General features: G+C 40.2%; 7 protein-coding genes across 10 annotated transcripts in view; 3 read left to right on the top strand and 4 right to left on the bottom strand.

Moving 5' to 3' along the window:
* Positions 1-1,364, top strand: part of LOC137186811 (P2Y purinoceptor 14-like) — a 1,916-nt gene extending 552 nt beyond the window's left edge. The window contains exon 2 of the mRNA XM_067595846.1: positions 304-1,364. Within this exon, the coding sequence (XP_067451947.1) occupies positions 304-964 (661 nt within the window). The 3' untranslated portion in view covers positions 965-1,364. The remainder of the gene's footprint in view (positions 1-303) is intronic.
* Positions 1,365-9,564: 8,200 nt separating this feature from the next.
* Positions 9,565-15,370, top strand: LOC137186810 (P2Y purinoceptor 14-like). The gene is made up of 3 exons (XM_067595845.1): positions 9,565-9,705; positions 9,819-10,078; positions 14,309-15,370. The coding sequence occupies exons 1-3, from the start codon at positions 9,574-9,576 to the stop codon at positions 14,967-14,969; spliced, it is 1,053 nt and encodes a 350-aa protein (XP_067451946.1). The 5' UTR covers positions 9,565-9,573; the 3' UTR covers positions 14,970-15,370.
* A 5,362-nt stretch (positions 15,371-20,732) lies between these two features.
* Positions 20,733-25,207, top strand: LOC137186655 (P2Y purinoceptor 14-like). The gene is made up of 4 exons (XM_067595728.1): positions 20,733-20,868; positions 22,202-22,461; positions 22,995-23,641; positions 25,134-25,207. The coding sequence occupies exons 1-4, from the start codon at positions 20,737-20,739 to the stop codon at positions 25,205-25,207; spliced, it is 1,113 nt and encodes a 370-aa protein (XP_067451829.1). The 5' UTR covers positions 20,733-20,736.
* Positions 25,208-29,951: 4,744 nt separating this feature from the next.
* LOC137186809 (transmembrane 4 L6 family member 1-like) lies at positions 29,952-34,056 on the bottom strand. The gene is made up of 5 exons (XM_067595844.1): positions 33,851-34,056; positions 33,444-33,512; positions 32,992-33,146; positions 32,520-32,712; positions 29,952-30,396 (listed from the first exon to the last, which is right to left on the bottom strand). Exons 1-5 carry the CDS (start codon positions 34,025-34,027, stop codon positions 30,376-30,378), a joined length of 615 nt encoding a protein of 204 aa, XP_067451945.1. The 5' UTR covers positions 34,028-34,056; the 3' UTR covers positions 29,952-30,375.
* Positions 34,057-42,577: 8,521 nt separating this feature from the next.
* rnf168 (ring finger protein 168) lies at positions 42,578-52,878 on the bottom strand. 2 transcript variants are annotated; one of them, XM_067595637.1, is made up of 8 exons: positions 52,609-52,878; positions 51,314-51,574; positions 49,661-49,862; positions 49,467-49,537; positions 48,465-48,620; positions 48,163-48,254; positions 46,579-46,636; positions 42,578-45,318 (listed from the first exon to the last, which is right to left on the bottom strand). In XM_067595637.1, exons 1-8 carry the CDS (start codon positions 52,747-52,749, stop codon positions 44,608-44,610), a joined length of 1,692 nt encoding a protein of 563 aa, XP_067451738.1. In that variant the 5' UTR covers positions 52,750-52,878; the 3' UTR covers positions 42,578-44,607. The 2 variants fall into 2 exon arrangements, with proteins under 2 accessions (XP_067451738.1, XP_067451737.1); XM_067595636.1 differs by having other exon boundaries at positions 52,594-52,876.
* Positions 52,879-54,410: 1,532 nt separating this feature from the next.
* Positions 54,411-61,227, bottom strand: LOC137186590 (zinc finger protein 431-like). Of its 2 annotated transcripts, none has more exons than XM_067595635.1 (6): positions 60,880-61,227; positions 59,491-59,704; positions 58,958-59,374; positions 57,422-57,472; positions 56,532-57,297; positions 54,411-55,347 (listed from the first exon to the last, which is right to left on the bottom strand). In XM_067595635.1, exons 1-6 carry the CDS (start codon positions 61,021-61,023, stop codon positions 54,561-54,563), a joined length of 2,379 nt encoding a protein of 792 aa, XP_067451736.1. In that variant the 5' UTR covers positions 61,024-61,227; the 3' UTR covers positions 54,411-54,560. The 2 variants fall into 2 exon arrangements, with proteins under 2 accessions (XP_067451736.1, XP_067451735.1); XM_067595634.1 differs by having other exon boundaries at positions 57,422-57,479; positions 58,959-59,374; positions 60,880-61,226.
* A 1,510-nt stretch (positions 61,228-62,737) lies between these two features.
* LOC137186589 (tumor necrosis factor alpha-induced protein 2-like) overlaps positions 62,738-70,005 on the bottom strand; it is a 64,566-nt gene continuing 57,298 nt past the window's right edge. For both annotated transcript variants that reach the window (XM_067595633.1, XM_067595632.1), the window contains exons 12-15: positions 69,264-69,386; positions 68,998-69,153; positions 68,105-68,226; positions 62,738-67,306 (exon numbers count right to left, since the gene is read on the bottom strand). In XM_067595633.1, coding sequence (XP_067451734.1) covers positions 67,015-67,306; positions 68,105-68,226; positions 68,998-69,153; positions 69,264-69,386 — 693 coding nt within the window. In that variant the 3' untranslated portion in view covers positions 62,738-67,014. The remainder of the gene's footprint in view (positions 67,307-68,104; positions 68,227-68,997; positions 69,154-69,263; positions 69,387-70,005) is intronic.

Raw genomic sequence — 70,005 nt, 5'->3', positions numbered from 1 at the left:
ACTCATATTTTTATGTTTATGTCTTTTTTTGTTTTCGTCAAGTCACTAGAATAGTATACACGTTTAAGTGATTTTATCTTCCCATATGCACAGATACAAAATACAAACACATTGGATTCCCTCTAAGCTGAAATGTTCATGAGCTTTCTCCATGTCCTCGTATCATTGCAGGAGTAAAGACCTGGTCCTCTCCTCTAGAACTAATATTAGAATCTTCATTCCTCATGAAATATGTGGTTTGACAATTTGTGTCACTGTTAATCAGTGAAATTATCTGCTGACGCCTGCCTCTCCTCTCTCCAGGTATCTGAAGATCATCCATCCATTAAGAACTCACATCCTCCAGACAGTGCAGGCTGCCCGCATCATTTCCATGGTAACCTGGGTTTTCCTGCTGGCCGTTATGACCTCTTACATCAGCCTGTTGCTCTTCACCCAACAACAGTTGACCATTGTCCCTAACAGCTGTGATGCATTGCAAAGTGCCCAGGTCATTGTGTTCTCCAAAATCATCCACATCTGCTCTGCTGTCACCTTCCTGTTCGTCCTCGTCTTCTTGGTCTTCTTCTACTACAGCGCCTCCCGCACTGTGTTGCTGGCACAGCAGAGGCACCTGTCATCCTCCAGCTGCAAGGAGCTCATGAAGTCACGCAAGAAAATGTTGGTGCTGGTCAGCGTCTTCTGCATTTGTTTCGTACCGTACCACCTGGGTCTTATTCCCTATGCTTTACTGAGGAGGCAGGCCCCCTCACGCCAGTTGTTGTGCTACCTGACTGAAGTGACCACCTTACTGTCAGTTCTCAACATCTGCCTGGATCCACTCATCTACTTCATCAACTGTAAGGCCTTTCGGACCAAGCTGAACCTGAAGAAAGTGCTCAGCAGGACCAAGCAAACACCAAGCACAGACACAAGAAGCAACGAGGGGCAGCTGAGCACCATCAGCATCAACAACTACTGGTAAAGAAAAACCAGCCAGTTAATACTTCATATCTTTGTTTTCATTTACATCAGAACATTCATCCACACTACACTTGCTATAATATTCTCACTGGCCAGACACTCTGGATTGAAAAGATTTGTGTGAAATTTGCATATAAATATTCATATATATTGTGTATATGTACATGTGAAAACTGTCCTGAAAATCAGGTTTGTAAATGTGAATTTATCAAATGTAAAAATCTGTTTCACGTGTGATAAACCTTGCGTGTGTATGTGTTAGTTTATCACATCTGACACATGTGAAGTTGTTCTCACATGTAATAATTTTTCATGGGAAATTCTACAAAAGTACAAATAGATAATACAAAGAATAATGTACTGATATTTAACAATAATGGTAAAAACTATTAACCAAATGAACAATGACTGACAAATAAAATAAGTAAACAAGTTACTTTGTGAAATGTGTTTTATATGATGAACCACATGTGACTATATGTGAGTGTATCACATACAGACACACGTTCTGATTAAGACCAGTTACTGAGAAGAACACCCTTCACTTTCAGCTTTCACATTCTTAAGGATAAAATAAGAACCAAACGTTCAAGCATACAGGCAGCGGTGTGATATTCATTTTGTAATATGTCAGAGAAACCGGTTTGAGGTCAAGATTGTGTGCAAGATTAGAAAAAAAAAAAACAGAATACGTGATCATTTGTTAACCAAATCAGCCTCCGTCTAGTAAACTGAGTCACATCTGAGCGTGTGTGAAAGTTTCAAACAGTCACTATGTGGTGTAGAAGTATTCACATCAAGTGTAGGAAGTCATGTTTGTGGAAAACTGTGGGCGGGTGAGGGGGCAGCAGGTGAGCCAACTGTCAGTCACAGCTGTCAATCAACACTCACACACAGTAGACATCAAAGCTCCTATAAGTCTTCAAATCTTATTAATGGAGCAATAATTTAGAGATTGAGACCAGAAGGTTGTTGGAGGAGCTAGCAGCCATCGGTGGCACTTTAAGGTACTTCAGCCTCAAGCCGTGGTCGCTGCTGATTGTCATTAAAGTTTTGACCTGATGATGGCGCTAGATGAGAAGTCAGTTCTCTAGTTGAAGTGAATACTGAGTGTTTCCAGTAAACTCAATCACAGCGTGACTCGGTTTGATGCATGAACATACTGTCACTTATTCAGATGTGACTACATTAATCATATTATGTACATTTTACTTCAGACCCGGTACTATGGACGGGTATTTGGGGGCCAAGCCCCCCTGCAGCATCCTGTGCACTCCCCACCCTTCCATTTTCTGCCTGACTATAATTAACATAATTTATTGTTATCATTTGTTGTTATCATTCGTAAACGTTGGTGGCATAGTAATTTATTATTTTCTTATTAGTAAAAGTGTAGTAATCTGTACAATATTATCAGCCAGAATCAGCCAATGGGGCCCTTCTGCCTGCTCTGCATGAGCTGCATGAGTGTGAGGATGTAATGAGCTGACAGTGAAACTGGCAGCTGGTCTAAATAAAAAAGAAAGCTGTTAAATGGATGCAAACACTGTCATGGACATTCAAAAATGGCTAAAAAAACAGAAAACAGACAGAAACTACAAATGTAGACGAGCAAACTGCAGCACAATCAGCAACTCCTGCTGCAGTTGCAACAAAAACAGACAGCAGCAGCATATTTTAGGGATCACTATGTAAATTTAACAGGTTACTTCATTGATTTGGATGGTTTGTTTTTGTAAGCTGGTCTCTGAAGATGAGCTGTGTTTATGTAATCCTTATCTATTACTTATTTTCTGAATTTATTGATTACTTGTTTGGTCCATAAAAAATGACTTCTTCAAATGTCTTGTTTAGTCCACAACCCAAAGATATTAAGTTTACTGTTACAGAAACCAGAAAATATTCACATTTGAGAAGCAACACTGATACAGCATTAAAAACAATTATAACATTACCAAGTTATATAAATATAATTACATTAGAATTGTAAAGGAGTTTTTATCCCATGTATTGGTCTAAAAACCATTACAGTTAAATGAATCTCTGTTTACGACATGATTCTAGTGTTATAGGTGGTATGTGCCTGCAGGTGGACTTTGGCGGGCCAGTCTGAGTCTAAAGTCTGGCTGATTTTTATTCCCACTCCACCGCTGACCACAGCTGAGCTAATCTGATGCTAAGTGACACAGCAACAGCCCCAGTAAAACCCCAGTACACTCTTTATTTGTTTTTTGGTCCTCTAACAAAATGATAAACAAAAAACCAGGAAATGAAATAGCATCTGAACAGCAGTGTGTGTGTTTTCTGAGCCATCATGCAGTAACCACAGATTCAGTTCTTCCTGTCCTGTGAACGCTGCACAGAAGGAGGCATTAAAGCAAACAGTTTGTATCGGAGATCTCCACTGACAGACAGACAGGTGAGTCCTGCAAATATCTCACTTTCAGTTCTTTGTGCTTCTACTATTTTTATGTTGAATTTTTTTATAATATGAGGTCTAATATATTTTCCAAGACAACTTAAGATAAAAACTGTTTTAAACACCTCTTGATACTGGACACAGAGTTTACTTGTAGTTAACTACAGTCCATGTCCATGCCAATTTACAATTTTGAAGTGACGCTTTCACAATTAACACACTGCTGATCTGAACCAGCTTACGCTTGTTGAGAATGAAAGGTGTGATAATCTATTTAGAAGTACTTCATGGTTCACACTTAATCAAAGGCTTTTTAAATCTAAGAATACTGCTCCCACTACTACCTTCATCCAAACTACTTTTGATAGTTCCTGGTTCCTTTAAAATACCAAATTTTGTTTGTTTTAGGTTTAAAAGTTGATTTCTTTCCATTACATCACATGAAATACAAATTTGCCTTCTGCATTCTGGCAACACGGTGTAAAGAGCAGCTAAAATACATAAATACACTTTCAGCAGCAGCAGTGCTCATAAACTGTGGGGGGCGGGGCAATATATTTTACATCTAATCCTCACTGAAACCTGGCAGCAAAATATGGAATATTCCTTCATCAATGAACTTTGTCCTGCAGACTGTACCTCCATCAGCACGCTGAGGCTATCGGGCCGTGGTGGAGGTCTTGAAGTTATTTTCAGAAATCGCTTTGACTGCTGGTTGATTAGCACTGAGACTTTCCCCTTATTTGAACTTAATATGACTAAAGTTGGTCAGTTGAAGCCTTTCTTTTTTTTGAACATTGTTTTATTGAGCATTTCACATTGTATACAAATAAATAAATAAATAAATAAATAAAGTAAAATTTAAAAAATTATAGTGAGAATGATGAGTTCAACTTCCAAACTATTATGTGGTACCTTCCAATATAACAGCTGTGCAGTATATATTCAGCAAAGCCAGGTAGTACATTCCATTTTACCTGTGTTACAGCACAGTTCACAAAACAGATGCAGCCTGTAACTCACATCCTCCATCCAGTTACGCATTTCCATTTACATGCAAGCAAATGCAAATGCATACACACACACACATTTTAATATTAATAACCTCATATGTGTGTACATATGAACATTTTTAATCTACAGGAGGATTGCAGTGTTGCTTTAAAAAATAAAACAAAATAAGTAAAAATGAATAAATAAATACGTAAATAAATATAACAAAATAAAATAGATTATAGTAATTAAAAAAAGAGAAAAGTGGTAAAGCAGTACAGGTTTACCCTATCATGTTTGGTCAATCCAGGCTTGCCATGTTTTTAGAAATCTCGGTGGATTACCTCGTACATTATACATGATCTTCTCTAGAGGCATACAGTAGTTGAGTTCATTTACCCAGTGTGAGTAGTTAGGGGGGTCCTCACCAATCCATTTAGACAGATCACATTTTTTTGCAACTGTCATGGCCAACCCAAAGAAATCAACTGAGGTTACTGAGTTAAACTGGAGATTAGAGTAATCTCTATACTATTAAAGGTGATAAACTAAGTTCCATATTTAAAACTTTCTTGAGTGTATGTTCTATGGCCTCTCACCATTGTTCTATTTTGGGCAAGTCCAAGTCATATGTAGGAAGTTCCCAATCTCAGTTTTACACCTGGTGCAGTGTGGAGATGTGTTGCCCTTGAAATGGCTAATCTTTTCAGGAGGGTAATAGAATCTATGGATAATTTTAAAATTACAGATTTTGTACCTTGCATTGATAAAACCTTTTTGTGCGTCTGTAAGCAATAGGGACCAGTGATCATCATCTATCGTAATTCCAAGATCTGGCTCCCATTTCTCTTTGACCAAGTTTGTGTTAGCCTTATTATTTGCCATTAAGTCATAAGTCAATGAAATATGTTTGCCATTAATTTTTTGGGTTAGCAGGGATTCCAGTTGAGAAAGCTTTGGTCTTTTTAAGGACCCATCCAGTTGTGACTGTATAAAATGTTGCAGTTGTAAATATCTATAAAAATGTGTGGCTGGTATTTGGTAGGAGTCTTTCAATTGCTGAAATGACATTAGCGTGTCACCATCATATAGGTCATCAAATTTAATTATATTTTTCTAGGCCCATACTTAAAATCCATGGTCTTTTTGGACAAACTCTAAAGAGGAGTTGGACATTATAGGAGTGAGAGGAGATAAAGAAGTGTCTTGTCCTAAATAACGATTAATTTTGACTCAACTTTTAATTGAATTAATCAATTAATTAATTGGGTTATCTGTGTATTTCTTTACAGGTTTATTATCAAAGCAATATGGGATATGCAATAAGTCTTCCATATTTAGGATATGGCTTTCTATTTGTGTCCAAGAGGGGGTTTCGTCACCTCCAAACCAATAAAATAATGGTGTTAATTGGGCAGCCCAGTAATATAATTGTATATCTGGGAGACCTAGTCCTCCTCTCTCTACTGGTAAGCACAGAGTAGACCTTTTAATTCTTGAGACTTTGTTACTCCAAATAAACTTCCCCACTACTTTATTGTATTTGTTCAAAAAGGCTTGTGGAAGATCAGCTGGAAGTGATTGAAATAGGTACATAAGTCTAGGGAGTATGTTCATTTTGATAACAGTTACTCTGCCTATAAGGCTTAAAGGAAGGGTTGTCCATCTTAACAGGTCTTTCTCAATTTTTTGTAATAGGGTTAGGTAATTAAGTTTATATAAGTCGTTAAGGTTACTGTCTGTCATGATTCCTAAGTATTTAATCTTGGGTTTGATCTGAAAAGGTGGGTAGGATATCAGTGTAGATAGTCCTGGTTTAGATATTGGGAAAATCTCATTTGGATGAAGCCTTTCTATTGCATTTTAATTTACTGATCTCCTGGCCCATTTGGCCCTTTCCTGTCTGGTTTTACTTAGTTCTTATCTTCAGTTATAAAGTTGGACAAAGTTTTAATTATTGGTGATTTTAACTTTCATGTTGATGATGCTATCTCTAAGGCTGCATCTTAATTTCTTGATATTACTGAGTCTTTTAACTTTATACAATATGTTTCTGGGCCCACACATAGAACGGGGCATGGAGTTTTTTCACACAGTCTAACTATTGATAATGTTCACTTGGAGGATTTCCTTGTCAGCGATCATAAGTGTGTACTTTTTGATGTTTCTTGTAAATTGGATCCGCTGCCCCATAAACATAAACATATGCCTCGTAGGCGCATCATTAACCAGAGTGATGTGCTGTTAAGCTGTAATGATGTGGAGACCTTGGTCCAGTTACTTAATGAACAGTGCTCCTACGTATTGGATATAGTGGCTCCTTTTAAATCTAGACAAACCTCCTCTGTCAGATTCTCAACTTGGATTAACAGGTCAATCCACAGTTTTAGGCTGAAATGTAAGAAGACAGAGTGCTTATGGATAACCACCAAAGTAGAGATCCATCGGCTGCATCTGAAAGAGCTTTTAATCTGTTTGAATGAAATGATGAGTCAGGCTAGGACTGTCTATTTTGCCAACCTCATTTCAACTAACAAAAGAAATTCAAAAGTTCTCTTTGAGACTATAAACACTATCATCTCTCTGACCTCTCCACAAGTGCAAAGTCAGTGATATCAGAGCAAATATTCCCCCATCATCAAGACAACATACCATTGGTGCTTCCTGTTCCACAATCCTGAACTCCTTTTCTCCCAATCGGGCTCTTAGGTCTGCTGAACAAAAATTACCCACTATAAAACCCGATGTGACCGTGCTTTTCAAGCTGTTGCACCGAAATTTTGGAATGCTCTCCCCTTATCGCTGCTCCTTATCGTTACTCCTGTAACGTCCTTATGAAGCAGCTGAAAATGTTCTCATTCAGACAGGCTTTTGATTAACCTGTCTGAGTAGTGGCTTATTTCCTCGTCTGTGTTTTGGAACTTATGTACTTGTTTATCTGTCTCTGTCCTCATTTGTTTGTTGTTGCTGTCATTTGATCTTGTCAGCTCTGCACTGTCTGTTATTGTTGCTATTTTTAATATTGCCTTTAATTGTGTATTTTTCATTAATGTGAAGCACTTTGTGATTTTGTATCTGTGAAAGGTGCTATACAAATAAACTTTACTTACTTACTATTATTTCTCTGTTTAGAATGGCCTTTCTCTCCTAGATTTGATTTCTCTTTTCAAGACCTTTGAAATCAGTGGTTTAGTAGTCTGTAGTTGGTCTGTAGTCACATGATTCATCAGGTCCCCCAGATGTACCACTTTTAACACAAGATAAGTAAACTTTATTGTCCATTACATCACATGAAATAGAAAATTGCCTTCTGCATTCTGGCAACACAGTGTAAAACTGACAGTAAAGAGCAGCTAAAATACATAAATATACTTTCAGCAGCAGCAGTGCTCATGGGCTGTGTTTTTGTGTTTGTGGGAGTGGGGGGTGGCTACAGCAAAGGGCACAAATGACTTCTTGTACCCATTTTTCCTGGCTAGTTGGACCTTGAGTCTCCTGCCAGATGGCAACACCTGGAATAATAAGTAAAGGGGGTGGGTGGGATTGTTATAGACCTGGGTTGCCTTTTTGGTTGTGGACTGGTTGCATAAGTTCTGGACTTGCAATTGTGTATTTCCAATGATCTTACTGGCCTGGTTGACCACCTGAGTCGACTTGTTCCTTTGTCTAACTGAGAGGTTCTCATATCAGGAAATGATGTTAAAGGTGAGGACACTGACCTGTAGACCATGGTCAGGGTGAGTTTGCTGGCACTGAAACTCAATTTCCTGAGGAGAGAGCTGCTGCCATGCCTTTTTGTAAATGTAGTCTGCATTGATCTGAAAGGTGAGTTTATTGTCAATGATTGTTCCCAGATGTTTAAAGTGAGTGACCTGCCCCTTCCTGCCCCTTCATGATAGCAGGACTGAAGATGGGCCCTATGCTGCCTGCTTCCATCCTACCACCCAGACACAGCTCCGTGGTCGTACTGACATCAAGGTCAAGGAAGCTGCTGTCAAACCAAGTGGCAAGGTGGTCGATGTGCTGAGAATAGGAAGCGCTGTTGACATCCTGCAGGCAGGCGGCCAGGGCCATGTCATCAGCATACTTGTCAGGATACTTTATGAGTGAGAGGTCTTTGCTGTTGTATTTTACCTCATTTGTATATGTGGAGAACAGAAGGGGAGATAAAATGCACCCCTGTGGAACGGCGGCGTTCAGGACAAGGCAGTCGGAGATCAATTTACCAAGTGAGCTACTGGCCTTACAAGTGCTGCACTATGTTTTTAATATGAGAAACATATCTTATACATCATACAGGTGCCACATCTTATGGCAATCCATCCAGGAGTTGTTGAAATCTTTATATCTGTACCAAAATAGAGGACCAAACAACAGACATCATCCTAGCCTGGCTAACAAAGCCACTCTGTTAAAGGCTAATAATCTAGGTGGATGATTATGTCAAACATGAGCAGAAACATAACTGTCAGATATGTCTGTGAAAATTCTCGTAACGTTATATCCAGAAGTATTAAGTCAAAGGAAAGTTAACAATTTTTCAATTGTATCTTAAAACAACAGTCAGGAGCCCAAATGAACAGTGAAAGCTGTTTTTCTTGCTGTAATCATTCCTCCTGTTCATACTGACCATTAGAAGATCCCTTCATAATGCACTTACAATGGAAGTGATGGGGGACAAAATCCACAGTCCTCCCTCTGTGCAAAAATGTATTTAAAAGTTTATCTGAAGCTAATATGAAACTTCAGCGTCCAAATGAATCAAATCAAGTAGATATCTTTCAACGTTACAGTCTTTTTAGTGCCAAAGTCCCTCTTTTTGTTACTATACTTCCACCTGCAGCTCAACAGGGAAACACTGTCCGAGGAAACACAAAGAGGGAATTTGATGCTAAAAAGACTGTAAATGTGTCAGATATCCACTTGATATGACTAACTCAGACTGCTGAAGCCTCATGAAGCTGAAGCTTTCCATCAACTTGGACACCTAACTGCTGAAAGACATGCTTGAAAAAGGTCACCTGGACATGCTTTAGATTGAATCCAAAAGGCTTCTTCCTGTCTTACATGTGTAACGATACAGTCACGATACAGTACAGTCAGATGGTTCAGTAGGATACATAGTTAATGTGTGAAACTATATTTAACACTATAAAGATGATATAATTGTGTTCACCCTTCTTAGAACCTCCACAAACATGGATGAGCTGGTAGGAGAAGGAGTGACCTCAGTCATCAACCAGACTGACGATGATAATAATACTAACTGTGATCAGGTCGACACATCAGCCCACCTCTTCTTCATGCCGGTCTACAGTCTTGTGTTTCTGGTGAGTGTCAAATATTCACATTACAGTCACGTTCCCTCATCCTCCGTATGCTAATCAGCACACATGTCAATCTCTTATAAACCTGTCCTGAGTTCCTCTTGTTTCCTCTCCAGGTGGGTTTGGTCCTCAACAGCTTCACCATGAAGGTTTACTTCTGCTCAGCTCAGCAGCAGGTATCCAGGATCATGATGGTCTACCTGAAGAACCTGGCAGCCTCCGACTTCCTGCTCTGCCTCTATCTCCCCTTCCGCATCATCAACTACACCAGCAACTCCATCACCTTCCGCCTGGTCTACTGCAACTTTGCTGTCTTTGGATTGTACCTCAACATGTACGCCAGCATCCTGTTCATGGGCTACATCGCTGCCAACAGGTAGATCCCCCACCCTAGACCAACGAACCATGCAGTTTATCAGTGCAGCTAACACTTTTTGTAAATGTTTTAATGCTTTATTGCCTGTTTTTATATTCCTGCACATTATCTTTATACTGACTCTGCAGAGCAACAGCAGCAACTACAGCTGTAAGTTCTTACAGTCAAATAAAAAACTGACTTCAAACTCAGAAAATACAGATGAAAACTGAATTTAATCTGAATTATATTTATAATTTCAAACAACAAACTGAGCAGTTCAATAAATTAACAGATCTGAATCCACCGAACAAAGACAAGGGGTTTATACAACATGCAAAATTTAGTCAAGATAACTTTTGCTGACATCAGAAGAAGTATTTGCATTTGTTTATTTAACCTAAAATTTGAATGCAGCCCTACACTCATATTTTGAATTTGAAACAAGTCACATTTCACAGCTGTTGGAGCCATTTTTGTATTGTGTTCATTGAAGTAGTGTATATGAAGTAGTATACCTTCAGTTGTGGTAATTCCTTTTTTGCACAGTAGGTGGTATGTGGATTATGGGTAAAGTACAAATACCTAAAGCAGTAATCTCAGAGCAGGTGTGTGGTTTACCAGAAGAGGCACACAGTTTTTTGACTCTCAGGTGTAGTGTACCATTGAGCCATTTGTTTGTTTGCATGCAAGTTATTAACTGATATTAAGTGCGTGTGGATCGCCGTCTACACAGTGGATGGACCAGATGGTGTACAAATTAATTATTGAGAATTATTTGACTAACATGCTACACAAAGGCGACGAGTCAATTAGGAGAATATTGGTATAGCAGCCCCTCAGTGACTTGTAGGTTTTTTGTTTTTGTCAAGTCAAGTCAATATATTTAAGTCAAAAACCTTAACTTGGGACATTGGAATTAGAAAGGACGTCATCTCCCCATTGAGGTAGATTTGATGTTGTATTGTTTGGCTCACTTGAGGACACTGACTGCATCACCTTTGTTCCTGGGAGGATGCAGATCAAATAATTCACCTGAAATTGGAGTTTACTGACCAGTCCAACTTAGGGCGCCCGAAGGCTTTCTGAGGTATGTGTAGTACTACCAGCTTCAGTAATGGCCGTTTGAAATTTGTGTGCACACAACATTGCGAGCATAATGCCAATGCATTTGCCGCTAAATAAGACCAGGCTTTCCAAGCCATTGTGACTTTGGTATTAGACCTGTGTTTATTGTGGATCATTAAAAGGTTAACAAAGACAATATAGACGGTGATGAATTGGTTTCGGGCAAGCCTGCCGTGGCTGATATGGCTATGACTGGGTCTAACGAAGGGAGCAATGCTGATTAAACAAAATCTGTTAAAAAAAATATAAAAGGGTTGTTAAAAGGACTTACAAAGCACTTGTTGAAAAGTTAGAAAAGCTACAAAATACAAAGAAAGATGAAATTTATACAAGGAAAATTAAACAAGGGTAGAAATCGAAGGAAAAGGACGCAAAGGCTTATGCAAAACAGGGATGTAGCAGTGGTGCAATGTACACTTGAAAACTTTGTCAATGAGAGTGGGGAAGTAAAAAAATGTGCGTGATTCTCTAATGTCTTTAATACCCACTGAGGAAAGGGATACAAAATAAATGGTTTGGGGCAAAAATGGTTGTAGAGGAGGGTTTCATTACTGATGTGAAACAATGGTTGACCAATAGTGATGACAATGATGGTTGCAGTGATGTGATTGATGATGTTAACCCTAATGACAGCATATGAAATATTGCCAATAAACTAATAGACTACATGCAGTAAATAAAGTAGTAAAACTACAGTTGTATGCAAAAATTTGGCCACCCCTTGACAAATAACATATTTTGGTGATTTTTTAATTGAGAAGATGTAAACGCAGCCTCTCTAGGATATGTAAAAAATGCAATATTTTCAGTAAACAATAATGCATAGTTACTTTTTATGTCACAAACTGAACAAAATTAAAAATAAAAACAAACACCCCCCTGGCAGATATCAATGCTCGCAAACACTTTTTATAGCTAAAAGTCTTTCTTGAATTTGTGATTTTCTCCCATTTTTCCTTGCAAAAGGCTTCTAGTTCTGCAATACTCTTGGGCCATCGTGTATGCACAGCTCTTTTAAGATCTACCCACAGATTTTCAGGTATGTTTAAGTCAGGGGACTGCAAGGGCCATTCCAAAACCTTCAGCTGGCGTCTCTTGAAGTAGTCCATGGTTCCCTGTGTCTTCCAGAATCAATTTTAAAGTCCTCTTACTTTATAAAGCTCTCAATGGGTTAGGGCCGAGCTACATCACAGACTCCTGTTGCCTTATGTTCCTTCATGAGCCCTTAGATCTTCTATCGCAGGCATGCTTGATACCCATAAGCCTACCCAAAAGAAAATTGGAGATAGAGCTTTCTTCAATCATGCTCCCAAATTATGGAACACCTTACCTAAAGACATTAGAGAAGCGGGCTTGGTTGAAAGCTTTCAATGACACCTAAAAACATATCTTTCTAACCTAGCCTTTCCATAGCATGATTTTTGCTCCATATCCCACCATCTTTAAGACACTTAATTCCATTTTAAGGCATGTTTATACTTTTTCATGAACGATTATGTCTTTTACTTTAGAATATTAGCTGTTTCCTTTTTAAACTATTCATGTCCTCTTTTTTAATGCAATGCAGTTTTCCGTTTTTCTTGTTTGCCTCCTTTTATTCTATGCATGTATTCCTGTTTAATGTTCTTCATATCTCTTTGTTTTTTTTACCTCTTTAATGTGAAGCACTTTGAGCTGCATTAGGTATGAAAGGTATAGCACCTTTCATACCTAAATAAAGTTGGGCTGGGTGATTATTCATATTTTACTTTCAATTGCAATTTTGGCTTCCAACGGTTACAAAAACAACATAATTTAGAAATCAATCATTTTGCCTCATTCCGTTTCGCAGTGATCTGGTTTTGTCTTGTGTTATAAATCTAGTGCATCATGTGTCGGAGCAGCTGGACAATGTAGTGAGAGACAGACAGACAGAGCGCAGTCTTCCTTACAGCACCAATGTGTCTTAAATTAATTAAAACAGTCAAATGCTCAGTGATAGAAACTGACTTATTCAGACATCTATAGGCTACTTTGTTTTAGTTTCAGTCAGACTTTGGATGCTGTTATTTTAGATATGAGGATGCTTCCCTCTGAGTAATGATCTCTCCTTTCATCCAGGTATGCTTTCTGTCTGCAGTCTTTTATTGTGCACATGCTTACTTGTAAAAAGCTGATTAGAAACCTGGTTACGGGTGTATATGGCAGAGAAATCACTGTTCTCCAGGGAGTAAAACCTGTGGAAACCAGGTTTCTCTAAACCCAATGAACCCAATGAATTCTGATAACAGAAAGCAGGTTTTTTGTTCACATGACAGTTAAAAAATCAGCTTTCCGGAGAAAACCAGCTGTAACATGGTTACTCAAGGGCATGTAAATACACTGAAGGATAATACAAGTCAATGATTTCTGGCAAGCTTCTTGCTTCTCAAAGTACCATGATGAATGATCATTTTAACATTGATCACTCTCCACACAACATGCAACAATCACTACAATAACATGATCGCAATTATTTTGGTCTAATTTATTATTATAATAATTATTATTATTTATTATATATATTATACTTTATTTTATTTATCTCATTTTTTAAAACTTTTTTTTATTTGTAGAGGCAAATAACTCTTAGGTGTAGTGTATCATTGAGCCATTTGTTTGTTTGCATGCAAGTTATTAATTGATATTAAGTGCGTGTGGATCACTGTCTACACTGTGGACGGACCTGATGGTGTACAAATAGATACACTTGAGTATGGCTATATGGAGGATTGGGAATGTAAATTATTTGACCAACATGCTGCACAAAGGCGACACATCAATTAGGAAACTACCAGTATAGCACCCCCTCAGTGGCTTGTAGGTTTTTTGTTTTCGTCAAGTCACTACAACAGTATACACATTTAAGTGAGTTTATCTTCCCATATGCACAGACCCAAAATACAAGCACATTAAAATTCCTGCAAGCTGAAATGTTCATGAGCTTTCTCCATGTCCTCGTATCATTGCAGGAGTAAAGAGCTGGTCCTCTCCTCTAGAACTAATATTGGAATCTTCATTCCTCATGAAATCTGTGGTTTGACAATTTTTTATCACTGTTAATCAGTGAAATAATCTGCTGACGCCTGCCTCTCCTCTCTCCAGGTATCTGAAGATCATCCATCCTTTCAGAACTCACATCCTGCAGACAGTGCAGGCTGCCCGCATCATCTCCACGGTAACCTGGGTTTTCCTGCTGGCCATTATGACCTCTTACGTCACCCTGTTGCTCCTCACCAAACCACCGTTGACCGATGTCCCTGACAGCTGTGATGCCTTGCTAAGTGCCCAGGTCAATGTGTTCTACAAAATAATCCAAATCATCTCCGCTGCCATCTTCCTGTTTGTCTTCGTCTCCTTGGTCTTCTTCTACTACAGGGCCTCCTCCAGTGTGTTGCTGGCACAGCAGAGGCAGCCGGCATCCTCCAGCTGCAAGGAACTCATAAAGTCACACAGGAAAATGTTGGTGCTGGTCAGCGTCTTCTGCATTTGTTTCGTGCCGTACCACCTGGCTCTTATTCCCTATGCTTTACTAAAGAGGCAGTGCTCCTCACGCCAGTTGTTGTGCTACCTGACTGAAGTGACCACCTTACTGTCAGTTCTCAACATCTGCCTGGATCCACTCATCTACTTCATCAGCTGTAAGGCCTTTCGGACCAAGCTGAACCTGAAGAGAGTGTTCAGCAGGACCAAGCAAACACCAAGCACAGACACAAGAAGCAACGAGGGGCAGCTGAGCACCATCAGCATCAACAACTACTGGTAAAGAAAAACCAGCCAGTTTAATACTTCATATCTTTGTTTTCATTTACATCAGAACATTCATCCACACTACACTTGCTATAATATTCTCACTGGCCAGACACTCTGGATTGAAAAGATTTGTGTGAAATTTGCATATAAATATTCATATATATTGTGTATATGTACATGTGAAAACTGTCCTGAAAATCAGGTTTGTAAATGTGAATTTATCAAATGTAAAAATCTGTTTCACGTGTGATAAACCTTGCGTGTGTATGTGTTAGTTTATCACATCTGACACATGTGAAGTTGTTCTCACATGTAATAATTTTTCATGGGAAATTCTACAAAAGTACAAATAGATAATACAAAGAATAATGTACTGATATTTAACAATAATGGTAAAAACTATTAACCAAATGAACAATGACTGACAAATAAAATAAGTAAACAAGTTACTTTGTGAAATGTGTTTTATATGATGAACCACATGTGACTATATGTGAGTGTATCACATACAGACACACGTTCTGATTAAGACCAGTTACTGAGAAGAACACCCTTCACTTTCAGCTTTCACATTCTTAAGGATAAAATAAGAACCAAACGTTCAAGCATACAGGCAGCGGTGTGATATTCATTTTGTAATATGTCAGAGAAACCGGTTTGAGGTCAAGATTGTGTGCAAGATTAGAAAAAAAAAAACAGAATACGTGATCATTTGTTAACCAAATCAGCCTCCGTCTAGTAAACTGAGTCACATCTGAGCGTGTGTGAAAGTATCAAACAGTCACTATGTGGTGTAGAAGTATTCACATCAAGTGTAGGAAGTCATGTTTGTGGAAAACTGTGGGCGGGTGAGGGGGCAGCAGGTGAGCCAACTGTCAGTCACAGCTGTCAATCAACACTCACACACAGTAGACATCAAAGCTCCTATAAGTCTTCAAATCTTATTAATGGAGCAATAATTTAGAGATTGAGACCAGAAGGTTGTTGGAGGAGCTAGCAGCCATCGGTGGCACTTTAAGGTACTTCAGCCTCAAGCCGTGGTCGCTGCTGATTGTCATTAAAGTTTTGACCTGATGATGGCGCTAGATGAGAAGTCAGTTCTCTAGTTGAAGTGAATACTGAGTGTTTCCAGTAAACTCAATCACAGCGTGACTCGGTTTGATGCATGAACATACTGTCACTTATTCAGATGTGACTACATTAATCATATTATGTACATTTTACTTCAGACCCGGTGCTATGGACGGGTATTTGGGAGCCAAGCCCCCCTGCAGCATCCTGTGCACTCCCCACCCTTCCATTTTCTGCCTGACTATAATTAACATAATTTGTTGTTATCATTTGTTGTTATCATTCGTAAACGTACAGAAACCAGAAAATATTCACATTTGAGAAGCAACACTGATACAGCACTAAAAACAATTATAACATTACCAAGTTATATAAATATAATTACGTTAGAATTGTAAAGGAGTTTCTATCCAATGTATTGGTCTAAAAACCATTACAGTTAAATGAATCTCTGTTTACGACATGATTCTAATGTTATACGTGGTATGTGCCTGCAGGTGGATTTTGGCGGGCCAGTCTGAGTCTAAAGTCTGGCTGATTTTTATTCCCACTCCACCGCTGACCACAGCTGAGCTAATCTGATGCTAAGTGACACAGCAACAACCCCAGTAAAACCCCAGTACACTCTTTATTTGTTTTGTGGTCCTCTAACAAAGTGATAAACAAAAAACCAGGAAATGAGATAGCATCTGAACAGCAGTGTGTGTGTTTTCTGAGCCATCATGCAGTAACCACAGATTCAGCTCCTCCTGTCCTGTGAACGCTGCACAGAAGGAGGCATTAAAGCAAACAGTTTGTATCGGAGATCTCCACTGACAGACAGACAGGTGAGTCCTGCAAATATCTCACTTTCAGTTCTTTGTGCTTCTACTGTTTTTATGTTCAAATTTGAGTCTTTTTTTAAAATATAAAACCTAATATATTTTCCAAGACAACTTAAGATAAAAAACACCTCTTGACACTGGACACAGAGTTTACTTGTAGTTAACTACAGTCCATGTCCATTCCAATTTACAATTTTGAAGTGATGTTTTCACAGTTAATTTTGACACACTACTGATCTGAACCAGTTTACAGCTTGTTGAGAATGAAAGGTGTGATAATCTATTTAGAAGTATTTCATGGTTCACACTTAGTCAAAGGCTTTTTAAATCTAAGAATACTGCTCCCACTACTACCTTCATCCAAACTACTTTTGATGGTTTCTGTAAGATAACATACAGCCATCTCTGTTGAATCCTTTAAAATACCAAATTATTTTAGGTTTAAAAGTTGATTTCTCTCCAAGTAATTCATTAATTGTTCAGCAACTAATTTTTCAAGAACTTTTGAAATCAGTGGTATAATTGAAATGGGTCTATAGTTACATGATTCATTAGGTCCCCCAGACGTACCACTTTTAATAGATCAATTCACCAAGTAAAGTCTAAGCTATTGGCCTTACAAGTGTTGCTCTATGTTTTTAAATAAGAAAATATATCTTATTAGTCATATAGGTACCACATCTTATGGCAATCCATCCAATAGTTGTTGATATATTTACATCTGTACCAAAGTAGAGGACCAAACAACAGACACCATACTAGCCTGGCTAGGAAAGCCACTCTGTTAAAGGCTAATAATCTCAGTGGCTGTTTATGTCAAACATAATCATCCATGTTATTCTGTTATATCTAGAAGTGCTAAGTTACTGTAAGGAAAAGTTCACAGTTTTTCAAGTGTGTCTTAAAACAACAGTCAGGAGCCCAAATGAACATTGAAAGCGTTTTTCTCGCTGTAATCATTCCTCCTGTTCATACTGACCATCAGAAGATCCCTTCATAATGACCTTACAATGGAAGTGATGGGGGACAAAATCCACAGTCCTCCCTCTGTGCAAAAATGTATTTCAAAGTTTATCTGAAGCTGATATGAAGCTTCAGCGTCCAAATTTGTCAAATCAAGTAGATATCTTTCAACGTTACAGTCTTTTTAGTGCCAAAGTCCCTCTTTTTGTTACTATACTTCCACCTGCAGCTCAACAGGGAAACACTGTCCGAGGAAACACAAAGAGGGAATTTGATGCTAAAAAGACTGTAAATGTGTCAGATATCCACTTGATATGACTAACTCAGACTGCTGAAGCTGAATAGAAGCTTCACAGAGACTTTTAAATGACTGTGTGGACACACTGTGGATTTTGTCCTCCATCACTTCCATTGAAAGCACATTTGAAGGATCTTTTAATATCCAGTATGAACAGGAGGAATGATTACAGTGAGGAAAACCTTTTTTCACTGTTCATATGGACACCTGACTGCTGATTTAGTGGGTCATTTTTCACCCGGCTCAAATATACCCTTATAATTAATCCTACCAAATTTTGAACCACAAATGTATTTTGCAGCCATATATATCTTTTCAGTCATTAATAAATGGTGATTATTTCAGTAATGTTTCAGAGAGCAGAGACAGTGACAAAGTTTGACACTATATGTTTACATAGTAAATTCATAATCACACTATATTATGATCTCATGTTATCCAAAACAGGAGAACAAAAGATAAACTAACCAGTGAACTTATTTAACTAGCTAATTTCTCTTATCTATTGCAGATTTCATTCAACGCCCATGCCTGCCAGTCAGCACAGAAAACCGTAAATCCTTTTTGCATATCCTGTACACATCAGTCAACCCCACCTAACCCGGTAAATATCACATGTGACTGGACTTCAGCAGAGAATAAACAATAGGCTAAGAACAAATGCCCCTGCCTCCATGATCCCGACTTTATTTTTCAGGCTGTCTGTTTCAGAGTTTCAGACCAGAGCTGCGAGACGTCACATGACTCTCAAGCTCGCAACTGTGTGTGCAGATCTCTGAAAAGTGGATGTTGTAAACTCAACTCAACAGTCTGCAATACAAGTGCAAAGGTACATATGCAAAAGTTTCAAGATAAAGATTCGCCCTTTCGAAATTCAAGTTTCAACGTTTCAAAACGTATTTCCTAACACATGTGAACCAGTTTTCAGATCACCATTTACAAGGTTTAAAACCTGTAAAAAGAGTGCTGCATTTGTGAAGAAGGAAAACTCAAATGCAAAATAATTTTTGCAGAGATTTAAATTTTCTTTTCAACCTATCAAAACATTATGCAAGCCTTCAAAACTTAGTTCCAATCTTGGAAAACCTTTTTTTATTAGATTTCAAACACTGAGTTTCAACCTTTCAAAGCTTTTTTTTCAGTTTTGAAATATGACATGATATTCATTACATAGTAAACCACATCCCCAAAACATTTACAGTCCTTTTTTGTTGTGCAGAAGTTGCATCTCCCTCTCTTTTGTCACCTTGTGGAAACTGACTGTGGCACTACAGACTGATCAGGGTAAGATTCAAACTACTGTGCTGCTGTGGCTGGCGTGTGGGGGAGGTTGTGTCTGTTCTCTTAAACTCACTGCCTCCTTTTTCATCTTAGAACAACAGATCCACCAAATCAGTGAAACAGCAGCTCAGGTATTTTTTTATAGTCCTGTGAAAGCTGCCCTACACTACAGGGAGGACTATGTTGGGCAACCACATTGTTGATTGCATGGGAATTGATGAGTTTGATTAGTGACTTTGTTTAGGCTTGTTTGCAGATGCCCACCTGGGTGGGAACCCTGACAAATGATGTAGCAACATGATGGGCATTCGTTGTGACAGTGTCATGCTCCCCCTTGAGCTCTGTCCTCACTGTCCCAATGTTAGAAATGCACAGAGAGGCCAATTTATAGTTTCACTGTTTTAAAATTCCATATAACCACCCTTTACCTTGATTTGACCCCTCTGGTGACTTTAAAATCCCTTTAAATAAATACAGGGTCAGATTTGACAAATATTTATACTAGCTGCACAAAAAAAAAATAATTGAAATATTTCCATTTTTGTATATTTTGGGCCACTTTAAGAAACGTCATACAGTTTCAGGCTTAAAGGTGCAACAAATGACATTGAGCCTCACTAGATGTCAGCAAACAACTATTTGCTATGTAAAGATATAGCTGAGTAATGGCGACCTGAGCTGAGAATGAAATCATACTCCCTCTGGGTGTTTTGTTATAAGCTTCTCTGTTCTTTGTTTTGGTTGTCACCGGCTGCACATGCATGCTAGTGCATGTGAGCGTGCATGTTCATTTTCAAGATGGCGTCCGCGTCACAAACGTTCTTATATTATAGCTAAACAGTCCACTAAAACATGTTTCTGAAAGCACTGAAGACAAGAAACAGGCAATGCACTAACAGAATCAGGATCCATATTTGCTCAGCACTGCCTAGTTTGACAGTTTGAGTTTTGTAAGTTGTTGGCTTTCTTTCTTTTTTTTCCCAACTTTATTGAGTAAACGACAAACGTTTGTTTTGGTCTGAGATGTTGGTGCTATAGTGCGACATCTAGTGGCTGAATGTCATATATCGCAACTTTAAAGAATGTAAGTTAGGGTGTTTTTACTGCTTTGAAATGTCAAAATGGGTCAAATTATGACAAACATTATGTAAGGGTTAATACAGATTTGAAAAAGGTCACCTGGACTTGCTTTAGATTGAATCTAAAAGGCTTCTTCCTGTCTTACATGTGTAATGATACATTCAGCTGATGGTTCAGTAGGATACATAGTTAATGTTTTAAACTATATTTAACACTATAAAGATGATAGATTTGTGTTCACCCTTCTTAGAACCTCCACAAACATGGATGACCTGGTAGGAATGGGAGTGACCTCAGTCACCAACCAGACCTACGATGATAATATGACTCATTGTGATCCAGTCGACACATCAGTCCACCTCTTCCTCATGCCGGTTTACACTCTGGTGTTTCTGGTGAGTGTCAAATATTCAGATTACAGTCACGTTCCCTCCACCTCCTCTGTCTGCCAATCACACCACCCACGTAGCCACAGGTGTGCCTGGATGTGCCTGTGCCATCTAAATCTCAAATTGGCACAACCAACATAATCATAGCAGCCTGTCACAGGCAGCCGCTCACTGCTTGGCGGTAGAGAGCTTTCCCATATTCGCAGGAAGTAGGGGTGCTGGGGGTGCAGCAACTTCCAGGTGGCTGGCACCTGCCGATTTATGTGCCGTTTCTTAACCACATTCAAAGTCAAATTTGTATGTATTTCCCTACACAGCCAAGAATAGATAATTAATCACTACAGTGGTATTGATAGTTTTCTTGATAGAATAGAGTGTAAGGATGCAGTTTATTGGTTTGGTTTTTCGTGAGCTGACCAGTACCAGTTGTGAAATGTGTGCTTATTCCAATTTTTGGACACCAACAGAAAAAACAAAAGGGGTAAGCTATGTCCTGCTATCACTCTGGAGCTTGTTTTCTGCCCCTTTGTTGAGGAAGTAATGTTGTTTTAGCTGTGCACACTCAGGAGTGGGCGACTTGTCATTGCAGGAGTGTTTTGTTGTGAAATGTGTTAGTTACCTCATTAGCTGGAGAGCTAATATCCGCAGGGTGTTTCTAGTCAGATAGCACCGTTCTTGGTGTGTTGTTGTGTCATTTTGTCAGTCATTTGTTGACGTTAGCAGGAGAGAGGCAAGGCACTCAGGAGCACGCAAAAACGTCACTTCATTTGGTTTTTCGCAGAAAATCCGGCCCAGGTCCTTCACATAGAATCAGTCCACAGACTGTTACAGACAACCAAGAAAGTCTGGGAAGGTCTCATTTTGTATGTTACTACCTGTTCACTCACTGGCAATAACAAACGATTAATACGTGTAAATTGCTTCACAATTCTACATTGAGAACCTTTAACAGCTCTGCTGTCAGGGTTTATGTTTAGTTGTCACTTTGTGCAATAAAATAGTTAACTAACAGTGCCGTGCGCTGTAGAGCTGATGGACTGGACAGGCTATAAAAGACACCTTTTGTCTGTACTGTTGTGTTCAGCCTTTATAGACTGATGTTCTGTTGGTTGAGTGTGTTGGATAGACAGTGTTTTGCTGTTATTGCCTTTGTGATTCAGAATGTTGCAAAGTAAACTCGTTTGTCGTTCGTTTGTCTAACTTTTCATAAGTCAATTTTGCTGGGAAAAGATGACCCACCCACTTTTGTATTTGCCCATACAATTTCTGCCTACACCACTGCATTTCACATGTTAATCTCTTAAAAACCTGTCCTGAGTTCATCCTGTTTCCTCTCCAGGTGGGTTTGGTCCTCAACAGCTTCCTCGTGAAGGTTTACTTCTTCTCAGCTCAGCAGCAGGTATCCAGCATCATGGTGGTCTACCTGAAGAACCTGGCAGCCTCTGACTTCGTGCTCTGCCTCTGCCTCCCCTTGAATATAGCAAACTACACCAGCAACTCCGCCACCTTCCGCCTGGTCTACTGCATCTTTGGAGCCTCCACCTTTTACCTCAACATCTACGCCAGCATCCTGTTCATGGGCTACATCGCTGCTAACAGGTAGATCCCCCACCCTAGACTCCAACACACCATGCAGTTTATCAGTACAGTTAACACTTTAAGTAAATGTTTTATTGCTTTATTGTCTGTTTTTATATTCCTGCATATTATCTTTATACTGACTCTACAGAGCAACAGCAGCAACTACAGCTGTAAATTCTTACAGTCAAATGAAAAACTAGAAGAAGAAAAGCTATTTGTATTTGTTAACTTAACCTAAACTATGAATGCAGCCCTTTCACTCATATTCTTAATTTGAAACAAGTTACATTTTGAAGTATATAAATTCAAATGAGTTTATCTTCCCATATGCACAGACATAGAATACAAGCACATTGGAATTCCTGCAAGCTGAAATGGTCATGAGCTTTCTCCATGTCCTCGTATCATTGCAGGAGTAAAGAGCTGGTCCTCTCCTCTAGAACTAATATTGGAATCTTCATTCCTCATGAAATCTGTGGTTTGACAATTTGTATTACTATTATTCAGTGATCAATAATCTGCTGACACCTGCCTGCCTCTCTTCTCTCCAGGTATCTGAAGATCATCCATCCTTTAAGAACTCACGTCCTGCAGACAGTGCAGGTTGCCCGCATCATCTCCACGGTAACCTGGGTTTTCCTCCTGGCCATTACAACCTCCTACATCACTCTGTTTCTCCTCACCCAACCAGAATTGACCATTGTCCCTGACACCTGTGACCCCTTGCAAAGCGCCAAGGTCATAGTGTTTGACAAAATCATCCACACCTGCTCCACCGTGACCTTCCTGTTTGTCCTCGTCTCCCTGGTCTTCTTCTACTACAGCGCCTCCCGCAGTGTGTTGCTGGCACAGCAGAGGCAGCTGTCATCCACCAGCTGCAAGAGGCTCAAGAAATCACGCAGGAAAATGTTGGTGCTGGTCATCGTATTCTGCATTTGTTTCGTGCCGTACCACCTGGTTAGCCTTCCCTACATATTCCTAAAGAGGATGTGCTCTTTGAGCCAGGTGTTGTACTACCTGAAGGAGCTTACCATGCTGTTGTCAGTTGTCAACATCTGCCTGGATCCGTTCATCTATTTCATCTTCAGTAAGGCGTTCCGGGCCCAGCTGAGACGTCCACATAGCAAGAAGGCAAGGAGGCACAGTGAAGGGCAGCCGAAAGCCACAAACAATGAGGCATTGCCCAGCACATTGACAAGTCAGACTTATGGGCTGTAACTTAGAAGATCATTCTGGTGATTTTCTATATTTTTCTTATTGTCAACAAATCTCATGTTTGGATACAAACCAACAATGAACTGTTCTACTAACAAGTATCTTATTCCTCTGTGCTGTCGACCGTTGTTGTTGTCCAAAAACTATTAGAAACACCTCAATGAGCCACACGGCTGCACTGGGTGACATGTTTAAGAAAAAAAAAGAAGACTCCTCAATCTGCCTCCTCCTCCACCCTCCACTCTACTCACTGCAGACATGATTGCTTATTTTTTAACTGATAAGGCCTCTACCATCAGTAACCAGTTCTCTGAGCCTAACCAACTCAGTTTACAGCTGCCAACTAACAGGGCCACACTGTCCTCATTCTCCCCTATGACCAAGGAGGAAGTTTCCAAAATTCTTCTAGACTCTCGTCTCACTACCAGTCCACTAGACCCAATACCATCCAACCTGCTACAGAACATTTCCCCCGCACTTAACCCCACAGTCACACACATCATCAACTCCTCACTTACAACGGGTGTTTTCTCCCACTGAATTTAAGCAAGCCCGTGTCACCCTGCTGCTAAAAATGCCTACGCTCAACCCAACCCAGATTGAAAACTACAGACCTGTTTCACTCCTAACCTTCCTATCAAAAATACTTGAGCACACAGTCTTTAGCCAAGTCTCTGAATTCCTTTCTGAGAACAACCTGTATGACCTGAATCAGTCCGGCTTTAAGCGGGGTCGCTCTACTGAGACTGCACTCCTGGCGATTATGGAATCACTACGCTCAGCTAGAGATGCTGGTCAGTCCTCAGCCCTTTTGCTGCCAATCAGGCACCTGATTGGCAGCACCTGGGGGTACCAGAAGCTAAAAACAAGAGTCAAGAGCAGCAGCAAAATAAGTTGTTTGGCATTGGCTGAAAAGATTTGGCAAATTTTTCATGGGCACAACCCACATACTCAGCTCTGCTGCTCATCCCATAATGCATGTTCCTTACAAATGTGGCACCATTTAAAAGGGAAATAAACAGGCTTTCCAACAGTATAAGATTTATTGCCAAGAAGCATCGTTACAACAAAGAAATAATCTACCAAACACAAATTTCCTTACTTTTTGTGCTGTGTTTATTTTATACATTGTAGAACATATGAAATAATGTAGTAAACAAAAAGGTTTTAATAAACCAAAATATAAAATATTGTAGAAGCGGTGAGATTAACAAAACCAATAAGTTTATCTTTTGGCTGCACACCTTCGTGGCCTTTTATTCACACACTCAAACCAACATACCAAAAAATTGTGCCACACACAAAATGGCGCTGCCTTTAACATTGTTACACTTCCACCTCTTAAAGAGAGCAAGTCAAGATTAACTGTGCACAGTGTGAGAACGTCACCATACCAGGAGTCCCATAACCTATAACATTTCATGCTGAACACACATAAAAACAAGTCTCTGTGAATTATGTCCTTCACCTGACAGGCATGGCTCCGAATCACCAGAGCGGAGGTCGGAGCCTCTGCAGGAGGAGGTTTAAGGGCCTTGCAGCCATGTGAGGGAAAGGTAGGGGTTTGGCCATTTCAACAGGCTGGTTCAGATCCAGGTGGGCCAGCTTAAGGCAGTCCACTGAAATGTGCTCCAGCCAGTTCTGCACATCCTTTTTGAGCCTGTGCCAGATGAACTTGGGAGCCACCAGCCTCTATGCAATTTTTGCTTGGTTGTAAAAGGCCGTGGATAGCATTGAAGATCTGTCATCTCCAAGACAAGCTGCGGAAACATCATGGTGCCAGTGTAGTCAAAAATACTTTCAAAAGTACTATCCTCCCATGACAGCCATCTTGAATGCCTGGACATCTGGGTCCGAAGCTCGATCTGCCACCATAAGGGCATAGTCAAGCCCCAAGTGGACAAGCTCAGCGATGGACTGGGAGAGACAATCAGCCACCTGGTTGTTTTTGCCAGCAACATGTTGTATGTCTGTGGTGAACTCCAAGATGAAGGAGAGCTGGCATTGTTGACAGGCAGACCACGGCTCGCCTACCTTAGCCATAGTGAACGACAGTGGTCTGTGGTCCACAAATGCCATGAACCATCGAGCCATCGAGCCATCAAACCATCGGTCAAGAGTCATTGCATAATTGAGCTGGCGGTAATCACTGCATGGGTGCCATCTGTGGCCAGGTCTTGGCGCAATGAGCGTGGACAGGTGGACCAGTGATGGATGTGGTGTTCCACCCTGTGTTTGGCGAGGAGGACAAGAAGGTGGGCTGCGTGAGGTCTGAGAACTCAGCAAGGAGCTGGACAAACTCATCTGCAGCGAGGAGCATGCTAGACAGTCTGATGGCCTCCGGCCTGCTGAGTGTACTGCATAGCAGCAGAAAATCACAGAGTTAAACAGACGGCAGCCCTTAATGTCCACCAACAGTCTGATTCTAGCTGTGGCAACAATCGCTATCTCCCCCGCCATTGATGAAGCAGTTGGTATTACTGACTGTTGGGCTCTGGCCAACACATTACTGACTCAGTAATGGTGGTGTTGGCCAAAGCAGTGTGTACCTGGGAAGGCAGCTGCTGCAGAAACAGTTTAATAAATAAAAAGTCAGGCTTGTGGCTTCAAGGGCGAGCTAGCATTTTGTCTGTTAGCTCAGATCGTTGTTGTCGCCGAGGCCGGAAGGCAGAAAGTCCAAAAGTCTTTAAAAGATGAGCTTTTAATGCACAATATTTGTCCTGCGCCTGAGAATGCTTGAGAATGCTCACCACTCTGCCCGCTGTTGAACTGCTCAGGGTTGTGACGACATAATAGTATTTAGTGGAATCTGCAGTAATGTTGTGGGATTAACAAAACTGGTAAGGTTCTCTTTTGGCTGCACACTACCACTGTGGCTGTTTATTCACACACTCACACACCAGAAATTGGCACCATTCTAACATCCACTGTAACACAGTATGGTGCAGCTGTTACCATGGTTACACTTCCACTTCTTAAAGGGAGTGAGTCAAGATTAACTGTACACAGAACCTCACCATACCAGGAATCCTATAACCCAACATTTCATTCTGAACACACATATAAACAAGTCTCTTAAGTCCATGAAGGCTCTGCTACAATATCATATTTTAGATTACTCAAAGTTTCCACTGTTTGCCTCGATGACAGCTTTGCACACTTTTGGCAATAGCACAATCAGCTTCATTAGGTCGTCACCTGGATGGTTTTCAGTTAACAGGTGTGCCTCGTCAGAAGTTAAGTGGTGGGATTTCTTCCCTTCTTCATGCATTTGAGACCATCAGTTGTGTTGTGCTGAGGTAGTGCTGGTATACAGCAAACAGCCCCATAATACACTACTGTAGTAATCCATATTATGGCAAGAGAAACAATAGTCCATCATTACTTTAAGACATGAAGGTCATTCAATCCAGAACATTTCAACAACTCTGAAAGTTTCTTAAAGTGCCGTTGCAAAAACGGTCAAATGCTGTGATGAAACTCTCTCATGAGGACCGGCCAGGAAAGGAAAACCAAGATTATTATCTAAATGTGCCTGCAACCTCAAGTTCCTGTTTTGCAGAGCAAGGCTTTTCGACTTTTCTGTTAAGAAACGTCTCATGTCATCATTGATATAGTGTCATTATGATTCTTCCTGTTCTGCTTGTGTTCATGGTAAGTGTCAAGAGTGAATAATGCAGCCAGAAGTTCCTTTTTTTTTACACTGGTTCAATGTTGTGGAACAGCCTTCCACTACACATCCAGTTTTTGAATATAAGACGGGTTTATAGACAGGTTACTTTTTTATGGAACAGGGTCACAAATTTATAATGAAATCTGCAAATGACATTGTTACTTTAGCTGTCGCAGCCTCATGAGGCTGGTTAAGATATTGCCAAGAGTGTGCAAAGCTGTCATGAAAACAAACAATGGTTACTGTGAGGAATCTTAAATATGAAACGTATTGTATTGTTTATATATATTTTTTTATCATGATTTCATACATGTTATTTAATAGCTTTGATGTCCTCAGTTTTGTTCTACAATGTAGAAAATAGTAAAAGTAAAGAACCCTTGAATGAGTTGGTGTGTCAAAACTTTTAACTGGTGCTGTAAGCAGTTTAATTTGGAGGCCTTTTGGAGCGTCAGAGGGGCGTAATGAGAAGCTAAGGGTCATTGTGTAGACAGTCCAGGTCTGAGCCCTGTGGACTTCCTGATATGATGTGGACACCGATCCTTTCTATGATATATCAATTCCCTTATTTGATCATTCCAGGATCCTCTGTTGTCTTTCAGCGAGAAACACATTTTAATTATTTATCATCATTTCCATTCAGCCACATGTGAAACTGAAACTCACTGTGTGTTGGGTACAATTTATAGTTTGATATGTGATATATTCACTTAATTTTCACTTTCCCTTAAAACATTTGGGCTAATAAATACCTTGTACAGTTTATAAGACATCAAAATCATAACCAAGGTTATTAAATAATGAATTTACATTCAGAATATCAATAAATACAGATGCAAACAAATAAAATATTTCTATATATTCTGCCAGCAGGAATGGTTCATGTGTGTTCGGCATCTGAGCAGTGAAGTCCAATTATACGCTGCGGCTCAACAGAATGCAGGTTTTTATGAATGTGCAGATATTTGTCACAGTTTGAGGAAACGCTGCTGTGCTGGCAGTGGTGACCGTGCACCTTTATGAATATTTGGATAGTGCATATACGTGCAGATACAAAGCTGTTAGAACCGACTGACAGCTGATCAGCTGCGTCGTCGTCGTCCTGTTTCCTCGTTTCCTCTCTGCTCACGTCTTCAACGGGAGAGACTAAGATTCATGAGGGAAACATGGATGCAGTGAAGGGAATTAGGACGTATCCCGTCACTCGTTAGGAGCGACCGTGAAGAGATGAAGACCATTAACCCTTTAAGGACTATAAAGACCAGGAGTAGAATATCATAACATACAAATCCACCTTATTAGGCCTATTATGTGTATGTGTAATATCTTCATATCAGTACGCTGACACATTTAAAAATTTACATTTAGGCTACATAAACTGTGTATGTCACATTATGATCATATATTATTATCTATATTATATACTGTATATATTATTATATACTATATATTATATATGTTTATAGTATTATATGATTATTGTAATCATGTTGTTATGTTTGTCAATCCTCCAATCAGTGACTGTAGCTGCAGCTAATAAAACACTGATAATAATTCTGATTGCTGTCAAAACTAGTTCAACTTTATGATGATAATAATAATAATAATAATAATAAAGAATTGAAAAGAAGATTCTTCACATACAGAACTGTGAAAAAGTTTTCAGTACTATAAATAAAGTGAGGATTCTTTAATGATGCCATGAATAGTTTTTATTCATCAATGAAAGTCATACAAAGTTCAATAAACAGCAGAAATCTAAAGTAAATCAATATTTGCTGTGAGCAGCTTTGCCTTTAAAACAGCGGCAGGTCTCCTCGATACACCTGCACACAGTGTTTCAGGTATTTACTTTAGTATCGTTAGAAAATATAAGAAAAGTAGCTTAAGGACCTTTTTTCCAAAATAAGATTAAAGAGAAGATTCATCATCAAATATGAGCTCAGGGTGCAACTGTCTTTTAATTTATAAAAACTATTATTAAACAAATACATGAATAAATAAAATGTGCAAAGAAAATGTGAAGTTTTGGCCGGTTTTCTGTTTTCAGTGTTGTCGTCGTTGTTGTCAGGATTTATTATCACAGAGATGTCGACTGAATAAATGAGAAGATTCGTCGTCACATCAGTGAAAAAATCATTTAAGGCTGCAGAGTCGGGGCCTGATCAATAATTCTGATTGTCCTGCATCACATGATCACTTTTATTATCATCAGTACCAACTCATCAACAACTTTATCAAAAAAGTTAAGAGACTCATCCTATGGGCTCATTTGTGCTCCTTAATCAATACATTTAAATAAAGTTATTGAATAATATTTCACAATTTAATAGATAGATTTTTTTTTAAAATCAATAATAAATTACAGATTAAATTATTAGATTTCTAAATGAATGAATAAAACAACAGAAAAATGAATCTGATCAAAACGGTTTGATCATCTAAAAATAAATTAAAATTCAATACATATTTAAAAGAATAATCAATATATATAAAGAATAATCAATCAATAAATATAAATGATAATAAAACTTTAAATTAAAAAATGAATTAACAATCAATCTTTTAACAGTCCATTTAGTATATTGTTAAACTGTGGATTGTTTATTTAATTTATTGATCAAATTCCACATTTTATTATTGATTCATTAATCGATTGATTGATAGTTTAATCAATTCATAAATGGACTATTAAGCTGTACAAATGAGCCCCCACACTTTAATACTCATTGTTATTATGTTATTATATGTTATTATGTTCTTATTGTTTGTTTTAATTGTGTTTTTTTAACAGCTGTTATTCTAATAAATAAAAACATAATTAATAATTAAACAAGTTTCTTCCTGCAGCCACAAAGTTTAGTTTAAGTTTATTATCTGAAAGTTATTTTGAACTAAAGTGCGTCAGTGCTTTATGACTAAAACATGTTGAACATGTTTTTATTTTTCAGCTTTGTTCTGTTCTGTTTGACCTGAAAATAAAAGATTTGTATTGTATGATGAAGAGTTTCTTCTTCTTCCTCCAGGATCCATGACGACCGGTTTCAAGCTGAAACTGGACTGACCTGTAAAACACACACACACACACACACACACACACACACACACACACACACACACACACACACACACACATACACACACACACACACACACACACACACACACACACACACACACACACACACACACACATACACACACACACACACAGAGGGTGAGTGTGTGATATGTTAGTTTTGGGCAGAATATCAGCCTGAACTCATCATAATACTAGTTTTATAATCAGTAATAGAAGAAGTACTCAGATCCTTTACTACAGTAAAAGTACATAAGTATTATGAGCTTGATGTAGTTAAAGTATTGCAGTAAAAGTACATAAGTATTATGAGCTTGATGTAGTTAAAGTATTGCAGTAAAAGTACATAAGTATTATGAGCTTGATGTAGTTAAAGTATTGCAGTAAAAGTACATAAGTATTATGAGCTTGATGTAGTTAAAGTATTGCAGTAAAAGTACATAAGTATTATGAGCTTGATGTAGTTAAAGTATTGCAGTAAAAGTAGTGGTTTGGTCCCTCTGACTGATATATTATTATATATGACATCATTAGATTATTATTAGTGAAGCATCAGTGTTAGAGCAGCATGTTACTGTTGTAGCTGCTGGAGGTGGAGCTAGTTTACACTACTTTATATACAGTTAGCTAGTTTAGTCCAGTGGTTCCCAACCTAGGGGTCGGGCCCCTCCAATGGGTCAGCAGATAAATCTGAGGGGTCGTGAGATGATTAATGGGAGAGGAAAGAAGAAAAAACAAAGTTCTGATACACAAATCTGTTTTCAGTTTCATTTAATAAGTGTGGTTCTGTGAGTGGGACTCTTTTCTTGACTCATTTTTCTAGCGCTCATGTTATGAGGTCGTCTACCAGGAACGTGACGTTATTTTGATGAATTTGCAGCAAACATTGAGTTGAAGTTTTTAGCAGGACGACTCTGCGCTGGTTCTGTCTGTGTTGATGAACTGATGCCCTTCAAACCAATGAGGAGGCTGCGTCTGACCCTCTTCTATAATTACATCTTTCTATCTCTAATCAATGTTATGGATGTCTGAAGTGATCCTGATCCTGGATGTCAATTATTCTAATCTAAGTCTGGAAATGTTGATTATTAAACTCCAACTCAGTTCTTTTCCATGAAGGCTGAAGACTTTTCTGTTTGCCTTTTATTAAATCTAATTGGAGGTTTTTGATTCATATCTCACACTGTGCAGTAACTTTTCTCCTGTTTTATTTCTTATTTTAACTTATTTTTATCTAACATTTAACTCTCTGCTTTTTGTAAGACGTCAAAAGACAAAAAGGTTGGAAACCACTGGTTTCATCTTTAACAATGTGTTGTATTTTAAAAGCTTGTTATATTATCCATTGTGTGTTTAGTTACTGAAAAGTAACTAAAGCTGTCAAATAAATGTAGTGGAGTAGAAAGTACAATATTTCCCTCTGAAATGTAGAAAGTAGCATCACATGGAAATACTCAAGTAAAGTACAAGTCGTAGAGTAAATGTACTTTTTTTATTTTCCACCACGGCTTATTATTTATTATACTGTATATAATGTGTTTATATACTATAAATAAAATGTTTAGATGTTATTCCCTCAGATATTATAATGGAAAGCTAAAGAGCACATTATCAATAACTCACTATCTTTTGAAATTTTTAAAAAAATAAATTGTCATCACATTTAATTCATGAATTCTACTTTCTCATGTATGTTAATGGGGTGGACAAAATATTAGGAACACCTTATTATCTCTCTGACAATGTCAACAAAAACTGAGGATGTATAAGTTTCATAACAGTAGAGTTGATGGCAGATCTGTTGCATTAGATTGCACAGGTGTTCCTAATAAAGTGCTCGCTGAGTGTATTTCTGACCATTTGTTATTGTCATTTATTTTCTTAGTATTTTGCTAAATCATGTTGTATTTATTAGTTAAGTATTTTTTATGGCATCAAACAGGTGTCTGTCCCCACAACATGATCAAAACCAGAACACACACCCTGAGGATGCTTATTGAAACAGGAGATTCCCTGACCGACCCTGAACCTCTCATCTTACCCCTGAAACAGACCTTTGAGGAGGTGAGGACAGGACATGTTCTGAGCTCTGTCCTCATTGAGACGCACCTTGTTGTTGCAGAATCCCTGACCCAGGATCAGTCCCAGCAGTGAGTTGAGGATGTTCGCTCCACAGAGGACGACCTGCAGCCCGCTGGCGCCCCCCAGCACGCTGAACAGAACTACATTCCACTGAACCACACCTCTGGGCTCCAGACACACTCCCGACCACAGACTGCTGTTATACAGATACCCTGCATCCCTGAGAGACAGAGACGAGCCATCAGAGTGTCGAACAGCAGGAATGTGTGTGTGTGTGTGTGTGTGTGTGTGTGTATGTGTGTTTCTATCCTTATTGGGGCCATCTCTGGTATAAACAGTGACCTTACTGGGACCAGTAGTCCTCATGGGGACTAAAGCTCGTTCCTAATGTGCAAAATGTTAGGCTGTACAAAATGAATGGAGTCTAACAGGGATAGCAAACGTGTGTGTGTGTGTGTGTGTGTGTGTGTACGTGTGCGTGTGTGTGTGTTTGTCTCACTGGTCAGCGGTGGGTTTGAGTGGGACCCCCCAGGTGGAACCAGAGCTGGTGTTGTACAGACAGAGAGGACCCTGCACGAGACCGGTGGCACTGACCAGACAGCACATCCCAGCAGCCAGCAGACACACACAGGAGTACGTCACCTGACACAACATCTGGATACAGAGAACATACATCTGTAACACCAGAAAAACCTGCAGCAACATCTGGATCAACAGAACAACATCTGTAACACCTGACACAACATCTGTAACACCTGACACAACATCTGTAACATCTGAAACACCTGACACAACATCTGTAACACCTGACACAACATCTGTAACACCTGACACAACATCTGGACATACAGCAGGCCCAAGCAGGCAGAATGTTTGCAGTTTCCAAACACAATCAAACGACATAATTAAAATGTTGCACTTTTAATCTGAACTTTTCAAACATCTGCTCACCTCACTCCTGAAGGCGCAGCAGCCTCGTGTTTTGCTGCTCCGCACAAACGCTCGAGCTCCGAGCAGAACCTGAAACCAGACACGACAACAAACATCAGTCAGCTCTGATACGAACACTCAGAGTTTCATCGCTGCAGTTAGATTAGATTAGATTAGATTAGATTAGTAAATCTGAATTATTATCTTAATTAAACAGACGAGTCTCAGGATCCCAAAACAAAACAGACTTTATATATTTTCAGGCAGTAACAGGAATTAAAGCTGATGACACACTGAGTCTGAATTTAACCTCAGAGGAGAAACACGTGACAAAACACCAAAATACACACAGCTGCCCTGAGTCACACACACACAGCACATGACACATCACACACACACACACACACACACACACACTTCTCTCTCACCAGGAGGCCGGACCCCCACAGGCCCGGGACCCAGGTGGCCTCTCTGGTCACATGACCATCCAACAGGAAGTGGATCTTCAGCTCAGGAAACAGCAGCAGGATGTTGGAGAGAATGCAGACGGTTGCCAGGGGAACCAGAGAGACGCCGACACATCGCAGACACCTGGAGACGCACATCTGTACGCGAGCAGAACGTTAATGATGATGGAAATTAATATTTTATATTTGGTCAAACAAATATCATCCGAGAGAATCACTGATTTAATATCTGCCATAAAATGAACACGTTTCTGAGAGAAACAAATAATTTGTTTAATTTTGTCTTGTTTTGCCTCTTTTTAAAGCTGCATTAACTGATCGATCAATCAATCAATCTTTATTTGTCTAGAACCTTTCATACAGGTGAGATACAGATGACAAACCAACAATAAGACAAATAACAAAACAAATGTAAACAGTAAAACAATTTGAGACTAATGCACACGAGAAATACAAATTATGAAAATGTAATCAAATAAAAATAGATTTAAAAACTAAAATAATAAATAAAAAAGAATGAAATAAAAATTAGATTAAAAATAGATTAAAAAGACAAAGAAATAAAATTAAAATTAATCAAATAAAATTTGACAACATGAATAGAATAAAGTAAGATGAGGGCATTTATTATTATTCTCAAAAGAAAACAAGTCTGTATTTATTGTTATAATCTTGTTTTCTGTTTCTGATCGGTTCCCTGCAGGGATCAATACCGAGTCCACATGTTCAAACTCTTCACACAGTCGACAGTTATGGATCAAACTGTGACACATTTGCATAGTTTTCACACAGAAAGCATTCAGTGACTACAGCCTTCACATGTCTTCAATACTTTTCAAACACAAACAAGCAACAAAACATTTGACATGTTTACATCCTCACTTCTAAACTCTTCAGTTTATCTTCAAACACTAACATGTATTCATACGGATCATAACCGCACTGAAATACATCTATACTCAATCAAAAAAACAAGATTAAAGCTTCCTGCTGCGTTTCTACGACTCGTTTCCTGTAGATACACTGTAGTACGTTCTATAGAGAGCTACACATCTGACTGTATTTACACTATATACACATTTATACACTATCAACCATTAAAACTACATAAACACAATAAAACAGTGATGTAATAAAGATCCTCATGTGCTGCCTGTTGTTGTGTTTTTATCTCAGTGTGTCTGATTGATAAATGAGTCGTTGTGTTTGTGTGTTTGTGTGTAAAACAAGCTGCTGTTTGTTGGTAAAGTGTTAAACTGTGCAGGGAACCAATCAATAAAGGATTATTTTCATTATCTATTATTTTGTTTAATTAATCAACTGATTGTTTAGTCGATAAAATGTTGGAAAATAGTGATAAATCTCCATGGTGATGTCTTCACGTGTCTTGTTTCTGACCAACAGTCCAAAACACCAAATAATGATGTAATAAAATAGAGAAAGGCTTCATAAAGGCAAATAGTCTATGAACAAAACAGATTAGTTTTGTGTTTCTGATCAATTAATCAATTTATCAACTAATAATTTCAGTTCTATTCCTGAAAAAACCAAATTTTACACATTTTAAACTTTGACTTGATTAAATATTATTATTATTCACTCATCTAAACAGCAAAAAAATCTGAAAAAGATGAAGTAAAACCAATAACATGATGTTAACCTTACATCCCTCCTGCAGAGTCTAATAATGTCAAGTGTCTGTGAGCGAATCACTGTCACATGTTGCTCTGCAGATAGAAACACGTCTACTCACCCTGAAGAGTTGACTGCTGACAACAGACGAACGTCCGGATTGGAGTTGATCTGAGGAGGAACCTGAGACATTTATATCTGCTCCTCAGAGACACGTAGACACTCCTACAGCCGTGTGACACAGGAAGCGTCCTGACATACTAAATAACATGAAACATTCTCAGAATCTCTAGTCTATTTTGCTGCATCTGCAGATTTCCAAAGTGTGTTGTGCATTTCCTTTATTTTTTTTAGTTTTCAGACAGTCTAAACATGTCTGCAGCTCCCCAGCGGTTGAAAGTAACTAAGTACATTTACTCAAGTACTGTACTTAAGAACAGTTTTGAGGTATTTGTACTTTACTTGAGTATTTCCATGTGATGCTACTTTCTACATTTCAGAGGGAAATATTGTACTTTCTACTCCACTACATTTATTTGACAGCTTTAGTTACTTTTCAGATGAAGATTTGACACAATGGATAATATAACAAGCTTTTAAAATACAACACATTGTTAAAGATGAAACCAGTGGTTTCCAACCTTTTTGTCTTTTGACGTCTTACAAAAAGCAGTGTGTAGTCGGGGTCACATTTCACATGTCTATGAGTTGTTAACAGCTCCACCAAATAGTGATTTTTCCCTCTAAACTTCTCACATGCTTTCATTTCAATAAATGTTCAAATGATCCAATATTTCAGCAAAAATCAAAGATTAGAGAAAAAGTCCAAAAACTGAAAACAGATTTGAAAGAGGAAAGGCATCAAGACAGAATGTAAAATAAACACATTATAAAAAGACATTTAAATTGACTTTAAAACAGTTAAATGTTAGATAAAAATAAGTTAAAATAAGAAATAAAACAGGAGAAAAGTTACTGCACAGTGTGACATATGAATCAAAAACCTCCAATTAGATTTAATAAAAGGCAAACAGAAAAGTCTTCAGCCTTCATGGAAAAGAACTGAGTTGGAGTTTAATAATCAACATTTCCAGACTTAGATGAGAATAATTGACATCCAGGATCAGGATCACTTCAGACATCCATAACATTGATTAGAGATAGAAAGATGTAATTATAGAAGAGGGTCAGACGCAGCCTCCTCATTGGTTTGAAGGGCATCAGTTCATCAACACAGACAGAACCAGCGCAGAGTCGTCCTGCTAAAAACTTCAAACTCAATGTTTGCTGCAAATTCATCAAAATAACGTCACGTTCCTGGTAGACGACCTCATAACATGAGCGCTGGGTCTCTTTCTAGTGAACTCAGAGTTCAGGGAGGAACTGAAGTAGTTTATTTAAATGTTTTGATGCCGTTGCATCACGATCAATGTGTTTTTATTACTAAACCAGTTGATGCATTCATAATTTAGCCAATGAAACCACAGAGCGACAGTCTGTGCAGAAGGACTTTCATAATGATCTTGCAACATATGAACATGTTGACAGCACAGTGTGATGTCATGTCATCGGAAAAATATAACTCATCTAGAAAAATGAGTCAAGAAAAGAGTCCCACTCACAGAACCACACTTATTAAATGAAACTGAAAACAGATTTGTGTATCAGAACTTTGTTTTTTCTTCTTTCCTCTCCCATTAATCATCTCACGACCCCTCAGATTTATCTGCTGACCCTTTGGAGGGGCCCCGACCCCTAGGTTGGGAACCACTGGACTAAACTAGCTAACTGTATATAAAGTAGTGTAAACTAGCTCCACCTCCAGCAGCTACAACAGTAACATGCTGCTCTAACACTGATGCTTCACTATTAATAATCTAATGATGTCATATATAATAATATATCAGTCAGAGGGACCAAACCACTACTTTTACTGCAATACTTTAACTACATCAAGCTCATAATACTTATGTACTTTTACTGCAATACTTTAACTACATCAAGCTCATAATACTTATGTACTTTTACTGTAGTAAAGGATCTGAGTACTTTCAGAAGGACTTTCATAATGATCTTGCAACATATGAACATGTTGACAGCACAGTGTGATGTCATGTCATCGGGAAATATAACTCATCTAGAAAAATGAGTCAAGGAAAGTACCTGAGTCATCAAGATAATTACACCGACAGCAGAGTCCCACTCACAGAACCACACTTATTAAATGGTTTAAAGTTGCATCTGATGTCATTTTGTTCGACTTCCTGAACTATTTAGTAAAACGTCATTTCTGATTAGTTTTTCTGGATGAATGATTATAAAAAACTTGAGCTGTGTTCTTTTTATTTACAGGTGCAGAAGACACAATGTAAGAACAAATGTTTCTCCACAGCAGCTGTATTTCCAGCTGTACGTCCATGTGGGCACAACACAATAACTAACTACAGCGTGTTATACAACATATTATGGGAAACCAACTGGAAAACTCACTCCGCTTGGAGGTCAGAGGTCACTGAGGCAGTAAATACAGTGATCACAGAGGACAGAAACATTTGTAAATGATCTTTCAGAAGCAGCTCCGGCTGCTGAGTTTCAGGTTTTTCTCACTTCATCTTTTTCTCTATTTTTGGTTCTTCTAAGAACAGTCGTCTTATTTTAGCTCATCCGTGAATCACTGTGTTGGTATTGAGGACAGCAAAGACTCATGGGAAACCTGCTCATGTTTGATCCGTCATCCAGCGTCGACCTCTGCCTACAGGATGACGTGTTCTCTGATCTGAACTGACCTGGTTTCAAGATTCTCGTGGTCTGTTTTAACTGATCTGTGCTGAAGGTGGAACAGAAGTGGACTGAAAGCCTGAACAGGTGGACCTGGTTTTCATGGAGGCAGATGGAGATCCACTTTTTAAAGTGATCTTGGTCCAGTGGTTTGGTCTGCACCCAAAAATGGACCAAGACTTTCCATTTAAAGTGGTCTTTAAGGTAGGACTGAGCAACATATTGATATTATATAAATATCGTGATATCGTGATATTGTGATGTGGCTTTTCCTGGTTTTAAAGGCTCAATTACAGTAAAGTGAGACTGGTCTTTACCCATTCAGTCATTACATCCATGTTCCTGATTATTTATCAGAAATCTCATTGAGTAAATATTTTGTGAAAGCACTAATAGTCGTCCCTACAATAACATCACAATATCAATATCGAGGTATTTGGTCAAATATTTGATTTTGTCCGTATCCCCCAGCTTCAGTCTGTCTGTTCTGGTGTGAATCAGTGTATGATGGTAAACTTGGTTCAGTTTCTTTTCACACAGAGAAAAATCCAATCGTCACTGCCAGCCAGGTGAGAACGTTCTCTCTGCTCATTGGTCAGTTGTGTCTGGGGGCGGGAACAAGAACGTAAACACAGGAAGAAGCTCCTCTGGCCAAATACAACGTTCATTGTTGCAACAGTTCCGAACCAGAGCAGGTATGAAAACGCCTTCAGTCTGGTGGTTCAATATCCACCAGGGTTCAAACGGGACTCCGGCAGGTTTTCCTCCTCGGTGAGATTCGTTTGTGTAGATCTGAACAGTAATCCTACTCGGACCAAAACAACCGCACAGAGACCGTTTAGAGGGACAAACTGCAGCAGTTTGTTTGTGGAACGTGATCCGACAGACTACCAAGCGTGTACTGTGAGCGAAACGGCTCCCGTAGCCAGAAGCGCTTTGCATGCTGGGATGTTGATAAGTGAATTTAACAGTTGCTAACAGCTAGAAGCTAGCCCATGGATGTATAATAAGAGCTGGATAGGGCGCCGCCGCTCAGCCTTGCAGCTAATTTTTCCCAGTGGTCACTCGCGGTATTGCAGCGAAAAATCCCCCTGCGGCCCAAAAAGCATTTCCCCCATAGACCACCACTGTAAAAGAGACGCCTGTAAAACTGTTGACAGGACGCCTTGAACTGCAAACAATATCAATTATGACTCTTTCTATTATGAACTTTTGATCCATGGAGGTTTTATGTTTGTAAAACTTTCCTCGAGCTGAGAAAAGCGATTTAAAAATCCGTGACGTCATCACAATGTAAAGTCTATGGGCCGAGCGGGAGCTTGTGGGCGGGGCCAGCGGGGGAAACGCTACTGTGCATATTCAGTGGGCTGCACAACACGGACGCTAACCTGGAAGCTAGAAACTTTTTTTGGCGTATGCGCCAGGCGAGCAATTCCTTTAGGACTGAATTGGCGCCATTTTTAGTCCGGTATCCAGCTCTTATAACACATCCATGGAATTTAACAGTTGCTAACAGCTAGCAGCTAGCCGGACATTGACTTGAGGTCCTTCCTGTGTTTACGTTCTTGCTCCCGCCTCCAGAAACACCTGACCAATGAGCAGAGAGAACGTTCTCACCTGGCTTGCAGTGATGCATTTTGGTTCACTTGGATTTTTATCTGTGAAAAGAAATCGAACCGAGTTTACCTTCATACACTGATTCAGACCAGAGCAAACAAAACCCTCTACAGACCCTTCAGGGAAGCAGATGTTGGTGTTGTATGTTTAGTGTTTGATAATCGCGACCGCTTGAGAAGAAAGATCTCAGTCTGCTTCTGAGCAAACGTCTGACTGACCTTAACGAACCAAACAGACAGATCAGTTAAGAGGTGAAAACATTCATAGTGTCCAACACGGTTCCTGCACTGAGTCAGAGAACACAATGAAAATGAAACTGGAGACATTTAATGTGGCAAAAGACTTTTTCAGTCATCATCACGCAGAGCAGGTTGAGTCTAAAACAGTCTGAAACCAGAACATCCATGTGAAGCTCCAGGGGACGTTTGTTTCAGAAGCCGCGGTCAAGACACACGACACACACGCACCTCTCATCCACGAGGTGACGGCGGTTTGGTTTGGTTTGACGAGCAGAAGTTCAGACGTTAACATCAGGCTCCTCCAGAGTCACATGACCACAGAGAAGCCACAGAAACCTCAGCGTGGTGATGAAACTTCCTCTGAGCGAAGCAGCAGCGGAGCTTCACTCAGACGTCCAACATTGCCGTACATTTCAGAGGAAATACTGTACTTTCCACTCCACTACATTTATTTGACGGCTAAACTTAAATCTCAGACGTAGATTTTACATGTAAAACAGAAGATATATTTATATATATGTTATTATATTTTCACCTTGACATTAGTCCTTTATTGTTGATTAGTGTAAAAAAAAAAAGCCTCATTAAATCATCTTTAATTTGATGGTATAAAACAATAAAACATGAAAAAGTGGGTCGGTTTTACGTAACGAGTACTTTTACTTTTGATACTTTGGGGAAATTTAGCAACTAATACTGTACTTTTACTGAGGATCTTGAATACAAGTCGAGGTTTGGAAGCACATTTCATCACGAGGGAAAGAAAATTATAAAACGTTAGGAGTGATAAATGTACGGCAAGTCAGAAAATATCCATTTATATCCTGTTCTGATGTTGTATGTTCCAAAATTTGAGGTTTGCAATGTTTTGTTTTTTTTTTTACTTTCCTGACAAGTTAGAGGGGAGCTAAAGGACGAGTTCACAGTTTATCAAGTGTGTCTTAAACCAACAGTCAGTCATCAAATGAACATTAAAGCTGTTTTTCTTACTGTAATCATTCCTCCTGTTCATACTGACCATTAGAAGATCCCTTCATAATGACCTTACAATGGAAGTGATGGGGGACAAAATCCACAGTCCTCCTTCTGTGCAAAAAAAAATGTATTTAAAAGTTTATCTGAAGCTAATATGAAGCTTCAGCGTCCAAATGAGTCAAATCCAGTAGATATCTATACAAGGAGAAAAACCACGGGACCCAATCCAAGAGGTGGTGACTTGATTAAGCAGCTCTTCAGAAGGGAGGCATTTTGGATCTATGAATTGAATATTATTGAACCTTATGGACTTAATGAAACACAGGATTTGAGTTTTCGTCTGAGATATGTAAATATTAACTTGTATTTCTCTCTACAGGCTGTTTGGACTCTTGGGGAGAGATGTAGAGGGACGTTCTGCTCATCCTGTTCAGTCAGTTGTTTATAGGATGTAATGAAGTGTAATTATATAAAATGTTGTCATTCTTGTAACTTTGTGCAACATTAATCACATCATGTTTTTTGTAATATGTAAATCTTCATTTTCTTTGTAAAATGTTCACTTTGAGGAAATGAAGACTGTGATAATGAGTCATGTGACTCAGATGTGTTTATCTCAGCAGTCGTACTGAGCGAACCTGAAGAGGCTGCAGGCGAAACACGTTGTTCGCTCCTAATAAAGTCACAGTGAAGTCAAAGTCCCTCTTTTTGTTACTATACTTCCACCTGCAGCTCAACAGGGAAACACTGTCCGAGGAAACACAAAGAGGGAATTTGATGCTAAAAAGACTGTAAATGTGTCAGATATCCACTTGATATGACTAACTCAGACTGATGAAGCTGAAGAGAAGCTTCACAGAGACTTTTAACCCTCCTGTTGTCTTCCCATCGACCATGCAACTTTTGTCCTCTGGGGTCAATTTTGACTCCAGAGGACAAAAGTCCACAGATGCTATAAATTTTAATAAAACACCTAAAATTCAATGAAAGTAGTGATAACTTACTTGCAAAGTGTGTGGTATGGAACCATCCATGTGATTTTCAGGCAATTAGATGAAAGAAATCCATATTTGTGATATAAAAACATTTGAAAACGGGTCAAATTTGACCCGAGGACAACAGGAGGGTTAAATGACTCCATCACTTCCAATGAAAGCACATTTGAAGGATCTTTTAATATCCAGTATGAACAGGAGGAATGATTACATTACTGTTACTATGGAAACCTGACTGCTGGTTTAACGCACTGTGAACTGGTCCTTTAAGTTAAAGAAGCATTGAAACTGTGATATTAACGGCAGACAAAAACAATCTGCTGATGAGGACCATGTGATGTGGTAGAAAGCTGAGTAAGCGGACCTTGAGTTGAGTTTCATTAACTGTGATATGAACCATTCGGACAAATCGAAGCAAAAAATCTTTCAGTGTCGGATGATTTTAGACAAAAAAATATGAAAAAGATTTATTTTTTCATCCATTAAAGGGAAACAAACATTTGAACATTTGGATGTTTGTAATTTTACAGATACAAAACGTTTCTTCTCCAGATATATTTCTCTGACTGAACAGTTGTCAGAGTTCACTTTTTATTTCTTAGAAAACTCAAGAACCAAAAACAACACAACAGGTCCGACTGGATCAGCAGTGATCAGTCTCAGCTGGACTCCATCAGCCTCACACGTACATACACACATGTAGCGCTGCCACTAATGATTATTACTGTCATTATCAATTAATCCATTAATTAAAGATGTTCGGACCAGAGAATGACAGAAAATGATGAAAAATGTGGATCAGTGTTTCCTAAAGACGACGTCCTCATATTCACTTTACTGTCATAGAAACTGGCGACTAATTTAATAGTTGGCAATTAATCAATTAGTCGACACATGCTAAATGCTAAATGCTACATATTAAATGTAATGAAGCTGATGTCCTTATAGTGTTGTGTCACATCAGAGTTACTGTAATTGTTCACATTAGTGTTACTTTCTGAAAGTTTATAAATCGTATTTGTTGCAAAATAAAACCTGAAAACATAAAACAAACATACGTCTTATTTCAGCCAAAGTCCAACTTTTGAGATAATTTTACCCAAATTTATTGCAGATGGTGTTTTTTATGTTGACAGAATTTAAACCTTTAACATGAACAACTTCAGTCTTCATTTATCTGATACATGTTAACATGTGCAGCTCCTCTGGTATCACGCTAACATCTGAAATGGTAGGAACATGTAAACAAGAGATGTTTAGTCCAGCTGAGGCTGACAGGAAGCAGGTCATTGGTTGATGATGATGTCATCGGCCCTGAACGGCAGCGTAGTGGAGATATTAGTAGCAGAGGAGGTCTCACTCCCGACCAAAGTGTTGAACTTAACTTTCTCTCCCAAAATATAAAACAAGTCAGTCATAAAGTCTTTCACACTGTTTAAACCAGTTGTAGAGAAAAACAAGGCACCAGTGGAACAACACAGGTCAGAGCTGAGAGGAGGAAGAGGAGGAGGAAGACAACAGAACAAAAAAAATCTTTTCTTAAAACTTATTTACAGCCTGAAGCTTCAAACTATTTGGTAAAAATATATGAACTGTTTCAGCTTCTCAACATGCAACAAGATAAAAACATAAACCGGAGCCTCCTGGTGGACATTCAGCAGAACTGCACCCAGTGAGACGTTTACACTATATGGCCAAAAGTATGTGGACGCCCCTGTTTGGCTGTTTTGTTGTTGTTGTTGTTGTCTTCTGTATTCCTGAGATTTTAGACAATAATTCTTCCAGCTTTGTGTCAACAGTTTGTTGTTGCTGTTCAGAGCTGCAACTGACAATTACTTTCAATTCTGATTAATCGATTAATTGTTTGGTCAATGAACGTGACGTCATCAAATGTCAAAGATCTTCAGTTTACTGTCACAGAGACTAAAGAAACCAGAAAATATTCACATTTAAGAAGCTGGAATCAAAACAAAACAAAACAAAAAGACTCAAAACAATTAATCGATTATCAAAATCATTATTTTAATAGTTGGCAACGGATCGATTCATCGACTGATGGTTGCAGCTCTGTTCCTGTTTCAATGTGACACGAAGCAGCTCCATAAAGAAAGAAACAGCTTTCCTACTTCACTGTGGAAGAACCCGACCGGCCTGCAGAGCACCGACTTCATCATCATCATCATCATCACACTGATGAATCTCTGCAGCTCGGCTCCAGCATCTGGTTTAAAGTCTAGAACCAGAAGCGTGGAGGCTGATCAGCTGTCCACATACTTTTGGCGACATAGAAAAAGAAAAAATGAAAGCCGAGTTGTAGACGGCAGATTTCTGTTTAACTTCTCTCAAAGCAACTTTTATTAACAAAGTTTGTTTCTGCAGAGAAAACAGAGAATAAAGCGACTCTGAACTGAAACTAGCAGGCGAGCGAGGAGAGAGGAGAGAGGAGAGAGGAGAGAGAGGGGGTTGGGGGGGGCGGGGGGGTTCAGCTGAGGCTGGAGAACATCTCAGTCAGGGTGGCCTGTTTGCTGCCTCTGCTGGAGGAACTGGGAGCTGTTAGAGTCTTCCCAGATGAAGCAGAGGAATGTGAGGAGCTGCGGGAGGAAGGGCTGGAGGTCTTTGTAGTCTTGGGGGGTCTGCTGGGCGTCGCCTTCCCTCGGCGGTTCTGTCGGAGCGGGTAGGCGTCGGCGGATCCTTTGCTCCTGTTGGTGGCTTGCTGCCGCTCCTCCTGGTCCAGCTTCTTCTGCAGGAGCAGAGCCAGCTGCCGGTCCTCCTCCTCCTGCTGCCGCCGGCTCAGCAGCTCCGCCTCCCGCTCACCAATCCACAGCAGAGCCGAACCCCCCGCCTCCAGCGAGGAGGAGGAGGAGGAGGAGGAGGAGGAGGAGGAGGAGGAGGTGGAGGGTAGGGAGGGACACCCTCGCTTAGTGACCATCACCTCCTCCTCCTCCTCCTCGACCTCCGAGCTCTTCCTCTTTGCTGTGGAGGCTGCTGCGTCTCCTCCGAGGTGACTCCTGCAGAGACGCTGCTCCTCCACAGACGCTGACAGAGAGGTCTGACGCAGAGTCGGCGGCTCTGAGGCGTCCGTCTCTACGTCACGGTCGTCCAGTCTGGAGCTGAGCGTCTGGGCGCCGTAGTAGTCCAGTTTAGGGAGGGGGCGCTCGGCCGGCAGCTTCACCTGAGAGAGGAGGATGTTCTCCTGCAACAACAAGTTCAACACTTCAAAGTTCTGACTTTCATTCAAATGTGAAGAAAAAAAAAAATATTCGAGCTGCAACGACTTGTTTAAACACATAACATGTAATTTCAGCTGCTAGGCGTCTCAATCAAAACAATAACAACAGACGGAGTGTGATGACGGTGTGAAGCAGCAAAGGATCATGGGAGTTGTTGTCTTCGTTGTTAAATAACCAGCTTCAGCGGGATAGGATTACTCCAGTGTTCATCATTTAGGATGTTTTTACCCGCAGAGGTCTCCTCCTCTCCAGAACAAACGGACCCGGAGATTACAGGTAAAAACACTGAATAAAACTGTTTCACCTAAAAAATCAGTGTTTCTCCGACAATGTTTGGTGACCACCGGACTTCCTGGAGGGGCTGTTAGCCGAGCTGCTGCTAACGTTTGTCCAGTTTATTTCTCTGATAACTTAAGATCCAGACGTCCAATGACTAAAATCCTTCTTCCGGCTAAAAGATATAGTTAAAAACCACCTAAATTTATCATGAAAATGTGACTTAAAACTGAATAAAAGTCCATTTATAACAGTTTCTGTGGAACAACCACAACGCCGATGTATTATCTTGTATGTGTGTAAGTTACTCTTTGGTAGACGCCATTGTAGCGGACAAACACAGCGCCGCCGTATGCATCTTGTGTGTGTTTACTCTTTGGTAGAGGAGGTATGACGCCATCGACAGGCGACCAAATGAAACGGTCCGTTACTTTGGTTAAATTACAGATTTCTCTGGGTTTGAAAATACACAACTCAACAACATATATAACACAGGTCTAGTTTTTTCTAGACATTTTAATGTGGAATAATTACATATTATAGCTTTAAATTCAAAATGTCTATAAACATGATTTGAAGTAGTTTCCTTCTGATCCAGCAGAGGGCATATTATGACACATTACTCTCTGACCTGTTAATAATAAATAAACATGGAGGACAGCAGCGAGTAAAGCCGCCCTGATCAGATAATCACGACAACGAAGAAACTGAGAAACAACAAAGATCAGACTTTTATTTTGTAAAAAAAAATTTAGTTTATATGTTTGTTATGGAAATAAAAAATATGGTAGCAATCAGTTTTTGGTTGTTTATCCTTTAAAGGTCTAAAAGTTCTTCTCTCAACTCAACATTAAAGTTTGATTCAGATCACAGAGTAAATACTTTTATATGAATATAAGATGAATCAGTTCAGCTGCTGCCGACATGTTGAATCATTGGTAACTGACCTTGTTCGCCATCAAGCTGCAGTCTGAGCTCGTTTTAGACGGAAGAGGACACAAAAACCTGAACACGACAAAAACAAACCACATCATCATCATCATCATCATCATCATCATCACCTTCAGAGATGCACAGAAACAAAACATCTTGGAAATATGCCGACATTTAACGGCAAATTTTTAGGACATTTGGTACAAATTATAAGAAAAAAAGTTGTTATTTATTATAAAGCTATTTGTGTTCATACTTTGACTTTTTTTCCCACAAAATTTCTTTAAGAACAATTTTGACAATTTACCTGAAAGAAAATCTGTAGTTTTATGTGCTGAATCTCATATTAGCGTGTTTGGTTTTTGGAATAATTTCCTAAAAGTATCTGCTGTTAATTCTTAAGTAGGGATGCACGATATTATCAGCACGTCATCGGTATCGGCCGATAAAAGCTCTAAAATGAAACATCGGCGAATTCCGCCGATTATGAGGTCGATATGTCGCCTTCACCTCCGCCGCCTGACTGTGCTTCTCTCAACGGACTGTTTCTCCCTGAAGGTCCTGGTGTTTCCTCCACAGGCTCCACACTGCTTCTTCCCACTTTAACCTGAATAACAAGCCAGGGCTAACGTTAGCTGAGAGGCTAGCGGAGGCTAGCTGGCTGTGCTTCCCTCCGGTCATGCTGCAGCTAACGCTCCGCTAGCCTCTCAGCTAACGTTAGCCCTGGTTTGTTATTCAGGTTAAAGTGGGAAGAAGCAGCTGAGTGAAGTGCAGCCTGCAGAGGAAACACCAGGACCGTCAGGATGAAACAGTCCATCGAGGTGCTGCTACGCTCGGCTGCACAGACAGGAAACACCTCGGCTGACAGGATGTACCACTCGGTTTGGAAAAAAACTTCTTCTTCTTGGTTTATAACAGCGGTTGGCAACCAGCGTATTAGGTGCATTAGCGCCACCTTCTGCTCCGGAGTGTGGACCAGAGATTAAATCCTTCTGTCTAATGAACTTAATGAAAACTCTACTCCTGCTCCCACTTGGCAGGTTCATTAAAGTTTTAAGGCTTCCTAAATTCTTCCTTCATATATTGTCTTTCTTCATCATATTTAGTACAATCTATGCTTGCATGTATAATAGTCTCCTCAGCCATCTGGAAAAAAATATGTGCATATATCGGTATCGGCCACAATGAGTTGGAAATATCAGATATCAGCAAAAAATCCAACATCGTGCATCTCTATTCTACGACATTTCTTCAGAAGGTTTCTGTCATTTGGTTGTTGTTTGTTATTGAGTTTTTAAGAAAGAACCTAATATGCTAAAATGTAGTTTAACACACAAAACTCCTGAAAACTACGTATTTTTATGTCAGTTAAACAAAAATTACCAACTAAACAAACTTTTTAAAATTGTTTCTTATCATTTGTACCAAATTTCACCAAAACGCTGTAAAACGCCCTAAAAATTAATCATTAAATATCTGCAAATTACTCAGAAAATTAGTAAAGTTTTATTTTACAGGTTCTGTAATTTTAGACTAAACTCATTTCTGAACATCAGAACCTGGAACCTGGTTCAGATGAAGACCTGAAGTCGACCTACTTCTCGATCTGTCCGGCGCTGACTTTCTCCTTCTTCTTAGCCGGAGTGACGTCAGCAGGACGAAGGTTTTCCTGAGAGACGAAGGCAGAGTTCTGCAGGAGAAAGACGGCTTTAAGACGTCAAAGACAACTAATAAAATGGTCTTAACTGCTAACGCCCTCTAGAGGCTGCAGGGTTCATTACAGCCACAACATGAACAAACAACATCCTGACGTTTGTCCTGCGGGAGGCGCCAGAGGACAGAGCTTTAATCTAAAGGCTTCATCCAGAAACCTACAACAACAACAACAACAGACACTGACCAGCTCGTTGCTGAGTGTTCTGGCCAGCCTCTCGTCTTCTTCACGCCTCCTCCTCTCGTCCTGCAGCAGCTCCTCTTCCTCAGCCAGCAGTCTCTGGATGTACTCCTCGCTGGCCTTCCTCTCCTCCTCGTCCAGCGCTCGCTTCTCCTCTGTCAGCTGATGACAAACAAGCATCCGGTCTCTGATAACCAGTAATACACTGGACCCAGTTCTCAGTCTGCAATGTCCCAGTTTACACCCAAAGATTCACAACAGAACAGTTTTAGAGCGCTGCGGGATGAAGTCTCAGCGTAAAGCACGTCACCTGTTTCAACAGCCAATCAGCTCGCAGCAAAGTCTCCTGGTCGAGTCGGTTACAAACCGTCAGCTGGTTGAAACGGCAGGATCACCTCGTTCATATTATCATCCATATAAACTCATCTACTGGTTACTGGTGTAAACTGGGAGGTTTCAGTGCAAGTAGGAGCAAGGATTCATTAAGCTGCAACACTAACGAACCTCTAATTGAACCTTTTTCTCTCTCATATAACAAAGATAAATAGAAAACAGGAAGTTAAAAGCTTCTCATGTTTATCTGTGTCATTCTGGAGAAACACTGATTCAGTAACCGTTCAGTAACCGTTGAGTACAGTTAGACCCAGCAGGCTCCATCAGGTTGGGCGAGTTCAAAGTTGTGAAAACAACGGGGGTGTTTTGAATACACCCCCGTTGTTTTCACAGGTAATTTGTTAGTCTGTCCCCCCCGCCGCAGGAAATAATGGATTAATCCTGGAAAGCTGTTGATGTAGCACTTTTCTCCTTATGAAAATAACACGGAGATTATTCGACCAATGAGAATTTAGTCGGACGAGAGCATATCGACCAACTACTAGAGCAGCAGACTACAGCCCCACAAATATAGAAAATCAGCAGAATGATCCTTTAATATAAACATGATGTTTAGTTCCACCTGAATCAACACTTCCTGTAGGAGAAGTCAAGACATTTTCAGACTGGACTTACTTTACTGATCTGGTCCTGATATTCCTTCCTCAGCTCACCTGGTTCACTCACTCTGGGAAAACACACAGAGACTGCACACACACACACACACACACACACACACAGCAGGTCAACACCTTACAGCAGGCCGACAACATGCAGATGATGACAGTATTATGGGATGTGTGTGTGTGTGTGTGTGTGTGTGTTGGTACCTCCCGGGTCGTCCTCGGTGACGGCGTCCTGCCCGCTGAGGCGGCGTTGACACTGCTGAGGGAAGGCGGTCTGGATCTGCCTCCACAGCCGCTCGTTGACCAGCGTGTTGCTGCGGCTGTTGAGTCGAGCCCAGGTGGAAACTCTCTTCCTGCACATCGGACAGCACAGCGTGGCTTTATCCACCGACTCCAGGAAACAGCCCTGACGACCGACACACACACACACACACACACACCTGAGTGTTAGTTTCACTCTTTTCACCAAAACATCACACAAGCTTCTGAGTTTCTGGAGTTCACAGTATCGTCCAGAATCAGCTGCTCTTAGTAAGAGACAGAAAGAGACGTCGAGTCTGTTCATCTTTACTGCTGGAAGAGTCCAAACTAGAGCTGCAACTAACCATCACTCTCATTATCCAATCATCTGCGAGAAAACATCACAACATCCGAGAACACAAGATGAGCCACAAATATTATATTTACAGTGATGTTTGACCAAGAAAAGCAACAAATTCTCACATTTAACAGCAAAAAATCAACTAAAGACGAATCAGCTGTTTGACCGCTGAGCCTCGTTTACATTATTCATTTTTAATTGACATTGTGGGTTTATGTGATGTGCTTTGTATGGTGTGTTCTTTGTGTTGTTGTTGTTGTTGTTGTTTTTAGCTTCAAGCTAACTCTGGTGCATTTATGTCTGTTCAATAAATCAAATACAATGTCAATTAAATATTTCTGCTTGAAAAATGACTTAAATGATGATTCAATTATCAAAATATCTGCAGGTTAATTAAACTCAGATCCAGATCTGCGTTCAGAGGACATGACGTCGTCTTTATATCAGCTGACACTGATAACAGGAAGTCGACACACAACAAACTTTAACCTCTCGGCCGTCAGAACAACCAGACTCATAACTGAGATAAGACATGAACTTACTGATAACTGATTCAATCATTCTACATTAAACCACTTTGTCTGTATTATTTATATATTGATCTTTTGTCAGAGGCGACCGCTACAACAACGAGCTGATTAATCAATCAAAAAATTAGATCAGCATCGTTTTTTACACAAAAATGCTGAATATGAGCTGCTTTCAGCTTCACGTCTTATTATTTGATAGTAAAATGAATCATATGAAGACGTCACTCTGAACTCACTGTGTGTTCGTTCTCGTTTATCTCCAGTAAAACGTTTTTCACAGTTGTTCCAAAGAAATATGTTGTTTCATGAAAGCAGATAATGATCACAGAGCCTCGACTAACAGTTACTGCCGTCATCCATCCATCTGTCAATCATTTTCTCCATTAATCGATTAGTTGTTTGGTTCATAAAATGTCAGAAAATGGTGAAAAATGTGGATCAATGTTTCCCAAAGACGACGTCTTGTTTTGTCCACAACCCGGAAAATATTCACATTCAAGTCACATTTTTTCTTTAAAAAAAACAGAAAGATGATCAAAATAGTTGATCAGCAATCGATCGACTGACTGTTGCAGCATGAATATTGTTTTTAGTGTCTGCATGAAGAAAGAACAGATTGTGTTAAAAATGTTTCCTGATTCTCCTTTTGACTCTAATAATAAAGTTTTATTTGTTCAGCAGCTTTTAATCTAAGAACCAAAGTGTTTCAGCGGCGTGCGACGTCACCTTGCAGAAGGTGTGCGTGCAGGGAAGCGTCACCGGCTCCAAGAAGATCTCCAGACACACCGGACACAGGCAGTCGTCCAGAGACGGAGGCCCCGCTCTCCTCCCCCTCCCTCCCCTGTCCGACACCGAGGACACCTCCACCTCCACGTCGGACACCGGTGCCATCGTCGTCGTCTTCCTCCTCCCTCCTCCTCCTCCTCCTCCTCCTCCTCCTCGTCTCTGGCTGGTCTCAGAGCTGCGGGGAGGACTCAGTAGCTCAGCCTGAAGGAGGAACCAGAGTGTCGGGAACATTTGTGTGTTTTAAACTGATTGAATCTTGTTTTTCAGAGCTGATCATTTGTCTTGATATTGATTAGACTTGCTGGTAGTTTGGTTATCTAGTCTGACTGATTGATTGACTTAATATTATATAGTTATGTGACGGTTTTAGTCCAGTTTGTAAAGTATACACAAGTGTAGACAACTGTTGTATATGATTAAGTATTGGTAGGTATGTAATAGGACAGCAACTTAAGATTATTGTCATTATAGATTAATGTGTTGATTAATCAATTAGTGGTTTGGTCCATAAAATGTCAGAAAATGGTGAAAAATGTCAAACTGAGGTTCTCAAATATCTTGTTTTGTCCACAAAAATATTCAGTCTACTGTCATAGAGACTAAAGAAACCAGAAAATATTCACATTTAAGAAGCTGGAATCAGTTAATTAATCGTCTAATCGTTATAACTCTATGTTATACAGTGATGTGATGGTTTTAACTCAGTTTAATTATTAATAAGTTTAGACAGTTGCTGAATGTAATAATACATTTGGTGCCAAATAGATAAAGTATTGGACAAATAAGTATTATTAAGTAATAGTATAATTAAACTCATCCGTACAGGGTAGAATTATAATGTTTGTATGGAGAAAATTCCTCCTTCAGTCACACAATCTGACGGTAACAGAATTCATTATAACACCGTTTGTGTTTATTTTGGTCTTTCACCTGCTCAGTTATCAAACATCCTCTTTCTGGAGGCAAACTAAAACTTGTATTTAAAGAAATACAAACTACACAAAGTTTAAACAGAGCATAAAGTAAAATAACATTAAGTATATGTAATGTTCCTGCCTCCGGCCTCAGCAGGTCAGCTTTAGCTGCTAATGCTAACGGCGCTGTCGACTTTCTCCGGATGAAAACTCAACTCAAGTCCATTCTCATTAATTTAACAACGATAAATGAAGATACAGATATATGACTGCTGGTGTCAATACTGTCAGCTAAACGTGTCTCACCTGAGATCCGCTCACCTGGGCGTTGATACTAAAGTTAGCTTCTGAACCAAAACAAGCTGCGTTAGCTGGCCGGCTAACCTCAGAACCAACCTCAGAGCTAACTTGAACCCGCGGCAGGCCGGACTGCTTCTGCTCTGAGCGGCTAGCAGTTAGCATTTCCTGCTCCAGTTAGTCTGTGAACCAAGAACAGCGGGACAGCTCTGACTGATCCAGCACCGCCGAGCTTCATGGTCCCGGAGACCCGCGAGAATCAACTGTGGCTGCAGTGCGCATGCGCCGCGCAATCTGTGCGCCGCCTTCCAGGACTGCAGTAAATTACAGATTTATGATCCATCAGTCCCGCGGACAGACACACACCCAGGTACTTGTACTTTACTCGAGTATCTCCACGTGATGCTACTTTATACTTCCACTCCACTACATTTATTTAACAGCTTTAGTTACTTTTCAGATGAAGATTTGACATCATTAGATTATTAATAGTGAAGCATCAGTGTTAGAGCAGCATGTTACTGTTGTAGCTGCTGGAGGTGGAGCTAGTTTACACTACTTTATATACAGTTAGCTAGTTTAGTCCAGTGGTTCCCAACCTAGGGGTCGGGCCCCTCCAAAGGGTCAGCAGATAAATCTGAGGGGTGGTGAGATGATTAATGGGAGAGGAAAGAAGAAAAAACAAAGTTCTGATACACAAATCTGTTTTCAGTTTTTGGACTTTTTCTCTAATCTTTGATTTTTGCTGAAATATTGGATCATTTGAACATTTATTGAAATGAAAGCATGTGAGAAGTTTAGAGGGAAAAATCACTATTTGGTGGAGCTGTTAACAACTCATAGACATGTGAAATGTGACCCCGACTACACACTGCTTTTTGTAAGACGTCAAAAGACAAAAAGGTTGGAAACCACTGGTTTCATCTTTAACAATGTGTTGTATTTTAAAAGCTTGTTATATTATCCAATGATGTCATATATAATAATATATCAGTCAGAGGGACCAAACCACTACTTTTACTGCAAAACTTTAACTACATAGTATATACATAGTATTTTTATTTTGCTGTATTGGTACTTTTACTGCAGATTTGAAGTTTTTCCACCATTGTTCGTGGTTACTGATCAATCTTTGTGTTGATCATTTTGGATCCTGTTTGTTCTAAATGTGGTTCATGACTGAGAGAGTTATTTGGTATTTTAACACGTTGCTAAAGTGTGAAGTTGTCACCTGTGATCTAGACATTTTGTTCTTCCTGCTTGATGATGAAATGAAACTCTGAAGGCTAAATTTGGACGGTAAAGTTGGTTCATGTTCACCAGAACAGGAGAGGAAACAGACCGGACATATTTAATCTTACTGATGACATCATTATACAGCTCAAAGGGTGAGACGGCGATGCTTTTATTGAGCCAAAATAGCACAAGATTCAGATCATACAGCTGAATTAAGGCCTTTATGGGTCAGAGGTTTTCCAGCCTGTTTCTGGCCCACATTAGACTTCCTGTTCCTGTGTTCAGTTCTGTCTGTTCTCATATAAACTGGTTTAACATTTCTCACTGCGGAGAGTTTTCATAAAGTACTTCTTCACTTGAAAGACGTTCCTATTTTAAATAAAACACATCGTGTGTGTGTTGAGCGGATTATCCAGAGTATCGGTGAGTCTTGTGTTGTTGTGTTGTGATGGAGGCAGAAATCTGCAAACATGGACACATTAAACCAAAAGTATCTGAGTAGACAGACACAGCTGGAGGGAAGAAGCTGCCGGCCCTTTAAAGGAAAAACGTGTCAACGAGTCGAAGTCATCCAGAGAGATAACACACAGTGAAATTATAAAGACTAGTTTTATTCTGTTTTTCACAGATTTTCTTTACATAATAAAAATAATTACAAAATCCTTCAACAAGTTGAGAAAAACTCTTCAGTCTCATGTCTGATCGTTATGTTCCGCTCTATAACTTTGTGTTTGTGTGAATCACGGGTTGGTGAAGCCGTCCGTCCAGGGGAAAACGTTCTTCTGTTTCCTGTGTTTGCCGCCGGACTCGAGCGAGTTCTGTAAATCGTCTCCACAGCTGTGTTTCTTGAGCTGGCGGGAGTCGGAGAAGCCGAGGCCGCAGCGCTCGCAGGCGTACAGCTTCACGCCGGTGTGGATCTGCATGTGAGACTTCAGCTGGTTGGACTGCCTGAACTTCCTGTTGCACACGCTGCACTCGTACGGCTTCTCGCCGGTGTGCACCAGCAGGTGGCGGTGGTAGTTCTGCGACGTCCTGAACTCTTTCCCGCACTGTTCGCACTTGTGCGGTTTGACGCCGGTGTGCAGCATCTCGTGGCGCTTCAGCTGCGACAGCTGCAGGAAACCCTTCTCGCAGACGCCGCAGACGTGCGGCCGGTCGCCGCCGTGCTGCCGGACGTGGTACAGGTAGAGGTGTCGCTGGTGGAAGGACCTGCTGCAGGTGTCGCAGGTGAACTCCTGGCTCTCCGTGTGGCTCCTCTCGTGCTTCCTCAGACTGGAGCTGCTGCTGAAGCTCTTCAGGCAGATCTTGCAGACGAACGGTCGGACCCCCGTCGGCTTGTGTCCCCTCGTCTCTCCCCGAGCGCCGTCCTTGCTGTCGTGGACCAGCTGCTGGTGCTTCTGCAGCTGGCAGTTGTAGAAAAACGTCTTCCCGCAGAGGTCACACATGAAGGGTTTCTCAACGCCGTGAACCAGCATGTGAGTCTTCAGAGCCCAGGTCCCCGTGAACCCTTCTCCACATTTCTCACACCTGAGACACAAGACAGAAGGTTGAAGTTAAAATTCATCTCGGATCTTATGGAAGGTTTGATACAAGTGGAGAATTGTTGTTATTGTTATTTAACACTAGTGAAGAATTTAGATTCACATTATTGTTAATCAGCTGTGAACTGAGACTGAAGAGAAACTCATCATCTACTAAAGCTCAGCATCTGTTTGACAACTGGAATAAGAAATAATTGTTATACATGATGGTTTTTTTCTTCATCATCATCATCATCATCCTTCATTTCTATTTCATGTGATTCTGTTGATCCGTTTTTAAGTCTTTGTTTAAGCTTCTCCTGCACAAGTCTGTTGACTTTAAGCTCATAGACTGTATAAAATATAGACGTAGTTACCGTGACGTCACCCGTTGGTTTTGAAGCTCAAAATGAGCCGCTCCTGTCGTTGCCATCTTGGCAGTGCGTGACGCTGCCTAACTCCCAGCCAATCAAAAACGGGCAAAGAGGCGGGCCGAACGGCTGAAACAAGCCACCTAGCGGCTGGCGGACCTGTCACTCAAAGCAGCCACGTCCTTCATTATGCAGAACTTTACGGCTTAATAAAATTTAAACGGGTGAGTTATAAAAACATTCACCCCCCGTACAGTTGTCATGAAAGAGGAAATTAGCTGCAGAGACCAAAACCGTTTTTTGTACCAGGCTGTAAACATGTTTATTTCTGCTGTAAAGTTGGACATTTTAACATGGGGGTCTATGGGGATTGACTCGCTTTTGGAGCCTCAAGTGGTCGTTCAAGGAACTGCAGTTTTTAGCTTCATTTTACAGCCTCGGAGGTTTCTGCTTGGTATAACTGAGTCTATACAGGTAAAACGCCACATTCAGACTGAAAACACAGCAGGACGCCACCGCACACAACGTCCAGCAACTGACGCCACGCAACCCGACGCATCGGCCAATTGCATACATGCAGGCGCACGTTCCTGATGGATTACTTTGTAACTTTAACGTCGTATTCGTGTGTTTACCTCGTCGTGATAAACTTTCCAGACTTGTGAAATCCTGTCTGTGAGTTTCACAAACATCTGCAGCGTTTTAGCTTCTGATCAGCATCTAAATGTATTAATCTGTAGTTTCGCATCGACTTCCAACAACACGCTGCCACCGCAGACCCTGCAAACAAAAACAGATGGGATGAAACCTGACGCAGCACCTGAAGGGTTTCTCTCCGTTGTGGAGGCGCAGGTGTCTCTGGAAGTTGTACTTGAGTCCGAAGCTCAGTCCGCAGGTCTGACACACGAAGGGTTTCTCTCCGGAGTGGACGACCCGGTGCTGCAGCAGACCCATCTTACACTTGAAGGCCTTGTCGCACTCGGAGCACTTGTGCGGCCGCTCCTCCGAGTGCGACCTCTTGTGGACGCGCAGGTTGCTGGCGGTGGAGAACCTCTTCCCGCAGGTCTGGCAGGGGTACGGCCGGGCGCCCGTGTGGATGGTCTGGTGCTCGCGGAGGCTCTTCTTCCTGGTGAAGCCTTTCCCGCAGACGTCGCACATGAACGGCTTGACCTCGGCGTGCGACACCTCGTGGTAGCGGAGCGCGCCGGCGGAGGTGAAGGTGCGGTCGCAGGCGCGGCACTGCAGAGGCGTCTTCTCCAGCTGGTGGGACACCTGGTGGACTCGGAGCTGCCGCAGGAGCCTGAACTTGCGGTCGCACTGGTCGCAGCGCAGCAGCTTGTCGGGGTCGTTCTCCTGCGCCTCCCTCAGCTGATGCGACAGCAGGTGTTTCTGCAGAGTCTTGGCCTTGTAGAAGCCTTTGTCGCAGGAGCTGCAGGGGAAGGGTTTGCGGTGACAGGACACGTGTTTGCTCAGCTGGTGTTTCTGATGGAAGCCTTTGTTGCACAGCTCGCAGAAGAAACGCTTCTCTTTGTACAGCTCCCTCCTCCTCTTCCTCTCCTGCTCCTTCAACTCTTCATCACTGACGGCTGCAGAGGAAGAACATGCAGACACAAAGATCCTGAGATGCTGCGTCTGGAACTTTAGAGGAACATTTAAATAATGAACATCAGCTGATGTAAACAGGAAATGTTGAGTCCTGTCAGCTCTCACCTGGCTGGCTGTCGCTGGCTGTTTGTTCCTCAACGGTTTCCATCTTCATCTTCATCTCCTGAAAGACACACAGACAGAAAACTGAGCTGTCAGACTTTTATTATAATGATCCGTCTGTTTCTGAGAGATGAACAATGAATCAACATTTGAGGCTTCGACAGCAAAGTGACGTTTAGCCGATGAAAACAACTAGACCTGTGTTATATATGTTGTTGAGTTGTGTATTTTCAAACTCAGAGAAATCTGTAATTTAATCAAAGTAACGGACCGTTTCATTTGGTCGCCTGTCGATGGCGTCATACCTCCTCTACCAAAGAGTAAACACACACCAGATGCATACGGCGGCGCTGTGTTTGTCCGCTACAATGGCGTCTACCAAAGAGTAACTTACACACATACAAGATAATACATCGGTGTTGTGGTTGTTCCACACAAACTGTTATAAATGGACTTTTATTCAGTTTTAAGACACATTTTCATGATAAATTTAGGTGGTTTTTAACTATATCTTTTAGCCGGAAGAAGGATTTTAGTCATTGGACGTCTGGATCTTAAGTTATCAGAGAAATAAACTGGACAAACGTTAGCAGCAGCTCGGCTAACAGCCCCTCCAGGAAGTCCGGTGGTCACCAAACATCGTCGGAGAAATATTGATTTTTTAGGTGAAACAGCTTTAATTAGTATTTTTAACGATTTTAATCTCTGGGTCTGTTTGTTCTGGAGAGGAGGAGACCTCTGCGGGTAAAAACATCCTGAATGATTAACACTGGAGTAATCCTATCCCAGTGAAGCTGGTTATTTAACAACGAAGACAACAACTCCCATGATCCCTTGCTGCTTCACACCGTCATCACACTCCATCTGTTGTTATTGTTTTGATTGAGACGCCTAGCGGCTGAAATCACCTCACCATCAGACGGCTCTTTCTTTTCCTTCTGGTTTACATTTTCTCAACCGTAGAACTTCCTGCGCACGTCGTCGTTCTCTGTACGACGTGACGTTATGACCCAAATCTACTGACGATGGATTAACTTCCTCATACGACCCCACTTCAAAAAACAATACGAACTCTCCCTTTAATGTGAAACATCTGTGCAGGAAGTGTTGAGTTGGTAACGATGGGAAAAAAAACAGCAAAGTATAAATAATCAATTAATTTAGTGAATTTATGGAGACGTTTGTATTAACAGCAAATTAAAACAGCAGCTGATCAACAAACGGAGACTTTTTACTAAAATATGATTAAATATAAAAACAATAAAAGCAGAAGATGCAGCTGTTTGATTTGTTTAGAGCTGCAACTAACGATTAGTTTCATTATTGATTAATCTGCCGTTATTTTCTCCATTCAGTGATTAATTATTTGATCTATAAAATAATCAATTAAAAGCTTTTTATAATTTATTAACAGTGACGTCTTTAAACGTCTCATTTTATCTGATTAACATCTTCAGATTATCAAACAGCTGCTCGTTAATTTTCAACTAATCGATTAATTGATTAATTGTTGCAGCGTTTTGATTGGGTAGAAACTTACACCAGCTGTTGCGTCAGATGTGGGCGTGTCTTCGCTGTCCATCATCGATGCGCCTGCCGCCTCGCTCGCTGGCGGCTTATTACCCACAGGAAGTGATGTCATGTCGGAGGAGAGCTGGATTACATCTCCTGAGGGTTCATCAGGATCCGACAGCTGGACAATGTCTAACTCCACCTCAGAGGTCGCCACGGTGGCGGTTTGATCCGGTGTCTCCGGCGGCGGTGGCGGTGGCGGCAGGGGGGCGGGGCTTGTCTGGCTGGTGACTGGAGCAGGAACCGGCTGGCTGATGATGACCAGAGGCACCTGAGGGCTGCGGCGGGCTTTGCGCCTGGATTTGGAGGAGTTGAGGATGGCCATGGCGAGGGCAGCAGGGGTAACAGCTGATTGGTTGATGTCCAGTGAGAGGGCGGGTCCATCTGGAACATTCAGAGCATCACAACACACAGCGAGACGGTAAATATGTGAAATACAGGCAGAGATCAAAGAAGGATTAGGTTATATAATTTCCCTTCAGCTCGGCCGTTAAACCGACCTGATGGTTTGATCTTGTAGAGCGTCTGCGTCTCGCTCTTCTCAGCGGCAGATGTTCTCTGATCCTTCGACCTCAGTTCGACCTCCAGACGTCTCACTTTGTTCTTCGAGGCTTCGTTTTCCTTCGCTAAACTCGCGTACAGCTCACGGAAAACTCTGCAGATTTTACGGATAGCTTCCCTCGCCATCACATCCAAGACGGCGGTCAGCTGAGTCTGCGGGAAGAAGGAAGTGAATAACTGAATGAAATAAACTATAAAATACTAATATGACTGTCACTCTGTTAGATGAGAGGATACATATTAATACAATATTCTGTTTTCCTGATGCCTGTTATTAACCTGCTCTTTAAAGGACCAGTGTGGAAGATTTAGTGGTACCTAGTGGTGAGGTTGCAGACTGCACCCGTCGACTGTATATAAACATGGACGACGCATCTCCACTTCCTGCCGCTATGCAAAAGGGAAGGCAAAATATCTCCTTTCTGGGTGCTGCCTGCTTTTGTGACGTCACTTGGAGCCAGAGTCAGACACGCCCCTTCAGCCGTCCCGCTGCATGACGTCGCACCCCCCTTTTTATATCGCCAAATAGCCTTTTGTGTTTTTTAACACAAAAGGCCCTCTCTAGAGCCAGTGTTTGGTTTGTCCATTCTGGGCTACCATAGAAACATGGTGATGCAACATGGCGGGCTCCGTGGAAGAGGGCCCGCTCCCTATGTAGATATAAAGGCTCATTCTAAGGTAAAGGAAACAATTCTTATTTTCAGGTGATTATACACTAATATCTATAAATATTATATTCTATTTGATGGATGCCACTAAATTCTACACAATGCACCCTTAAATTTCTTAATTTCATTTTATACGAATTGGCCCAAACCGTTTTATTGTGAAGGTCAAGGATCCACACCGGAAGTGTAGCATTCTCATTAACATAGCTTGACGATGTGCGATTCTCCAAACATTTTATCCATACAGTTTATTAAAGTTATATTATGTAAATATGCTCCGTGTGTTTATTAACAGCTAATTAACAGTGTTATAAAATGTTTTTTTTTTCAGTTATGGTGAATAAATTCGTGTGTTTTACAAAATGCTTCTGTTTGTTGTCGTGAGGATGACGTCACATAATATACATCATGGCGCCAGAGTGATTATTTCAGTACAACAAGAAACGTCTGTAATCAGAACTGTTACCTTCATATATTCTGTTTCGTTAACTTATGTTTAATCACAGGATTAAGGTAATTTCTAAGTTTAAATCTAATTTTTCGTGGCGTTTCTGTCTCTTTGCGGGATAACGGCTCTCCGGCAAACACGGAAGTGATTGCGGATTTCCCTCTGGAGCTCTCAGACACAGAGTTCACTTTAATCCGAACAGTAGTCCTCACCCGCCTCTCCGCGCTGTCCTCTCCCGCCTGTCCGAGCCTGTCCTGGAGGACAGACACCGCGGACTCCACCGCCACCTCCAGGATCAGCTCCGTCTCACGCCGGAAAGTTTCTACGGCCGCCGCGTCGTCACCCAGCGGCCCCATGACGGCCCCGCGAACCACTAACCGCTGCTGGCACGAAAGAAAGTTAAAATATTCAAACACGTTAACCCGACCAGAGTCCGGCTGAGTCTATGAGTGTGGGAGAAAGTCTGACAACAATCAGTCAGGATGGTTATCTGCTCTGTTTCTGCCAATATGGCTGCACTGTTTACATCCGGGTCACTGTGAAGACCCTTCACAATAAACGGTATTTTTTTTCCCAGGATGGTGAAGTCATGACCCGCCCTACTCTGCCTCTGATTGGCTAGTACTCGTTGGCTACGTTAGTTGTGTTGGTTAGGTTTAGGCATGAGGAGTGAGACTGGTCATGGTTAGGGTGAGAGTATCAGGGTCAGCCAGTGAGGAGCAGAGTAAGACGGGTCATGACTTCACCATCCTGGGAAAAAAAATATCGCTCACAGTAGTGTCTCGGTGAGAAATATGGAAAGCCAAACGGGTCATAATTCACCTCCCTTTCCCTGCCAATGTTACAAATCAACTGGTTTTCCTGTTAACCAGTTACCTTTGTTTGTGAACATCGGGCATTTCGTAGATTAGACTATCCATATGATTAATTTAACTTATTGATGGTTTATGGAGTTTAGTGAAACTGTGGGATTGGTCAATGTTTTATACAGCGGTGGAGGAAATATTCAGATCCAAATACTCCATTACCAGTAAAAGTCCTGCATGAAAAATCCTTTTTACAATTATACAATTTTTTTCTTCACATATTCAGAATTTGTCCAACAATATCATGAAATGAATCAAAGCTGTCTGAGTGGGGGGATTACAGTTGAAGTAAACAACGTCTTTCTTCCCAAACTATTCATAATGATGCATGTTCGTTGCCCTCCGGTGGTCACAGTGTGTAGCTGTATGTCTACTTTAAAGGTGCAGTTATACACTATGACCACCGGAGGACAGAAAACTCATTTCAAAACCTAAATCAACAGAGAATAGTGATGTTGGCTGGCATCATGAAAGCCAAAAGGTTAAGCGACCACCACAAATGACCGCCGTCTCATTACGTCACACACAGAACAACAAAACAACAGCTGTGACTCACCTCATACATTATGAGTTTGTACAAATGTAACAGCAGGTTTCGTCCAGCAGATGTCACCACGTCACTGTCCAACAACACCACGAACCGTCTGTTGGGGACATTTTCACTACCAACAAGTGATGTTGGATGTTTTTCTTCGGCTGTGTCACCTTTGAAATGTTATACTGTCAGCCTATATGTTGTTTTATATAATGTCATTCATAAATCATATTTATCTTCATTTTCTTTCTTATATTTGATGTATATAGATGTTATACTGTCTTTGCCATAGAAGTAAATTTTGTTTTAATTTGAATCAAAGTGTCAGAGTGTGAAAAATGTTTTCATAGAGAAGAAAAAACCTCCCATACAGTGTTCTTCGTTTCTTATTTAGTGGACACATTTAGCAGCAAATGAATAATGTGAATACATTTAAAATAAAATAGATAAGCTTTGTATATGCGTAAGAAACTCAGGCAGACACGTTCAAAATATCTGCAGAACTCAGAGAGTTCAAATGAAAGTAAAATTAAACTAAAATGAGATCAAATGTAAAAACCTTTTATTGACTCAAACTGAAATGATCAATGTTACTGTCAGATTACAAAAACCCAAATCAATGAAATCCTACCAGTGAGATTGTTTTATGATACAAATAAATGTCGGTCGGTGATCTGATTGTGTTTATTGTCATTTACAGCTGATCTCTGTACAGATTCATTTCATACATCAACATTTACAGCGACACACGAGGAAAACAGAAAGAAGAGATGAAGAAGAGAGTTTCTGTCTTCTGTGTGATCATTGATACAAATCACCTAATCAATAACTGATGAGTGTTTCTGAGAGAGACGTTCATGAAGGTGACATCTGAGGAAGTTTCATAGATTACAAACTTTCAACACCGTCGAGGAGCAAAAAAACATTCAGGCTGTTATTAATTAAAATGTGTGTTCATGTCTTTTATTGAACAAGTCAGATGTGATGAAGATGATTCTCAAAGTCTTCTGTTGCTCCGTAAATCTGAAAAAAAAGGTGAAATGAGCTGCAAAAGAAAGAAAACCTACGGAAGCCCAGAGCGGTCATGCTTGCAATTCTTTTTTTAAATGCTGTTATCTGGAGATCACGAGTTAATGAGTTCATTCTCTCGACTAAACGAGCTTTGTTATCTGGAAATAACGAGATAATCAAGCGTGGATGTATTATAAGATCCATGTAATCAACCTGTTATCACGAGAAAACAAAAGGTCGTTTCCTCTTATTTATTTCCTCTTATTGTTTCTTATGGAGGCAAATGGTTATATCAAGAACTCTTTCTATTTTAAGAAAGAGTTCCTGAAGGAACCTTTGTTCCTTTTATATTTGTTTGCTAACTCTGATTTGGTGCTAAATATAGCTACAGTTAAGTAACAGCACCTTTATTACTGACATCTGTGTCACAGCCAAACGGCAGGTTGATTAACTCCTGGTTATAACTGTTTATGTACTAAAATTAACTTCAAGATGACGGCATTAAAAATAATCATTACAAGCACGTCGGTTCTCTGTTTGCATCAACACTAATAAACACAATCAACCTGCAGAGACCTGAGAGAGTTCAGATAAGTTTCTCATCAGTGTCTGATTAACGTCTCCTTGGTGGTGCATTCAGGGACCCTCCGTCAATCCGAGAGTTAGATGTGAGCGAGACCACAGAGTTTGGTTTTGATCTGATTTTTCTGGTAAAGAAATAGCTGAAAATAGAGTTTTATGTGCTTCTCATGTCTGTGTTTGTGTCTAATAATAAAGCACAATGTTGTTTTATTTATTAACATTAATATCTTGTATTATGTGTCTCCTGACAATGTACTATAAAGTCCTGTATGATCATGTTTTACTAATATTAACACTAATGTAACACTGATGCTGGAATCACTACTGAAAACAAAACTTATTGTTGGTATTATTGATCATTAGGATTAGAGCTGCAAACATTAGTCGATTATTTAATCACCAGATAATTAATTGGCAACTATTTTTGTAATCGATTAATTGTTTAAGTAAATTTTTAAGTAAAAATGCCAAAAATTCTGACTTTGCTGCTTTTCTCTGTTTTATATCACAGTGTCATTATTCAGACAAAACTAGAGAACTGATGTCGTCTCCTAGGACACGGTCACAATGTGATGGACATTTTTCAATATGTTATTTAAATATTGACATTTTATAGACAAAACAATTAATCTATTAATCAGAAAAAGAATCACAGATTAATCTATAATGAAAATAATTGTTAGTTGCAGCTCTAATTTAGATATTGATCGATTTTGGAAAGGACAATATAATTTTCTGATTTCAAATGTCCGAGTCTCCTTGAATGCACCAAGAAGGCGTTCGTCAACATCTGTTACACAAAAAAAAAAAGAAAAACTAAACATCTCTGCAAGTTGATTTTTAATAGAAATTAACTGAAATGTATCTAAAAACTATTTGGAAAATGACTGACAAGTGTTTAAATTTATTTTATTTATGTTATTTATGAGCCACAGATTTAAAGTTTGGGTGTGAAAAGATGCAGAACAAACTGTTAAAATACAAGAGAAGTTCTGTCCCTCAAATGTCAACAGAGTGAGCCCTCTTCTTTTCTTCTTCTACAGCTAAACTGTAGTTTTAACCTGTTCGGACACTTTGAATCAACACTGGTGAGGATTATTCAACCACCAAAAAGAAATAATAAATCTATATTTATCTCCGTATCACCACATATATAATAAACCTCATCACACCAAAAGCTTGAAGTATAATCACTGCTTTAAATACAATCAGCATGATGGAGACTCAGATCATCGTCTAGTACCTTCGATTGATTTTTTTTTCTTTTATCATGTGCAACAATAAAACTACAAACTCTCCAGGTTTTCTTATGAAGCTTCTCCGAGTCCTGACGTTTCAAACTGAGCTCAGTTCTCAGTTTATTGATCCCGGCAGGACAGAAACTAACGAGGCAGTCCTGATGATCTAATCTGATCTGATCTGATCGGTCTCAGTCCCATAATGCATTTCAGTCCATCTCAGCACACAGGACGGTTTCTGTTTATCCATCCTGTATAAAGTGCCTTTTAGTTCCACGTCCAGACATCCTGCAGGAATAATGTGGGACAGTTTGCAGCCCGAACGCTGCAGAAAAGATCCTCAAACGAAGAAGAAAACACCAAACAAACACTGGAAATCACACCGAGAAAATTCTGATAATTCGTGATCCTGTTTGGTTCAGTCTGTTGTGAACATGAACGTTAAAAAGTTCTTCTGAAATGTGAGATTTCACAGGTGATTTTACATCCATTCGACCACACCAACGTTTGAAACCAAAATTAAATAATTTCCAACAGCGGTCCGGGCTGTGAGGTGGTTTTTAGGTTTAGTGGCCACAGTCGGAACTGCAGGTCACATGACGCCCCGAAAAATCCTTTTCCAACACTTCAAAACAAACAGCTGTAAAATGATTTTTAAGCATCGCAAACACTCTGAAATTACTCTTTGTATTATCAGAATTTGTCAATCAGGTCCAATAAAAATAACACAATGTTTAGCCTAGCTTAGCACAAAGACTGAAAGTACGGGGGGAAACTGTTAGCCTAGCGTCAAAAGACAAGAAAATCCCCCTTCCAACAACTCAGAGTCTGTTTTACATGTTGTATGTTTGTATTTTTCAGGTGTAGAAACAGAAATGTAAAAAAGGAGAATTTGTGGTTATGAAGCAGTTAGCGTTGGTCGTTGTTAGCTAACAATCGCTGAAAGAAATGAAGTTCAATTAATGAAACTGCAGGTTTAACTAAACCTGAAATGAGTCGTTACGTTGCTGAGAGTTCAAGACATAGTGATGAATTACGAGGTTTTAATCAGAATAAATTATTTTCAATCCTAATTTTTGATTCCACACAGAAGAAAATTTCCAGTTTCAAAAAGGAAATTTGTGATTTTGTTGAAGTCGCCGTGTGTTTTATCCTGTAGATGAATGATCCATCTATCTGATATCTACACACGCTGAACAACAGAAGATCAGATTTTATCACCGTCACTCCTCGTGCACCACAGACTTTCCTCTTTTCTTCTTCTCTGATTAGTTCAGAGTAGTTCAGACTCGATCTTTGACATTAAAAGTCAAATGAATCAGAGTGATTCAGATATAATCTTATATCAGCATCTCTTTCCTTCAACATATCGAACTTTAGACTCCCAGAAGGAAACGAGCAGCAGCCTGACGGGCAGAAAGCAGTCGCAGGTTGTTCAGAACTAGATAATAATGGACCGTTCATTAAGCCCCGCCCCTCTACATTACTGTTGTTTCGTACTTAATTTGCTTTAATTTGAGCTCTAATGTGTTTTTATTGTGATGTTTGGAGACATCGGCTGTTTGCTGATGTGCTTTTTGTCAGAAATGGGAAAATAATCTTCCAACTGTTTAAATATTTACACAGATATTTCACTTTTTTTTGCAGGTGTCTCACCTTTTTAGATATCCATTTTTCACGCTGTTTGCTGATTGTGACTTGTCAAAAAGAAGAAGAAGAAGAAGAAGAAGACGAAGACGACAGGGAGGAGGCTGCTTGAACGAAGTGATTGGGCCAATTAGGATTCTGTATAACTGTAAAAATTAATAAAAAGGAAATACTGGAGATTTATGTGAGAAATTATGAAACGGGAAAGTTGACAGGTCTGTCTTAGAAGAGATAAACACACTGTTTGATGCATTTCACCTGCTGTGACTGGTTCGTGTTGCTAAGCTGTGATTGGACAGTTGCTGTTGGGGGGGGAGGGGCTTAGCGAACAGTTAATTGATAAAAAACCACCGCAGCAGCCTGCTTTTATCCAAACAAACCAGTTTTGACTCCCAGTTAAATCCAGTTTCAGTTCCAGTCAGGAGCGTCTTGAGAAGATAAAGATCTGAGCGGCGAGACCTCGACGGTTCAGAGAACGTCGTCAGAGTTTTCCTGGACTGGCGCCCGGGTTTTGCGTCGCCGCGGCCGCAGCGAAGTGAAGCAGGACGAGGCGGTGAGGGCGATGCGGCTCAGGCCCACGTTCAGGCAGTGGACCTCAGAGGTGACCGGCACCTCGGCGAAGAGGGCGCGGTCCCGGGACAGCCGAGCCGAGCCGCCGCCGTCGCTGCTCTCGATGTCTTTGACGATGTTGATGATCTCCTGGCGCTCCGCCTGCCGAGTCATGCCCCGGATGTTCAAAATGGCCGACACGTGCTTCTTCCTGAACACAGAAAAGGAGAGAGACGAAGGAACGAACAGGAGGTGTCACTCGACATGTTTTCACAGAACCTGAACAGAAGAAATGCGGAATAACGCCGCGTTCACATCATATAAACACTAAAGTCATAATTACAAAGCTCCAATAAAGACGTTCAATCTCGGAACTCGTCCGCTATCAACTCATGATGATTTAGACAGAAGGAGGACTGTGGATTTTGTCCCCCACCGCTTCCATTGTAAGGTCATTATGAAGGGATCTTCTAATGGTCAGTATGAACAGGAGGAATGATTACAGCAAGAAAAACACACTTGAAAAAAAACTGTGAACTCGTCCTTTAAAGCAGCTCCTTCATTATCTGGCGATCTTTCTTGTGGACGTCTCACAGGACACAGTGTGGAGGAAAAATAAAACTCATACAGCTATTAGGAGAACAATAACAAGAGTACCAGGCTTATTATAGAACACACACACACATTGTCCTAGGTCACTTTTGGGGACATTACATAGACTTACATTCATTTCCTGGAGACTAACATTAACTACTGACCTACAAATCATGGGGACACGACTTTTGTTCCCAGTTGGACAATCTGTCACCAATTAACTGGTCTTAAGTCTGAAGTTTGTCCCTGAAAGTAGCTTATGACACACACACACACACACACACACACACACATATACAGATAGCTTCTGAGAGTCAAAGAGTACCAGCCAACAAGGCCGTGAGAGAAACCAGAGCTCCCAGTCAGGCAAAAGAAGAAGAAGTGGATGTGTTTGATGTGTTTGATGTGTTCGTACCTGACGTCTGGAAACTCTCTGACCAGAACTCCGACCTCCATCTGGATGGAGGGAACGTCCTCCAGCTGGATGATCTCTGAGATGTGAGACAGAGCGCTGTCCAACCAGCTGGACGGAGACTCCTGACACACAAACATAAAGATCCGCCATCGTCAACGATACTCAACACAGATTCTACCAGCGTCTCCAGGGTTTAATCAGGTTTCAGCATTATTATTTACTACACTGTAAATGTAACTAGTGAGTGAAAGGGAGGCCTTAAATCCTTTAAACAAATACAAATAGTTCTTCTAACACCACCAACAGTTATCTGGACTAAATACTGCATGTAGTATAAACCTCTTGTCTTCATTGGGTGGATTTAGATCTGTTAATTTATTGATCTGCTCAGGTAGATGTTTGAAAACGAAAATCTAATTCAGATTAAATTTGGTTTTCATTTATATTTTCTTAATTTTTAGAGTCTGTTTTTCATTTCACACAAAAGTAAATACAAACTTGACATTCTAGGTTGAATTAACCTGAAATTATTATTATTAATATATATATTAAATATACTAGTTGATTCCACTAAATTCTTGCAAGATGTTTTACAATGAAACACTGCAAACACAGATATGAGTTAAAAGTTGTAGTTTTTACCGGGTCAATCAGTGATCCTGAGGACATTAAGGCTGCAACTAACGATTATTGTCAGAATAAATAAATGTGTCAATTAAGCAACATTAGTGAAAACAACTTGTGCTTAAAAAATAACTTCAACAATATAAAAATTGTTGTTGAACTAATTGACCATTAAATTGAATCCAATCACTTTGATCAAAGCCACAGATCACTGTGTGAGCGTTTTAGTTAATGACACTCAGTCGTGACCTTTGACCTTTCACACTGACCAGGTCCTTGAAGAGGACTTTGATCTGTTTGCCTTCGTCTCTGAGCCGACCGGCCATCCTCTTCCTCATCTTCAGAGAGGTGCAGATGATTCTTCCTCGCATGACGGAGCGAAGATACTCCATCACCACCCGGCGGTGAACCTCCGCCGCCAGGAGCTGAAGAAGAGAGAGACGTTCAGCTGTCCGCATACTTTTGGCCGTGTAAATCTACTGTGTGTGTGTGTGTGTGTGTGTGTGTGTGTGTGTGTGTGTGTGTGTGTGTGTACCTGGTACGGCGGACTGTCCATCCTGTGATATTTCTTGAAGTGTTCTTTGATCAGAGCTTCGATCTGCTCGTACGGCTCCGTGTTGCTCAGCCACTTCCTCTTCACCAGCCGCTCGAAGAAAGGCTGACAGACACGACCAGAGAGTTTCTGTCAGTTTATTCTCATTCTGTTCTGACTTTACTACTGTAGATATTTAACAACAAGACATTCAAACTTAACTACTGTAGATATTTCACAACTGAGAGCAGAACAGAGACCATGACGAAAGTGTTACTGTGATGAAATGAAGTGATGTGATTGCACAAGAGAACAAAGTGAAAATATAAACCAGCTGTTTTGTTTTTAGGACACAAACTGACCAAAAATCACATGAAGGCTTCCAGCCGACTACGTCAGAGACTAAACCAACCAAATATAAACTAAAACAAACTATAAATTATATCAAACTAAATTATAAAGTATAAACTGAATTAATCAAACTAAACAGAAACATATACAATTAACTAAACTATAAACTATATACTAAACAAAATAATTAATTAAAATAAATTAAACCAAAACTAAACTAAACTAAAAAAATGTAAATCAGCTAAATGATCAGTGAGCTAAACCAGTGGTTCCCAACCCCCGGGCTGCGGACCGGTACCAGTCCATAGGTCATTTGCTACCAGGCCGTACAGAAAGAATAAATAACTTACATTATTTCCTTCTAAGTCTGAATGATGTTTTATTTTGAAAAATG

This window comes from Thunnus thynnus, chromosome 7, assembly GCF_963924715.1.
Source record: "Thunnus thynnus chromosome 7, fThuThy2.1, whole genome shotgun sequence".
Taxonomy (NCBI): domain Eukaryota; kingdom Metazoa; phylum Chordata; class Actinopteri; order Scombriformes; family Scombridae; genus Thunnus; species Thunnus thynnus.
Note: the sequence above shows the minus strand (reverse complement) of the source record. Positions and strands in the feature narration are given on the sequence as shown.

Excerpts from the sequence above, each read along its gene's own strand:
- LOC137186810 (XM_067595845.1), top strand. The coding sequence starts at position 9,574 with ATGGATGAGCTGGTAGGAGAAGGAGTGACCTCAGTCATCAACCAGACT. Across the intron at positions 9,706-9,818 it reads TCTACAGTCTTGTGTTTCTG|GTGGGTTTGGTCCTCAACAG; the intron begins GTGAGTGTCAAA and ends TTTCCTCTCCAG. Across the intron at positions 10,079-14,308 it reads GGCTACATCGCTGCCAACAG|GTATCTGAAGATCATCCATC; the intron begins GTAGATCCCCCA and ends TCCTCTCTCCAG.
- LOC137186655 (XM_067595728.1), top strand. The coding sequence starts at position 20,737 with ATGGATGACCTGGTAGGAATGGGAGTGACCTCAGTCACCAACCAGACC. Across the intron at positions 22,462-22,994 it reads GGCTACATCGCTGCTAACAG|GTATCTGAAGATCATCCATC; the intron begins GTAGATCCCCCA and ends TCTTCTCTCCAG. Across the intron at positions 23,642-25,133 it reads ATTGCCCAGCACATTGACAA|GCATGGCTCCGAATCACCAG; the intron begins GTCAGACTTATG and ends TTCACCTGACAG.
- LOC137186809 (XM_067595844.1), bottom strand. The coding sequence starts at position 34,027 with ATGTGCGTCTCCAGGTGTCTGCGATGTGTCGGCGTCTCTCTGGTTCCC. Across the intron at positions 33,513-33,850 it reads TGTGGGGGTCCGGCCTCCTG|GTTCTGCTCGGAGCTCGAGC; the intron begins GTGAGAGAGAAG and ends GTCTGGTTTCAG. Across the intron at positions 30,397-32,519 it reads AGGGATTCTGCAACAACAAG|GTCAGTCCAGTTTCAGCTTG; the intron begins GTGCGTCTCAAT and ends TGTGTTTTACAG.
- rnf168 (XM_067595636.1), bottom strand. The coding sequence starts at position 52,749 with ATGCTAACTGCTAGCCGCTCAGAGCAGAAGCAGTCCGGCCTGCCGCGG. Across the intron at positions 49,863-51,313 it reads GCACGCACACCTTCTGCAAG|GGCTGTTTCCTGGAGTCGGT; the intron begins GTGACGTCGCAC and ends GTCGGTCGTCAG. Across the intron at positions 49,538-49,660 it reads CACCGAGGACGACCCGGGAG|TCTCTGTGTGTTTTCCCAGA; the intron begins GTACCAACACAC and ends GTGTGTGTGCAG.
- LOC137186590 (XM_067595634.1), bottom strand. The coding sequence starts at position 61,023 with ATGGGGCCGCTGGGTGACGACGCGGCGGCCGTAGAAACTTTCCGGCGT. Across the intron at positions 59,375-59,490 it reads CTACAAGATCAAACCATCAG|ATGGACCCGCCCTCTCACTG; the intron begins GTCGGTTTAACG and ends TGAATGTTCCAG. Across the intron at positions 55,348-56,531 it reads AACGGAGAGAAACCCTTCAG|GTGTGAGAAATGTGGAGAAG; the intron begins GTGCTGCGTCAG and ends CTTGTGTCTCAG.